The sequence below is a fragment of the Salmo salar genome, chromosome 07, assembly GCF_965601325.2.
Source record: "Salmo salar chromosome 07, fSalSal1, whole genome shotgun sequence".
NCBI lineage: Eukaryota > Metazoa > Chordata > Actinopteri > Salmoniformes > Salmonidae > Salmo > Salmo salar.
Genome location: NC_138297.1, coordinates 30141521 through 30213609, shown reverse-complemented (window position 1 = coordinate 30213609; position 72089 = coordinate 30141521). Strand labels below are relative to the sequence as shown.

Sequence of the window (72089 nt, the reverse complement as noted above, 5' to 3'; positions counted from 1 at the left end):
TGTAATTCGTAGCATATCATACGAAATGGGGGATGGACATCCACAAATGAATACATACCATACAAGCGTAACATATCATACTAAATGGAGTGTCTTGGATTTACGTACAGAATAATAAAATGCTCTGAGACCAGGTGGCAAGAACCACTCTCTGGGCCGCACCCAGCACTGTGTAGCTTGCTGTGGTCATGAGCAGGCCTTTGACATGGGCAGGAGCAGGCCTGCGAGCCTAGGGCGAGAGAATGCCATGTTCCTTATTTTATATTTTCCCATTCCCTTTAGCCAAGGTTAGAATTGTAAACTAATAGAAAACAGAACTGAATAATAAATTGGGAGCACTGCTCCAGATCACTTGACATCCACCACAACTGGTAGAGAGGAACAGAGAGGGAGAGAAACCCGACTTAACTCAAACTATACTGTACATTGTACAGCAGAGCGTGTCTGACTCCAAACCCCCACAACTAAATAAATAAGAGCATATCATGAGGGAACCGCTTACAAAGCAGCGTTGGTAGCTCTCCACGCAGAATGGTCCCCATATATAAATATCCAATGTTTTTTTCTCTCCCCTACCCCTACCCCTACCCCAATATCATTATAATGTATATAAATAATGCAACAGAGGGGTTTTGGTTAATATGATGGCTTAAGGCTTGGATTCTTTAACTGACAATTACTGTCACGAAATACTAGATTCGATTATTTGTTGCAAAGAATTACAGGGTGAAGTTAATTCTAGTTTACAGCGGAACCACGTACTTATCTATGGAAAATGAAGTGTTCTATGTCGTGCATGACGTAAATGGAATTCCCCTTATCTCTTGATTTACTCTCTGTGTTTTGATCGTACAGCCTGGTGTATCTGCGCATTTTTGTTTCCTGGTGTCACCATACACCGAGAGGTCGGGTTTAATGTGCTGGTTTTACAAGTATTCAGTAACTTAGAATGTCATATTTCTGTAAAACCGTTAGTCCTAATTCTAAAGCACCAACGATATTTAATAAATAATGAATATGCAACTTAACTTAACTGTCGGTTTACGGTATTACCGATAATAACCAATTGAAGTCGTGCATGTGACTGGCAAGAGATAGGAGTTGAGTTGACTTTATGAATGTCGCAGATACTCTAGCATTTACGTTGTTGTGTCTATTGTTTCGTTTTTGAAGACCATACAAGTTCAGACAGAAACTCAAATGTTGTTCAATTGACACTTTATCTCGTTTTATTTTACCAACGGCTACTGTCGGTCTGGCACATCGTTTTTTGATCTTACGGTATTTATGATTTTTGTACTGTATTATTTTAAGTTCGCAGAAGGCAGCATCAAATTATTCCAATAGCCTATTAGAAATCTACATTTTGAGCCACAGTGAAAGAGAGCGACTTCGGGAGAAGGAGGAATGCGTTTAGAGAATTGTTGAGTTTGTTCATAATATTATTTAAATGTAAAGTCTACATTTAACATTGTAAATTAAATAAAACTATTGTTAGCTGTGGACGAGATTGGGTTTAGAGAATGTTTGTCAATTCCTGTTATTATTCCTACTGAGAAGTCTCGCGAGGCAAACCTCTCTCGACCCATAGAGTTCGCCAGCTTGTAGTCCTAAAACCCGGAAATGAGTTACCTCTTTCGTTCAGCCATCCCTATGACAAAAGTGAACGGGGAAAGAATAGAGTTTTCGAATAAACGCCGAAATGAAGGTTAACACAGGCGTAGGAGATCTTATACGTTTTGTTCTATGAAATAATAGCAGTCAGCTAACATTACCTTTGAGTTATTAAGCCTTTATGTGCTTATTTTTATTACATAACTTCTTCAAAATTCACAAAAATGGACGTTAGCTGATGAAGATGATCTCCTAGAACAAAACGTATAAGATCTCCTAAGCCTGTGTTTACCACAGACCTTATTTTCAGCGTTTATCCAAAAACGCCATTCATTTTCCCCATAGGTTTTGTCCAACGAGCCATGGCGGAGTTAGTGCCTACAAAAAAACAACATGACTGTTTCTCTATATATATCTATGGCAGATCATTGCCTGACATGGGCATATTAAGTTATTCATATTTTTATGGAAATAGAATAAATTGACAGGCCATTTATTTCTGTGTGTCTCGTTCTCTCTTTCCATATCTCTCTCCCACCCTCTCAGTGAGTTCTGACACAACCCCCCATTCCCATGGCCTCTGCCCTGAGCCATCTCTCTCCAGTGTCTGGAAGAGAGAGAGAAGGATGGAGTGATGGAGGAGGAGGAGAGGACCAGGTGGAGGATGAGTTTGCGTGTTCTGGAGCGCTACGCGGAGCCCTACTGTCCTTCCACCCCTCCCTGGAGAGGATATTTGGGGTGTCCTTTATGATCGGGAGAGAGGAGGATGCTGTGTTGCCACATGATGGACAGATCTGGCTTAAACTAAAAGGAGGAAGGAAGGACGTTGTGGCTGCCAAAGTAAGAAATTACTCATATTATTATTATTCTGAATTCTTAGTTTTAATGTTATGGGCAATTTCATGGTAATAGAATTACGCTTTGACTCAGATTTTTCACTTTAAAATGTATGCTAAACAAGGACAATTGATTTGAAAGTTTAACAAACCATTACAACTCTATTCACAAGGTTTGGTAACAGAATTGCGGTCAAATCTCCCTCAGTTTTTTATGCGACCACATTTTCCCCCCCAAAATATTGTTATTGAACTACAGTAGGTGAAGTGGATTTACATCTGGTAATGGAACTACTGTAATGGAATTACGGTAATGGAATTACATTATGGATCCCTGATCTGTACTATACAGAAATGCATAATTATGGATATGAATATCATTCTCTTCATGGTGATGTATCCTGAATTGGTAAACAAAGGTAGAAATATGCAATATCCTTCTGTTGCATATATGGGTATTATTCTACACATCTGGCTATTATTGTAATGAGCTCCGCCCCCAAACAATACCACATTTGGTTGGTCCGGACCAGACCAAATCTGAAACAATCATAGACGTCTATGTTTCACAACTTTGGACAGCACAGTACAGCACAGTAGAGTACAGTAAAGCACAGTAAAGTAGATATGTTCAGTACAGTATATTATACTGTGCTCTACTTTAGTGTGCCCTACTGTACGGAACTCTACTTTACAGTACTTTACTCTACTATACTTGTCTTTACTGTACTGTTCTCTACTGAGATCTACTGTACTGTGCTGTCCAAACTTGTGCAACGTAGTCGTCTATGAGTGGTTCAGATTTGTTCCGGCCAGGACCAAATTTCAACTACTTTTTAACGTACATTGACATCCAGTGTTGGTCGGTGCTCAGTGGGTGAGGATGTTTGTTACAGTAAATCGAAATAGGGTAGGTGGTAGGTGTCAGTAAGAGCCGGTAGAGGTGACATTAACTGGAGAGAGTGAGAGGGAGAGATTGTCAAGACAGTCACAGTCTTGCTTTGACCACCAAACGACAGAAAGAGAACAAAACTGTTATGAGCTAAACATAACAGTATGCCAGTGGAAGGGAGGACAGTAGCAAGTGACCCAACTGTGGTTTTTGACTACTATTGTAGCCAATTCAATTGCAGTAATTCTGTTACTGATTTTTTTGTAAGTCCTAACATAATTATGAGTTTTATTCACTTAATAATTCATAAACAAACTTCTTGTCAGTAAAAACACTAACTAATTTGTAGGTCAACCTTTATTTGTTACTTCTGTGAAATTTTCCTCCATCCACATGAGGGAGAGAAATTTGAAAATATCTTCAAGATATGTGGGTATTTGGTAACGGAATTACAAGGCACAAGGAAATGTTTCCTAAACTTACAGAAGGCAAATCATTTCTCCAAAACCAAATGTAAGTGTAGGTATTAGTTGGCAGGGGTCATTACTTCAGCAAGATTTGTGACCTGTTGCCACAAGAAAAGGGCAACCAGTGAAGAACAAGCACCATTGTAAATAAAACCCATAAGTAGTTCATTTATTTTCCCTTTTGTACTTTAACTATTTGAACATAATATGACATTTGTAATGTCTTTATTCTTTTGGAACTTTTGTGAGTGTAATGTTTACTGTAAAAAGAAATGTATAGTTTATTTCACTTGCTTTGGCAATGAAAACATGTTTCCCATGCCAATAAAGCCCCTTAAATTGTATTGAAAATGAGAGCGAGAGAGATGGGTTGGGATAATGGTGGGGGGCAGATTGAGAGAGAGAGTGAGAGACACACACACAGAGAGAGAGAGAAAGACAGAGTGAGAGACAGAGAGAGACAGAGAGAGATGTTAAATACAGATGATAGGTACTTGGGTCCTATATAATGTTACAACATAGGGTTTGGAGTTTTCCCCAGTCAGATGACGTGATCAGAAAAACCCCAGGGCCCTTATGACACATATAGTGAAATTACCACCTAGTGTTAATGCAAAAGACTAAAAGGTTAATCTCAACTGTAAAACATGTTAACATACAGTGAGGGGGAAAAGTACTTGATCCCCTGCTGATTTTGTACATTTGCCCACTGACAAAGAAATGATCAGTATATCATTTTAATGGTAGGTTTATTTGAACAGTGAGAGACAGAATAACAACAAAAAAATCCAGAAAAACGCATGTCAAAAATGTTATAAATTGATTTGCATTTTAATGAGGGAAATAAGTATTTGACCCCTCTGCAAAACATGACTTAGTACTTGGTGGCAAAACCCTTGTTGGCAATCACAGAGGTCAGACGTTTCTTGTAGTTGGCCACCAGGTTTGCACAGATCTCAGGAGGGATTTTGTCCCACTCTTCTTTGCAGATCTTCTCCAAGTCATTAAGGTTTCGAGGCTGACGTTTGGCAACTCGAACCTTCAGCTCCCTCCACAGATTTTCTATGGGATTAAGGTCTGGAGACTGGCTAGGCCACTCCAGGACCTTAATCTGCTTCTTCTTGAGCCACTCCTTTGTTGCCTTGAAAGTGTTGTGGTCAGATGAGACCAAAATGGAGCTCTTTGGCATCAACTCAACTCGCCGTGTTTGGAGGAGGAGGAATGCTGCCTATGACCCCAAGAACGCCATCCCACCGTCAAACATGGAGGTGGAAACATTATGCTTTGGGGGTGTTTTTCTGCTAGGGGGACAGGACAACTTCACAGCATCAAAGGGACGATGGACGGGGCCATGTACCGTCAAATCTTGGGTGAGAACCTCCTTCCCTCAGCCAGGGCATTGAAAATGGGTCATGGATGGGTATTCCAGCATGACAATGACCCAAAACACATGGGTTGTTGCCTTGTGTTTTGGGTCATTGTCATGCTGGAATACCCATCCATGACCCATTTTCAATGCCCTGGCTGAGGGAAGGAGGTTCTCACCCAAGATTTGACGGTACATGGCCCCGTCCATCGTCCCTTTGATGCTGTGAAGTTGTCCTGTCCCCCTAGCAGAAAAACACCCCCAAAGCATAATGTTTCCACCTCCATGTTTGACGGTGGGATGGCGTTCTTGGGGTCATAGGCAGCATTCCTCCTCCTCCAAACACGGCGAGTTGAGTTGATGCCAAAGAGCTCCATTTTGGTCTCATCTGACCACAACACTTTCACCCAGTTGTCCTCTGAATCATTCAGATGTTCTTTGGCAAACTTCAGACGGGCATGTATATGTGCTTTCTTGAGTAGGGGGACCTTGCGAGCGCTGCAGGATTTCAGTCCTTCACGGCATAGTGTGTTACCAATTGTTTTCTTGGTGACTATGGTCCCAGCTGCCTTGAGATCATTGACAAGATCCTCCCGTGTAATTCTGGGCGGATTCCTCACCGTTCTCATGATCATTGCAACTCCACGAGGTGAGATCTTGAATGGAGCCCCAGGCCGAGGGAGATTGACAGTTCTTTTGTGTTTCTTCCATTTGCGAATAATCGCACCAACTGTTGTCACCTTCTCACCAAGCTGCTTGGCGATGGTCTTGTAGCCCATTCCAGCCTTGTGTAGGTCTACAATCTTGTCCCTGACATCCTTGGAGAGCTCTTTGGTCTTGGCCATGGTGGAGAGTTTGGAATCTGATTGATTGATTGCTTCTGTGGACAGGTGTCTTTTATACAGGTAACAAGCTGAGATTAGGAGCACTCCCTTTAAGAGTGTGCACCTAATCTCAGCTCGTTACCTGTATAAAAGACACCTGGGAGCCAGAAATCTTTCTGATTGAGAGGGGGGTCAAATACTTATTTCCCTCATTAAAATGCAAATCAATTAATACAATTTTTGACATGCGGTTTTCTGGATTTTTTGTTGTTGTTATTCTGTCTCTCACTGTTCAAATAAACCTACCATTAAAATTATGGACTGATCATTTCTTTGTCAGTGGGCAAACGTACAAAATCAGCAGGGGATCAAATACTTTTTTCCCTCACTGTATGTGTGACTTTCATGTTGAGGCCCTCTTTGCGAGAGTGGGGGCCATGGGGTAGGCAGGAGGGCCATAGGTCTGATCTGAAGGGGCGTATATGGGATGTGGGCATGGGGGGGGGGGGGTCTGGACACCAGAGTTTAGAGACTGTGTTTGGGGAAAAGTAGATTTTGTTGTATATATTTCCTGTTTGAGTCCATAAGAAGTACAATCTGTGGCTTATGTATGTCTTCATTGGGTGTAGGGGGGTTTTCAGTAGGGCTATCGGGGGGGCTGATGGTGGGGTGCTCAGAGGGGGTGGGATCCCCTGGGGTTGGGGTTCTTCATTTATCTGTCCTGCTGTGATGTCGAGGCTATGGTCAGGATCTGAGGTGGGCTGTTCTGCTTGCTTCTCTTCAGGGGAGGCCAGCTCTCTAATGGGTTGTTCTCTCTCACACGTCATCTTTCTCACCTTCTCCTCCAACACTCTTACCTTCTCCTCTAGTGCTCTGTTCTTCTCCTGCCACTGGGCCTTCTTCTTCCACTCCTGTTTTTCTCCTGTTGAAGTTGTCACACCACAATCCAGAGTTCTGACATGTCTCTCTCCCCCTCCAGCTCACCAGGTCTGGTTGGGGGGGTGTTGTTGTGCTGTATTGTTGTCTGGGTCTGTGCTGACTGGAGTGTGTTCACCTGATGTTCCCAGCTCCACCTGCCTTACCTCCAGCTGGGTGAATTTATCCTTCATTTTAGTGAGGGTGTAGTGCTCTGTACTGGGAGGTTGACTTTCTGCTTGGGTTGCTCGTCTATGGGCTTGTATAATGAAGAGGTCTGACTCGCTCGGGGTGGAGGAGTCTTTCTCAAGGGTGAGCTTCTCCTGCTGCGCTCCCTCTTTGATCCAGCTGAACTGTTTGGGGTTGCCCTGTACCAATACTGTTCCAGACTTAACACTGGCTGACTAAGAATCCTTGTTGTCTAGTGTCCTGAGTTTCCACCCATCGCTAACACCTCCCCCCCCTCTTGACAGAGGGGTAGTGTGTTAATATAGCACTGCGCCATGCCAGCGGATGGTCTGTGTGGAAGTTGCTTACGCTCCCTCTCTCCTCCAGTTGTTTGTTAAGGGAGTTGTGAACCAGGAGGCCCCGCAGGAGGTTCCGTATCCAGGGGTCCTTCACTGTGTGTTCTGTGGAGCACGGGGGCTGTTCATGGACTGCCTGATCAGAAACACCTCGGCTCGCATAGTGGTAAGCATACACATGCTCGCTCCCAGGCGCAAACACAAATGCAGGCATACAGACAAGTGTATGCTCACACACACACACACACACACACACACACACACACACACACACACACACACACACACACACACACACACACACACACACACACACACACACACACCACACACACAAATGGATAGATGGATAATGAAAGAAGGAAATGCACATTAGAGGAGAGGAAGGAGGTTGTGGGTTTGAGTCTCTTTAGTCCTTGAGAGATAAGACTAAAGTTGATCTTCTCCCTTTTTTCAAATGTTCCTTCCTCCAGGTGGTTTCCCCAGGCTTCCTGCTCATCTCAGGTCTGGCAGAACCAGTGGTCAGGGCCTACTCCCTGATCACAGACCTTGTGGAGCGCTCCGAGGGCACCCAGGGACGACTCAGCGAGCCTAGGGACAGGGCAGCAGGCGAGACCCTGGATTCCCGTCGGGCCTTCAAGTCCCTGGTGGAGAGATGGGATGACAGGCACACTCTGGACCTGCTAGTGCTACCGGGAGCAGTGAAGGAGACTTTACTGGATCTGGTGAGGGAATCTGGGCTGGGATCTAACCCTGGTCCCGGGGGCTTGAACCCGGGTCATGGGGGTTCAAACCCAGGTCATGGGGGTTTAAATCCCGGTCCAGGGCTGGGCTCAAACCCCATTCCAGGGCTGGGCTTGAACCTTGGTCTTGGGGGGTCTAGAGACAGAGTGGGTCTAATGGACACTGATACACAGAGACTATGGGACAGCCAATTCGAATTAGAGGCACTAACACTTATGGATACCAGAATAGGGACCAGAGCTGGAGAGGCAAGGGACATACAGGAAGTACAGGGGATTTCAATTACCAAATCAACGACCAAACCTTCCGAACATTCCTACCACAACCAAGACCCTGGTCTACGGAATATTGGACTGTTTTCTCAACAGACGGTCACTACCACACCTGTAAAAGGTAGAGAGGGAAGCAGATATGGGACACAAGGAGGGATTGGGAACGAAGCATCCCCCCGAGATCCCATCTTCCACTCTTTCCCCCAAAACGAAGACATTCGCGGTCGAGCCGAGGGGTCGGAGGGGGCAAAAGGGGTACAAGGGCATTCCCCACAGGAGGTAAAGGAGGAAGGACCCCGGGAAGAGGAGGAGGAGATAGAGGAGGGAGAAGGGAATATGATGTTGTCAGTAGGGACCAAGGAGGAGTTTGGCCTGCTTCTGAAGTTCTTCACAGCTATGGGCTATGCGGAAGACGTGGTACTGAGGGTCCTAGCTCAGACCAGACCCAGAGAAGCTTCCCAGATCCTGGACCTGGTGCAACAAGAGCAGGACCGGACCAGACTGGCCATGAACAGCCTTGTGGAGCTAGAGCATAGAGAGGGGGAGGAGAGTGGAGGTGAAGAAGTGAGAGGAAAGAGAAGCAGTATAGATAAAAGAGTGGAGATGGAGGGAGCCGTGGGAGAAGGGGTGAGGGCTAGAGAAGAGCAAAGAGCGGAGAAGGGAAGAGGGGGGGGTGGAGGATTGTCTGATGATTTGTCCAAGGATTCAACAGAGGTAGACAGGGGGAGAGGTGAGGGGGGCAGGGAGAGCGATGAAGGAGACAGTAAGGGAGGAGAGGTGGGGAACGAGGAGGATTTTGTACTGGGGGTGCTGAAGAGAGCTGCGGCCAACTGTGGGTACACAGAGGAGAAGGTAACAGAAGTATACAGTATGTTACCTGAACTGTCCATACGTCAGCTACTCCTGGAGCTACAGAGAGAGGGCACCAGAGAGACAGAAGCCAAATCCCAGGACAGGGTACATGACGAACCAAGAGAGTTGGATGAGGTTGTCTCAGAGGTTCGGAAAATGAAGGGCAGAAAAGAGGAAACTGAGAAGGAGAGAGGTAAAGAGAGGAAGGCACCGGCACAACCATTCACAACTACTGAAAACCGAGAAGTAGAAAGGAAGAGTGCCAAAGGAATGAGTGAAAGGAAAACGGATGAGTTAGGAGGAGTGAAAGTGCCAAACCGAACCATTGATGGCCCAGTTAGGGTTGAACCGGATCTGGTTCAGTGGAATGCTGTGATGAACCAGATTCCGTTCCCGACACATGGTCTCCAGAAGAACCCCACACAGACACGACCGCAACCCGCCCAGACACACACCCCCCGTCGAGCCAGCCCCCCTTTAGTCAGAGGGCCTCCCCAGCCCACCTACCCCATCACACTACCTCCACAACCCACCAAACTTCCCTTATTTCCCCATCAACTCATTTACCCTCTCACGCAGCCACCCCAGACCACCTTAGACTCCACCCTCACTGTGAATAACTCCTCAGCAACCAGAGTGAAGGAGAAACGGGGTTTCCTTACACTAGCAGCAGAGGTTCCAGCAAGAAAGGGTCTCCCTACCCCGGCTGTTGAAATATGGGGTCTCCCGCCCATGGCAGCAGGGTCTTTAGTGACCGGGCAGCAGCGCTTCCTGGAAGGACTACAGACGCCCTTTGACCTCAAGCTGACTGACCAACCAGGAGATCCAGGACTCAGGATGGTGGTCATCGATGGGAGCAATGTTGCCATGAGGTGAGAATGAGAGAAGTGAGAGGACGAAAAGATTAAAAATAAGATGGAAAATGTAGAAGAGCAGGCAAAATGTTGAGATTATTCATTCATTCATTAAGTTATTTAGTAAACACTTTCACTGAAAGCAGTGTAGAAACAACAAAGTGACATACCAGTGTGGCCCCTGCTTTACATAAAAACACAGCTGTTTTAGTTGTAATGCTATGCTCCAACTAACAGCTATTGTTTTCATAATTCAAATAACAAGTATACTACACAGCAGTATTTAATGTTTTTATCTCACTCCTCTGTAGTCACGGTCTGGGTCATTTATTTTCGTGTCGAGGAATCGCCCTGGCCGTGCAACACTTCTGGAACCGCGGCCATCGCGGAATCAGCACCTTGCTCCCCCAGTGGAGGCAGAAGAGAGACCCCCGGGTCAAAGGTAACACTTCCTGTCCGTCTGGAAGGCCAGAATTTACATCCATCCAGTTCTTTCATTTCACCAGTTTTGTCAAGTCACTTCAGGAAGTGAAGTTTTTTGTATGGATTTGGTATTAATGTATTTGTCCATTAATTAATTCCCTTCCTGAATTGACCCCAAGCCTGTATAGTATTATCCCTACGGAATTGATTAATTGTGGCAAATGTGTGTGACTCTGTATACTGTGTTGTAAATTAGCGGTTTTTGGTCTGTGTTGTTTTCAGAGCAGCACTACCTTACTGAGCTCCAGAACCTGGGTCTGCTCTCCTACACCCCCTCCAGAGAGGTCCAGGGGAAGAGGATAAACTCATACGATGACAGGTTGGACCCTCGCTTCTGTCATACTATAGATCTGCTTTTAAACTATATACATTGCTTATAAACAGCTTACAATCTTTATATTAATAACTGCTTCTAAACTGCTTATTAACGGCTTCTAAACTTTACATTAATATATTTTATAAACTCCCTTTAAACTGATTATGAACAGCTTTGTTACAGTTTAAGTTATATATGTTCATTATAAGGCTTGTTCGTGCTTAGTATGGAATATTCTCTAAATGGATGAATTGACGTCCCCATTGCACTCCTCCCTCGTCCTCCATCCCTCTTCTCTGCAGGGTCATGCTGCAGCTGGCCGAGAGGACAGATGGAGTGATCGTGACAAATGACAACCTTAGAGACCTGCTGGATGAGTCCCCTGTATGGATGGACATCATCAAGAAAAGGTAGAGAAAGAAAGAAAGAAAGGAATGGAGGAGAGGAAACAGTTGAGATGCAATTGGCATGACATATTTTTATCAATAAGTTGACTGTATATTAGCAATTGTCCAATGAAATAGATTTTGGATATATGTGTGCATTGCACAGGACAGCAACAATATCATTTTCATTCTGCCTTAGTGGATTTGACAACTAAAGTCATCCTTTTGTATGAACCAACACCCCTTTAATTTGAAAGTGTTATATTGGACTCATATCTCAATAACATCAGACCCTATTTACATTCTTGTTTTAAAAATGCTGTCTGTATGCACATTTGTATTCACATATCAAGAAACGCATCTTCATGCCAGGTCTAAATGCAGATTTTCTCAGTGTAAATGCAATTAGGCCAGCCTGACCACATTCAGTGGGTAACATCATCAGTGCTCCATCTAAAATAAAGCATTATTCAAGTGTTCCACCTATTGAATGTAAAAAGAGCAAGGGCAGAGCGGACTACTGCACACAAATTTAAAATGTGGTGTCGGCATTTAACCACCTGTTTTACTAAAATGTATCAACGGCGGATCATTATTTAGGACAGGTGCATATCATTTTTGTTTGGAGTTTTCAATTTCGTCTTCATCACTATCGCACTATAACCGTCTCTCTCTCCCCTTCAGACTTTCCCCATCAAGTTTCATATATTGTGTCTTTGCATTATCCGGTAAGCTATAGGCTAATTTATTTCTGATATTTTGCTTTAGGTAGGTCTTTTTGAAACAGCAGGCGTAGGCCTACAAATAGACTAGGCCTAGTCAGTGGCGATTTTAGCATGTATATCTTGGTGGGGCAAACTCTACACTACACTAAACAATACATTAATTGCACTATAAAACGGTGACAAACGGTGTCCACAAACTGTTTGGGCCTACATAAATCTGTCCCAACAGCAGAGCTTTCTTTTCAGCACCATGGAGTGAATCCTTACCACCGCTACACCTGGCTATCAGCGGAGCCTTGTCTGGCAGCGAAACAGTTCATTCAGTCTTATGTACTGCCTTTTTAAAAAACATAGCTGATATGGCTGACTTGCTTAAACAAAATGTGGTTTCTACTGACAATTCAGATGTACAAACTATGGCATAAGGGAACGATGAGCGGATAAGAGGCAATCCGTAATTTCGATTAAGACATTAATGAGCGAGCTAAGACGGACGTAGTGAATATAACTATTTGTTCTCAAATGTACAGCGATATAATTCAGAACATGGACCGCTCTTACAGTATTCTCCCTGTACACCAAGTCAGAACCATGGGATAAATAAAGGGGCATATAAGCAGACAATGAAAGCTCTTACAATATTCGATGATGACATTTATCCAAAACAGGCTATAGGCTACATGTACACCACCAAGTCAAAACAGTAGGCTATGTTATGAGGGGGAAAGGTTCCAAATTATTAGGGCTACTAACAGCTTACTACAAAATATACACTTAGTATTACTTTCTTAGCTACAGTATACATATCTCGCTGGCATATTACATAATTTATGCAGTAGCATACAAGATATTTTTGGACATTGTTTTGCTGTGGTCACTTGAACAGGAAGGTGGCGCGGCAGTCCTTCTTGTGGGCAAATTTTGTCATAAAACGTCTTCAGTCTGGCATTCTCTGGATTTATGGTGCTTTCAAGACAACTGGGAACTCTGAAAAAACAAGGTCGAATCATGACATAAGTGATCTTCAGGTTGGAGCTCTAGAAAGAGGCCAGAGTTCCCCACTCAAAGCGTATAGTCCGAGTTCCCAGTTGTCTTGAACTCACTGAAGTCTAAGATTTCCCAGTTCCAATTTTCCAGTTGTTTTGAATGCAGCAGAAGTCATGCTGGATTGACAGCATGACCAATATATTCAACCTTTTCTGGCCCATGGTGTTGCATGTGAATGTTTATCCTTTTAAGCTTGTAAAAGAGACCCTTAAACCCAGACATGGACCAAACACCCTCTCCACTGAATAGCAGGCTAGTGATTGCTTTGCAACGCTGGCAGTTAGCCACTGATTCCTTCCAAACCACTCATTGTTGAATTTGCGATTTCCAACTGTGTAATGCTTATGTCCAATGGCCGATGAGCATCGATACGTTTTATCTATAATTTCTCTTCAAATGACAAGGATTGAAAAGGATTTGCCAGTAGATTGCTTGCTAGCTAAGATTCTGAAAGTATGATGTTGACATGATCAGTCCAATCAAAGCTACGGTAGATAATGTGATTTGATGTCATTTATTGTCAATTTATGTTGTAATAACTGCATTGTTTGCTCTATAACCTGTTCCAACGATCACATTCTCACTCATCACAATATGCAATAAAACCTGTGCCGAATATATGCCCACAGTTTAGTCCGGAATAGGTAAATAGTTATTGCAATATTGCAGTGAAGATGTCAGCAAATATTGGCATGTTCATTCCGAAATAGCCTAAGATGACGCTCAAAGGGAACGATGGAAAACAGTTAACGTGAAAAAGTTGAATAGCACTCCATTGACATAATAACCTATTGTAGCTGTCACGGATTTCCCCGGTTCTGCTGCTCATTCCGTCCACCAACTCCGGAGGTCTACGTCCCCGGCCTCTAGGTGTCACTGAACTGTCATTACACACACTTGTTTCCAATTCCCTTGATTAGTAATTATCGGTTATTGTTCCCATGTTCTTTGGTCTTGAGAGTACCTGTGCTTTGTTGTTTCGGCTTTCATGCTGCGTGTATGGTGTACTCGTTATTACGGGTCTCGTCCCGTGTATTGTTGTGCACTTGTTATTACGGGTCTCGTCCCGTGTATTTATTAGAGGTTTAACCTCACTCTTTTGTTTGGGTTACATCCCTGTGTTTTTGTATATGTGTATGTTTTGGGCTTCGTCCCCGTGCCTTTTCATGGCATGTTGTATTTTTGGGTGGAATATTAAAACTCCCTATTACGTATTCCTGCGCCTTTTTCCAAACATGTATACAACGTGACAGAATAACCGACCCTAAATGGAAACAGCGGGAATGGCACGTCCGACGCAACTTCGGCAGCTGGCCAACGAAAGGCCTATAACTGCCAAAGTTGTTGGGCAGGGCCAGTTGCAGCTGCCAAAATTGCGTCGTTGTCGGACTGGCCAGTTACAGCTGCCGAAGTTGCGTCAGACTGGCCAGTTACAGCTGCCGAAGTTGCGTCAGACTGGCCAGTTGCAGCTGCCGAAGCCGCGGCGTGGGACGGGTCAGCTACAGCGGACAGGCCAGTTGCGGCGGCAGCTGTAACTGGCCAGTTACAGCGGGGCTGGACGGGTCAGTTGCAGCTGCCCGAAGTTGCGGTGGTGGACAGCCCAGTTTTAAATTTTGTTTTATTTAACCTTTATTTAACTAGGCAAGTCAGTTAAGAACATTCTTATTTTCAATGACGGCCTACTGGGGAACAGTGGATTAACTGCCTTGTTCAGGGGCAGAACGACAGATTTTTACTTTGTCAGCTCTGGGATTCGATCTTGCAACCTTTCGGTTACGCTCTAACCACTAGGCTACCCTGCCGCCCCAGTTGCAGCTACCCGAAGTTGCGGCGGCAGACGAGCCAGTTGCAGCTACCCGAAGTTGCGGCGGCAGACGGGCCAGTTGCAGCTGCCCGAAGTTGCGGCGGCAGACGAGCCAGTTGCAGCTACCCGAAGTTGCGGCGGCAGACGGGCCAGTTGTGGCTGCCGAAGTTGCGGCGGTGTCGAATGGGCCATTCCCGCTGTCTCCATTTAGGGTTGGTTATTCTGTCACGTTGTATGAATAAAAGCAATTTTTCTCACTTCCACGCTATGAGCTTTTTATTAAACTTTTATAAGCCATAAAATGTGTTCTACTCGCGCTACAACCAGCACTGCAGAAGTATGAATGAGTAGGAAAGTGTATCTATAGGCTTGTGTTTTTATTATTAGCGGCTTGGGTCTTTTAATATCGAGAAATATTTAACTTTCTCTGTTCATAGGAGTAACAACATTAATTTGTGCATTAGGCAGAAATAATTCGGTGCGACCTGAGTTTCGGTATTATCTGGAAGACTGTGCCGCTTTTTGGTCAGTGTTAGTGGAGGAAAAGGAGAGCTGAGGGATGTTGAGAGGCATACCCTTTGTCTGCTGCTCTCTCCCTCCACTGAGACTGACCAACAGATGCTGGCCCAGTATAATAAAAAGAGAATGATTTAAATTTTTGCTCCCTCAGCTGTGCTTCACAAGTATTACAACAACTGATCTATTACCGGTGTGATCATATGGCCTACCTAAAATATTTTTATGTTTTGGGCTCGTAGCCCACTGCACAAACCTCATTGCTACAGTACTGTTTTTAATTGGTTAATGTTGCGTAGGCTTACGTTTTTTAATTCATGTAAAAAAATTAATCTGAGCGGTAGATCTCAGCTTCCATTTTCACTCATTAAAGGTTGGTGACCACTTATGTAGGCCTATAGGCTATACACTGTATATAATTTAATTGTGACCACAAATGATCTGCATAAATGGGAGGGAAAAGTTAGATCCGAACACAATGTGGCCGGAGTGCACGCATTTTATGAACAAGGTTTAATTGCAAGTAAATGCGAGGCCCATGTTCTGCATGTCATCCTAATCACAGCTGTTCGGATAGGAATAATACAAGCTGTAAATTAGGTCTCAGTGTCATACTGATTTTGTATTACCCAGACTCCTCCAGTACACGTTTGTAGGTGATCACTTCATGGTGCCTGATGACCCGCTTGGCCGAGAAGGACCCCATCTAGATGACTTCCTACGCTCACTGCACAGGTAACACATACACATTTCCTCTTACTCTTTGACTAGATTTCTCCCACATAAATATGTACACATTGCTCATACTCTTTCTCTCCCTACTTCCCTTTCTTTCTATCTCTCTCTTTCTCTCTCTCTCAGGACTCCTGTCCCAGGCAGTCACTCATTTGCAGGCATTGCCTCCACCCCCATCCCCCAAGCCCCCAGGGCCCAGACAGAGGTCCTGAAGTTCAGGGACAGAACACCAGGTGTCGGTGTGGAGCCAGAGTCCAGCCAGGCCCAGAGCAGAGGGAAAAGGAAGGGGCAGGCTAAGGCTGGACACAGTAGCCCTGGAATGGACCTTGTTCCGGGGATGGGCCTTGGCCTGGATATGGAGAGGAGTGCAGCAGAGACCTCCAGACTTAGGGAGAGATTATCCCAGGTGTTCCCAGGACAAGACAGCATTGTTACTCTGGTGCTGCAGTGTAACCCTACTGTGACTGACATCAATTCACTGTCACACTTTATGCTGCAGCAACAGATGGAGAGTGAGCAGGGGGGTGAAGACTGAATGATGGGGGAGGGCGTGTGTGTGTGTTTGAGGTGGTATTCCAGAAAAATAAGACTAATATTCGAAGACCAATAACTTTCGCTTTCTATTCAGTCTAGTCCATAGTGTGTGTATATTGATGTATTAATGTATATTATTTAAGTGTTTGAATGATAGGTTTAGTTAAAAAACAGACAGATATTCAAATTATGTTTCTTAATAGATTTTTATGTTGGAAACAGGACTTAAATACTGCAAAACTATTTTTAAAACATATTTCGTACCCTTACATTTTTATTTTATTTATTGTAACACTTCTGGCCACTGTTGGATTTTGTGTTAGGGATGAGCTGTGTTGCTGAATTCAGTGTACAATGTTATCTATTAAATATGACATAACAGCATGAAATTATTAAGTTGATGATGCTCAACTTCTAATTAATAATTTCAAACTCAGAAGTGCCGTACTTCAATAGTATAACTTTGTTAATGTTACTCTTTAAACTACAGTTCATGTAATAAGACAATTATTTGTTTATTTTATACTGTATATTCATACTTTAAATGCAGTTTGAAATAGGAATAATATTATTGTAAGAAGAGTTAGAAAATGCATATAAACCACAATAAGAATTAACAAATTGAACAATCATTAATTGGTAATATTGAAAAAATATCATAATCAATCAAATCTCATTAATCAATCAATGAATTAACCAATTACACATGTTCTCCTTGTGGGGACTGTTACATTGACCCACAGAATGTAAATTCAAACACACGTTTGTCATGTTAAGATAGTTGTTTACACTTAGAAATAACAAGAAAAGTAAATACATTGAATCAATGACATGGAAGGTGTCCTGCAGGGGTTGATTCTGGGTCCTGTACTTTTTACTGTTTACATTAACATATGTATGTGTTACCTGTGCAGTGAGCGTAGGAAGTCATCGAGATGGGGTCCTTCTCGGCCCAGCGGGTCATCAGGCACCATGAAGTGATCACCCACAAACGTGTACTGGAGGAGTCTGTAAAAAATTGTAACCTGCACTTGTATGCCTAAAGTACTGTTTATGCTATTGCCCCCACGGGTGACCAAGCTCTGTCTGAACTAGTCTACCTTCATTGTATTACAGAAAAACTTTATTGACCTGAAATTAGTATTGAATGCAGGTAAAAGTATATGTAGTTCTCTAGAGCGCATAAAAATAACTCTGTGTTAAGCATATGTACTTTGGATGGTGTCAATATTGATCGTGTCCCTGCTTACAAATATCTGTATAGATGAAAAACTGTCTTTTAAAAAGCATATTCATGAGTTAGTTAAGAAGCTGAGAATAAAAATGGGCTTCTTCTATTGATATAGGTCCCGTCTCTCGATAAATAGTAAAAAGCAGATTATTCAGTCAACATTCCTATAGGTCCTAGACTACGGCGACATCATCTATATGAAAGCAGCTGGTACTTCATTAAAGCCATTAGATGCAGTTTATCATAGCTCATTGCGCTTTGTTACGTGCGACAATTTTAATACTCATCACTGCATTCTCTACCGGAAAGTTGGTTGGCCCTTTTTGATGTCACGTAGATTGATACATTGCTATGTTTTCATTTATAAAGCACTTTTACAAAAAGTCCCACTTTACCTAACGTCATTACTAAACTTTAGACATACGAGTTGCCACGCCTGGTCTTAGGGATGGTTAACTCTGGAAATTCCTTTGGTCTCTACTGAGTTAGGTAAATCAGCTTTTAGTTTTCATGCACCTTATTTGTGGAACGATCTTCAAAATGTTCTTAAATTTGATGTTTTGGTGCCTCTATGGCAATTCAGAAAGCTGATTTTAGGACCTTATTACTGATGAATGTGTTATTTTCTTATGACCGTGTATTTTCTTTCTTTCTGCTTGCGTTTTGTATTTATATTCATGTGTATTTTCTGTAATTTATGTAATTCAGGGCTCATCTGTAAGAGACCTTGGACCCCCAGATAAAATAAAGGTTAACTAAATGGTGAAACATTGACATTTCTTGGAATTATTGTTTGAACAATTCATAACCAACAAAATCAAAATGCAGTTTGACATAATGTAGCAGTAGTAATAATATTTAACTATTGTTGGCTAGAGATTGTAAAGAAAATGATTTTTTTTAATAATAGTTGGGGCAAACTAAGTGGACCTGACTGATGTGCAAGCCAATATTTCATTTTCAAATTGTTTTAAATTAGGTTAGGGTTAAGGGGTTGGTTATGGTTATGATAAGGCCAGTTTTAGGTTTTGGCTAATTGAAATGTTTGTCAGAAATAGCCTCCTGTAACAATATTTACAGTTGCAACTTCATACTCAGTTCACTTTTTCCTCCTTTCTTCTTGCTCTATTCTTCCTTGTGGAAGATCTTTCCATCGGGCTGCTCCTTCCGTCTCAGTTTGACATCAGACATCCACTTCTCCCTCAGCTCCTTTATCTGAGGAATAAAACAGCATTTTGTGTACTGACTACCGACTATACAGCCAGCACTGGCTAACACTTCACTGTTCACCCCCTTATGTATGCATTCATAAAGCTACATAACACATTATAGCATCAGCGATGGGCAGTCATAAACATGACCAAGGGCATAAGATGCTTTAAAGGGTACTTTTAATGGTTGCTGCGGAAGACAGGCAAATCTGTAGTAAATGATAGCTGAGAGGAAGAGCAGGTGAGACACCTGCTGTAAGATGGCCTCCTGAACGGAAGGATCAGTCAGGTCCATGTTCTAGCCTCACTCTTCACTGGGACTAACAGATACCGATACAGTCATCTGACATACTGTTGGGTCCGAAATTATTGACACCCTTGATAAAGATGAGCAACAATGACTGTATAAAATAAATTATTAAAATATAGAGCTATATTGTATGCAAAAATATATATTGTATGGAAATAATATTTTATACAAATACAGTTGCTCAGAGAAAGATATTTGTTAAACAAGTAATCTTTTTTTCCCCTCAAAAAGGTAGGGGTCAAAATTATTGACACCCCTGTTTTCAATACCTTTCAATACCTTACCTTGTGAGGATAACGACAGACTTTTTCAAAAATATTTTATGAGTTGGAGAACACATTAGGAGGGATCTTAAACCATTCCTTCATACAGAATCCTTCCAGATCCTTGATAACCATCAGACTGCCCTCTTCAATCAAAACCACAGGTTTTCAATGGGTTTCAAATATCCTGGTATGGGTAAAATGTGTTATGCAATTGACCTTACCAAGGGCCCCAAGACCAGGGGAAGCAAAATAGCCCCATAACATAAAAAAATCCACCACCATATTTTACAGATCTGGGGAAGTGTACCAAAACATTTCTGCAGCATTGAAGGTCCCCAAGAACACAGTGGCCTCCATCATTATTGGAAGCAGTTTGGAACCACCAAGACTCTTCCTAGAGCTGGCCGCACAGCCAAACGGAGCAATTGGGGGAGAAGGGCCTTGGTCAGGGAGGTGACCAAGAACCCGATAGTCACTTTGACAGAGCTCCAGAGTTCCTCTGTGGAGGTGGGAGAACCTTCCAGAAGGACAACCTTCTCTGCAGCACTCCACCAATCAGGCCTTTATGGTAGAGTGGCCAAACGGAATCCACTCCCCAGTAAAAGGCCTGCTTGGACTTTGCCAAAATGGACTCTCAGACCATGAGAAACAAGATGCTTTGGTCTGATGAAAGCAAGATTGAACTCTTTGGCCTGAATGCCAAGCATCACATCTGGAGGAAACCTGGCACCATCCCTTGGAGAAGAATGGTGGTGGCAGCATCATGCTATGTGGATGCTTTCAGTGGCAGGGACTGGGAGACTAGTCAAGATCGAGGGAAAGATGAACGAAGCAAAGTACAGAGAGATCCTTGATAAAAACCTGCTCCAGACCACTTAGGACCAAAGACTGGTGTGAAGGTTCACCTTCCAACAGGACAATGACCCTAAGCACACAGTCAAGAATGTCCTTGAGTGGCCCAGCCAGAGCCCGGACTTGAACCCGATCGAACATCTCTGAAGAGACCTGAAAATAGCTGTGCAGTGACACTCGCACCCAACCTGACAGAGCTTAAGAAGATCTGCAGAGAAGATTGGGAGAAACTCCACAAATACAGGTGTGCCAAGCTTGCGGCGTCATACCCAAGAAGACTCAAGGCTGTAATCGCTGCCTAAGGTGCTTCAACAAGGTACTGAGTAAAGGGTCTGAATACTTATGTAAATGTGATATTTCAGGGTGTTTTTATATACATTTGAAAACATTTCTAAAAACCTGTATTTGCTTTGTCATTATGGGCTATTGTGTGTAGATTGATGAAGGAAAAAATTATTTAATCAGTTTTAGAATAAGGTTGTAATGTAACAAAATGTGGAAAAAGTCAAGGGTGTATGTGTCAAGACCGTGTTATGACCATATTGTAACAGGTAATGACAGGTCATGTCAGCTGTTATGACATGGTTATGACCGTGTCATAATGTGTTATGACGCTGGGTGTCAAGTGTTATCCATTTTTGCTCATCAGATAGACCATGTCGACACACCACACACACACACACACACACACACTATAACATATAACTCACCACAGTAGCAACAGAAGGGAAGTTTCATCGCACGTGTAGTCTTCCCATTCGCCTTACAAGACACCAACACACTGCTCCTGTAGAGATTATCGTGTTTTCCTGACCACCGGTATCTGAATGAAAAGTTACTCTGGTCCGACCAGCTCTTGTCTCTGAACAGGCCGATCCATGCATACAGGTAGCCCTTTGGTACCATCTTCCCTATCTTCTTGCTCTCATTCAGGTTCCTCACACTGGCCAGGTCTGTGTAGTGCTCTTTGCTGTAGCTCTGTGCCACATCCCAGGTCAGAGTTTCATTTGACAAGATGATTCTCTCAGAAATGTTGTTGTCTCTCTTCCAAATATCAAATGCTTCTTGAAATCCCAGTAATATTTCCCCAAAAATCTTTACTTGTTTTAATTCATGTTTGTGTCTTAATAACTTGATATAGTGTGTCACTTTCAGTGCATATGCATGTTAAAGTATGTGTTTGCAAACATGATGCGTTAAAGGTCCAATGCAGCCATTTTTATCTCAATATCAAATCATTTCTGGATAACAATTAAGTACCTTTCAATGAAAATGGTCAAAAGAAATAAAAATAGCTTCTTAGCAAAGAGCAAACTGAAAATGTGCTGTTATTAGCAGAGAGGTTTGGAACTCTCTTTCTTATTGGTCTAATAACTCATTTACCACATGGTTATGTCAACATGGAAGGCCAAAACTCCATCTCATCAAAACAGGCTGAAATTTCAGGTGATCTTTTCAAACACCTCTCCTGGGCTTTTCACACACGACACTGTCTAGAATGGTGTGACAAACAAAAAACATCCAGTCAGCAGAAATCCTGTGGGCAAAAACAGCTTGTTCATGATAGAGGCCGAAGGAGAATGGCAAGAATCCTGCAAGCTAACACGTGGGCCATAAACAGACAAATAACGGTGCAGTACGAACATCCTTGTCACAGATGGGCTATTGCAGCAGACGACCACACCCGGTTCCACTCTTATCAGCTAAAAACAAGAAGAAGTGGCTCCAGTGGGCACTCGATCACCAACACTAGACAATTGAAGAATAGAAAAACAATTGCCTGGAACATGACAGCGAGTTCATTTTACCTGAGTGGACTGCACAGTCCCCAGACCTCAACCCAATAGACCATCTCTTGGATGAGTTGTAACGGCTGTTCGCAGCATGAATGTACCGCCAGCATTTATCGCGTCAGCATGGACCAACATCCCTGTTGAACGGTTCGACACTTTGTAGAATGCCCCAGAGAATTCAGGCCGTTCTGGATGTAAATGGTAGGGTACGAGGGTGGGTGGGTGTACCTAATGAATGTGACTGTATATAAAACACAGGAAAATCACTGGGCCTTTAAATAAAACAAAACACAGGAAAATCACTGGGCCTTTAAAAAGAGAGTCTATTTCCCGCACCCGTGCATCAATCTAAGTAACATGGGCTACGTCTAAACCCACTGCATCCACCTATATATCGGCCTTCCGCATCTGCGGTGGAAGGTGGCCAAGCTATAGCAGTGTTTGAGATTCTCCCGAACAAGATGGGGGTCTCTTTTATGCTCTACAATCCCCACAAGTGTCAGGGGACTTGTCTGAAGGTAACCAGTACTGGTTTACCTACAGTATTGTGGACATTGCCACTGGATGCGCCGAGTCGCATTAGAAGATATTCCATGCAGCAGCATTACAAGTTCCAACACTAGAATGTGTGATGTTGTAGTCTTCTAACACGGGTGGGATACAGTATACAAGGAAGTGTATGGTTTTGTGACATTGAACCGCTCACCGTTTTGACAGGTCTAACCTAGTTCCATCTCTGATAGTCTTTGGTGTATTTACAGCTCTGTGTTTGTACTAACATGTTCTCAACATTGTATCAGATAGAGAAGTATTTTTCAAGCTTTCAATTGTGCTTGCTGCTATGGTGCTCTCAATGCAGTGTGATGTAAGCAAAAAAACAAAAATTTTGGGGTAACTTTCAACCAGCGTACCTGTCACGTCCTGACCAGTAAAGGGCTTATTTGTTATTGTAGTTTGGTCAGGAGGTGGCAGGGGGTATTTGTTTAGAGTGTTTAGGGGTTTGTTATATTATGTGTTTATGTAGTAGGGGTTTTTGTTTAGAGTGGTTCGGGTTTTTTTGGGCTATGTGTTCATGTAGAGGGGTGTTGGTTTAGAGTGTACCGGGGTTTTAGGTTTAGGTTCTAGGTTAGTGTATTCTATGTTAGTTCTAGGTTGTTTACGTCTATGTTCAGTTTATTGATTTGACCTTCAATTGGAGGCAGCTGTTTCTCGTTGCCTCTGATTGAAGGTCCTATGTATAGGGGTTGTTTTGTATGGGGTATTGTGGGTAGTTGCATAGCTTTGTGTTTAGCCTGCATCCTGTTCGTTCGTTCGTACGGTTTCAATAAAGTAAATATGAGCACTCAACCCGCTGCGCCTTGGTCCAATTCATACGACGGCCGTGACAGTACCTGAACATATAAATGTTCTTGGCAAACAAATGTGAAAATACTTGTAAATGGACAATTCTGCCAGATACATTTTCTTACCTTAAAATCTAAAATACGGATTTAAAAACAAAACCAAAACCAGATCTTATGTTTCTCTGTAAGCAAAAAGTTAAGAATAAATTTGATTCTTGAAAATGAAGTTATTGGAAATGTTCTTAATTCCAACATAGCTAAACCCCTGTCTTAAACTCAGAGCAGTGAGAGAAAAAAACTCATGAAAGAAATTGAACATGTTTAATTGACTCAAACTTCACATGAAAGTTTCAGAATTTATTATTTTAAACCCAAGAACATGTTTTAGAACAGTAATCTCAGTACAAAGTATGCTAACATGATTGCAATTGCTAGCTAGATAGCTAGCTATATTGGTTGCCTAGCAACAAACATCTTAAGAAGATTGGCAAGAAGAGTGTTGGGGGTTACCCTGGGGATCGGATGTGGGGCTACACCAATGCCATGATTACTGTATATATGTGATAACCTTTGTATGCTTGCAATGCACAATGACGGAAAATTACTGGGTAATGGAGATGTACTGCTTTAGTTCTCAGGCTGAAAACTGCCTGCACCTGCTGATAATCATGCAGCCTCAAGGCCGAGATGTTCCGAAAGTAGCAAAGCGTCTGACACCACACAGGTGTGGTTGATGGCTTACAGTAGAGTGAGAAACCACAGTCTAGAGATGTTTTTCTCATCTTAGATACTTTGTATCTAATCCAATGCAACAATGTTAAGGTATGATTGACGGTAGGCTGTCCACACCAACTAAACTCAGCAAAAAAATAAACTTCCCATTTTCAGGACCCTGTCTTTCAAAGATAATTAGTAAAAATCCAAATAACTTCACAGATCTTCATTGTAAAGGGTTTTAACACTGTTTCTCACGCTTGTTCAATGAACCATAAACAATTAATGAACATGCACCTGTGGAACGGTAGTTAAGACTCTATCAGCTTACAGATGGTAGGCAATTATGGTCACAGTTATGAAAACGTAGGACACTAAAGAGGCCTTTCTACTGACTCTGAAAAACACCAAAAGAAAGATACCCAGGGTCCCTGCTCATCTGCGTGAATGTGCCTTAGGCATGCTGCAAGGAGGCATGAGGACTGCAGATGTGGCCAGGGCAATAAATTGCAATGTCTGTACTGTGAGACGCCTAAGACAGCACTACAGGGAGACAGGACGGACAGCTGATCGTCCTCGCAGTGGCAGACCACGTGTAACAACACCTGCATAGGATCGGTACATCTGAACATCACACCTGCGGGATAGGTACAGGATGGCAACAACAACTGCCCGAATTACACCAGGAACGCACAATCCCTCCATCAGTGCTCAAACTGTCCTCAATAGGCTGAGAGAGGCTGGATTGAGGGCTTGTAGGGCTGTTGTAAGGCAGGTCCTCACCAGACATCACCGGCAACAACGGCGCCTATGGGCACAAACCCACCGTCGCTGGACCAGACAGGACTGGCAAAAAGTGCTCTTCACTGATGAGTCATGGTTTTGTCTCACCAGGAGTGATGGTCGGATTCGCGTTTATCGTCGAAGGAATGAGTGTTACACCGAAGCCTGTACTCTGGAGCGGGATCGATTTGGAGGTGGAGTGTCCGTCATAGTCTGGGGCGGTGTGTCACAGCATCATCGGACTGAGCTTGTTGTCATTGCAGGCAATCTCAATGCTGTACGTTACAGAGAAGGCATCCTCCTCCCTCATGTGGTACCCTTCCCGCAGGCTCATCCTGACATGACCCTCCATCATGACAAAGCCACCAGCCATGCTGCTTGTTCTGTGAGTGATTTCCTGCAAGACAGGAATGTCAGTGTTCTGCCATGGCCAGCGAAGAGCCCAGATCTCAATCCCATTGAGCACGTCTGGGACCTGTTGGATCGGAGGGTGAGTGCTAGGGCCATTCCCCCCAGAAATGTCCGGGAACTTGCAGGTGCCTTGGTGGAAGAGTGGGGTAACATCTCACAGCAAGAACTGGCAAATCTGGTGTAGTCCATGAGGAGGAGATCCACTGCAGTACTTAATGCAGCTGGTGGCCACACCATATACTGACTGTTACTTTTGATTTTGACCCCCCCCCCCCCCCCCCCCTTTGTTCAGGCACACATTATTACATTGCTGTTAGTCACATGTCTGTGGAACTTGTTCAGTTTATGTCTCAGTTGTTGAATCTTGTTATGTTCATACAAATATTTACACATGTTAAGTTTGCTGACAGTGACAGTGAGTTGACAGTGAGAGGACGTTTCTTTTTTTTTTGCTGAGTTTAGTATAAAGAGTGTTGTCTCCTGTTTCGCCACACAGATCTTAACTATAGACTACAGAGGTATTCTGTATGTCATTCTCTGTCTGTAATTGTATTTTATTACTAGAGTTTTATATCAAGGTTCCCGTGTCTGTGTCATCTATCTGGAAGACTGATTGTTGAAGGAAACTTACATCACCCCATGCAAAGGACGTTGTGAAGTTCATAAGAAAATCATTCAATCTTAAGATATTGTTGAGGAATTGCACTTACCAACTATGTTATGAACTTATACATTTTTTGTTTTGTGAATCCGAATCCACTTTTTTTCCCATGACTTGATAAGACAGTGTTATGTTTGTTCCTTATATAATGACAAACCGGGGCGTAGGTTTAACTACTTTCAATGAACATATACTTCAGCTAGAAAACTCCTTGTTTAGCCATGCAAGGCATTCTTCAACCACCTGCCCCCCGCATAGCCTGCAGGGTAACGTAGTCTACATGTTATTAACCTCTCTTGGGTAGGGGGCAGTATTTTCTAGGATATGCTAGGATAGCTAGGATATGCATATAATTGGTAGATTTGGATAGAAAACACTCTAACGTTTCTAAAACTGTTAAAATAATGTCTGTGAGTATAATAGAACTGATATGGCAGGCGAAACCCCGAGGACAAACCATCCCCCCCAAAATTAATTCAGCCTACCAGTTTTCAATGGCTATCACTTTTATTATAAGGTGAAATCCTCCCAGATTGCAGTTCCTAGGGCTTCCACTAGATGTCAACAGTCTTTAGAAAGAGTTTCATGCTGGTTTTTGGAAAAATGAACCAGAAATTGTCATTTTTCTAGGTGGCTCCCGTTCTTTGGTATTTTTCTCCGGTAAAGACAATAACGATTCTCCGTCTTAAATGTTATCATTTATTTAAGAATTAGGGTACCTAAGGTTTGATTATAAACGTTGTTTGACTTGTTTGGAAAAGTTTATTAGTAACGTTTGGGATTCATTTTGTATGCATTTTGATGGAGGGAAACTGGGTGGATTATTGACTGAAGCGTGCCAGCTAAACTGAGTTTTTATGGATATAAAGAAGGACATTATCGAACAAAAGGACCATTTGTGATGTAACTGGAACCTTTTGGAGTGCCAACAGAAGAAGATCATCTAAGGTAAGGCATTTATTATATCGTAATTTCTGACTTTCATGGCGCACCTGCCTGGTTGAAATATGTTTTTCATGCTTTTGTATGCGTGGCGCTGTCCTCAGATAATCGCATGGTGTGTTTTCGCCGTAAAGCCTTTTTGAAATCTGACACAGCGGCTGGATTAACAAGAAGTTAAGCTTTATTTTGATGTATTACACTTGGGATTTTATGAAAGTTAAATATTTATAATTCTGTAGTTTGAATTTCGTGCTCTGCAATTTCACCGGATGTTGGCCAGGTGCAACGCTACCGTCCCACCTGCCCATAAAAAGTTAACACATAACAACACATCTTCTTTCCTTTAAAAGAAAACTACTTTTCTATTTGTTTACTTTTCACGTTTGTTTACTCAACCTGCATAACATGCAATTTTCAAAAACACATTTCTTTTTTTTTTACATTGCTCTCATCACTTAAGAGGCAATAAACATATTCAGATAATTTTTTTTTCCAACTAAATATAGTCTGTCCAACAATACTCTATTGTGGCTCTATTTCTTTTCACATAAACAAAACATTCAGTCCAGGTGCCCCGTTTTTGTATTTCTTTTTTTAACAATTCTCAATAAGCCTTTCAGGGGCTCTGACAGTCCTTTTTGGTCATTCTGCTGAAGTGCTTCTTGAAACAACGTTCGTTGTCAGTCAGGCTGTTCTGACTGAATTGTTCATTTCTAAAGGAATTTAACGCTTCAGCAGTATCCTTCTGATGATCCTCAGTCCCTTGAGTGAATGGCTGCAGCCTTAGATCCACTCTGTTTCGTCTCAGTTGTGATCCATGCTCTGTTTGGATCTCATAGGATCGCGGTGCAACTTCTCTCTGCACACACCCTTGCTGCATCCAGGTTCCTGTAGTGATGTCTCGGAGTCGTACATGATCTCCAGGTTTCAGTTCAGGTACGTGTCTTGCACTTTTGTCGTGTCGCTATTTTTGTTTGTCTTTCTGTTTTTCCTTTGTGAGTTTGACTTTGTGAGCACCTCTGGGTGTTAGCAAGTCCTCATGAATGGGTAGGTTGGTTCTGATGCAACATCCGATCAACATTTGTGCAGCTGAAAGTCCGTTCTGCAGCGGTGCGCTGCGGTAGATCATCAGATTTTTTGGGAAATCCTCCTTTCCATCGTGTGCCTTTTTCATCAGACCTTTGACAATTTTGAGTGAACTCTCTGCTAAGCCGTTAGACCATGGGTAGTTGGGGCTGGAGGTGTTGTGTCGGAATCCCCAGTCGTTAGCGAACGATCGGAATTCTGAACTTGAGAACTGCGGACCATTGTCCGAGTACAGTTCAGACGCAACCCCATGTCTTACAAAGACTGATTTCAGGGAGGTGATTACAGCTTTGCTGGAGGTAGTTGGCAGTATTGCTACTTCAGGGTAGTTTGAGTAGTAGTCGGTAGCAGCAATGTGACTTTTGCCATTGCAGTCAAAAAGGTCAACTCCAACTTTGTAGTAGGGTCTGTTGGGTACTGGATGAGGCATTAGCGGCTCTGCTTGCTGCTTTGGCCTGTAGGTCAAACACAGTTCACATGAAGCAGTGGTCTGGCTGATTTCCTGGTTCATTCTTGGCCAGTACATTACTTCTCGTGCTCGTCGTTTGCATTTTTCCTCAACCAAGTAGCCCTCGTGTATTTTCTGGAGCATTTATTTGTGTAGTGTTATGGGAATGACAATCTTGTTGCCTTTGAACACTATGTCATCCACAACGGTGAGCTCTGCTCTGCACATCCAGTAATCCTGTATTCTCCTTGGACAGTTGTTTTTCTGTGCGGGCCATCCTATCAGTGTTGTTTCTTTCAACTCTGTCATTGTTTGGTCAGCTGCAGTCTCTCTTTTGATCTGCTCCATTCTCTCAGAAGACACAGGAAGTGATGCTACGATCATGTCGACGTAGGCCTGAATCTCAGTGTTTTTCTGTGTGTCGAAGCTCTCTTTCTTGTCGACTGCTCGAGAAAGAGTGTCGGCGGCGAACATGAACTTTCCCGGGGTATAGATCATCTTCATCTTTGTTGATCATACTTTTGCAGTCTGATCAACATTCTCTAGATTCTCATTGGACAATCATTCAGTGGTTTAGACATGATTGACACCAATGGTTTGTGGACGGTTTCTACTTCGAAGTCTCGTCCGTAGACGTATTGGTGAAACCGGGTTGCCATGTGTCATCATGCTGTTGCAGAAGAACTGCACCCAGGCCAAACTGCAGAAATCATTGTGCTTTTCTCTGGATCATACAACCTGAGCACTGGCTCTTCTGTGATTGTCTTCTTTAGGTTTTTGAAGCAGTTTTCCTGTTCATGGGACCATTCCCATTCCTTCTTCTGTTCCAGAAGACATCTGAGTGGAGCAGACTGTGCTGACAGTTGAGGTATGAACTTTGCAAGGTAGGTGATCATGCCCATGAAGCATCTCACGTCGTCCTTGTTCTTCGGGCGCTCCATGTTGTTGATGGCTGATGTTTTCCTCGGGTCTGGTTTGACTCCATCCTCTGAAAGTACGTCACCCACGAAGGTAAGTGTTTTCTCACCAAACTCGCATTTGTCCTTGTTTAGTTTTAGGTTGACTTTCCGTGTCAGGTCCAGCACTTGTCTCCCTCTAGCGTCGTGTTATTATTTTGTGGACCCCCAGATGATGATGTCATCCATCATAGTCTCCACTCCTGGAATGTGCTCGAAGATCATGTGGATTGTCTTGTGGTAGACCTCTGGCGCTGAGAGAATCCCATATGGTAGACGAAGAAATCTGTACCTGCCCTCAGGTGTGTTGAATGTGCATAGCCTTGAGCTTGCATCATCTAGCTTCATTTGCCAGAATCCTGATGAGGCATCAAGCTTATTGAACCACTTTGCTCCAGCAAACTGTGACATTATATGTAAATAAAAAACAAGAAAATGGTGCCGTCTGGTTTGCTTAATATAAGGAATTTGAAATTATTTATATTTTTACTTTTACTTTTGATACTCAAGTATATTTTAGCAATAACATTTACTTTTAATACTTAAATATATTTAAAACCAAATACTTTTAGACTTTTACTTAAGTAGGATTTTACTGGGTGACTTTCACTTTTTCTATTAAGGTATCTTTACTTTTACTCAAGTATGACAATTAGGTACTTTTTCCACCACTGAGCCTAAGTAATTCACTTTTACGTGATATGGTATCACATTTTGTTACTTTGTATTGTTTTTTAAAAAACATTTGGACATGAGATGAAGGTTACAAATTGTACGAATCAATGGTAGCCTAAACACTTTAGGGCGGCTGTCAGTCAAGAGCTGTCAGTTAAGGCAAGCCCATGAATATCAGTTCCCCGCCCACTCAGCCTATTCTTTCAGGTTTCTTGATAGTTAGATATAGGATAGAAAGGGTACAATTTCTTCAATTCTGAGCATTTTAATAGCGTAAAATATTATGGGTGATTCAGAGACTATTTTTACTTGGAAAATAGAATGACTCTGCGGGACCTTTAACAAGTAATGTTTTTTCCCTCAAAAACATAGGAGTCAAAATTATTGGCACCACTGTTTTCAATACCTTTCAATACCTCACCTTGCAAGGATAATGACAATGAAACTTTCTCTAAAATGTTTCATGAGATTGGAGAACACATTTGGAGGGATCTTAAACCATTCCTTCATACATAATCTTTCCAGATCTTTCCAGATCCTTGATATCCTTCATCTGCGCTTATGGACTGCCCTCTTCAATTCAAACCACAGGTTTATAGTGGGGTTTTAGTCCGGGAAACTGAGATGGACATTACAAAACTTAGATTTTGTGGTCAATTAACAATTTTGGGGGGGACTTTGATGTGTGCTTGGGGTTATTGTCTTGCTGGAAGATCCACTCGCGGCCAAGTTTCAGCCTCCTGGCAGAGGCAACCAGGTTTTTGACTAAAATGTCCTGTTACTGGGTAAAGTTCAAAATCTGTGGTTTGAAAATCTCTTTCTCAGAGCAGTTGTATTAGTATCGAAGGATACATTTTTCATAAAAGTAGCTCAGTATTTGTATTATTTATTTTATACAGTCTTTTTTTGCTAATCTTTATCAAGGGTGCCAATAATTTTGGACCTGTGTCACGCCCTGACCATAGAGAGCCCTTGGTTCTCTATGGTGTTTAGGTCAGAGCGTGACTAGGGGTGTTCTAGTCATTCTTTTTCTATGTTGGTGATTTGTATGGTTCCCAATTAGAGGCAGCTGGTAATCGTTGCCTCTAATTGGGGATCATATTTAGGAAGCCCTTTCTCCCACCTGTTTTTGTGGGATATTGTTTTGTGTATGTGCTTGTTGCACCAGTTAGGTCACGTGTCGTTGGTTGTTTATTGTTTTGTGGAAGTTTCACTGTTTATTAAAAGATGTTGAACTCAACTCACGCGGGGCAATTGTAACGCCAGGATAGTGAATTTGATTCCCAGGATTACCCATATGTAAAATGCACAACTGTATGTTGCTTTGGATAAAAGTGTCTGCCAAATGGCAAATATTACAATTGCAGATCCTACTATGACAACAACTACACAAGGAACTACTGGGCTACCAACAACTACACAACCAAGATACAGCAGATGGCGAGAGAGGACTAGAACATGGGACTGACTGATCCTGCCGTGCCACGTTAGTGTAACCCACGGTTACTGCTCTGGCCATTTAGTACAGATGTGCCTGTCATCTATAATAGCATTACAAGTACCTTCATAACATATTATGCCATTGTTCATAATGTTTATGACTGACTGATGTTATGTCTTATGTAGCTGTTATAAAGACTGTATGAATGCATACATAAGGGGGCGAACAGTAAAGTGTTAGCCAGTGCTGGCTGCATAGTCAATAGTCAGTAAACAAAATGCTGTTTGTGTTCCTCAGATGAAGAAAGAGCTGAGGGACAAGGGGATGTCTGATGATGTCAAACTGAGATGGAAGGAGCAGCTCCATAGATAGATCTTGCACAAGGAAGAAAACGAGAAAACGAGAGAAGAAACTGTTCAGAGTATAAAGGATGAACTGTAAATACTATACTGAACAAAAAAATAAACGCAACATGCAACTATTTCAAGAATGTTACAGTTCATATAAGGAAATAAGTCAATTGAAATTAATTAATTAGGCCCTAATCTATAGATTTCACATGACTGGTCAGGGGTGCAGCCATGGGTGGACCCGAGAGGGCATACTGTAGGCCCAGCCACTTGGCAGCCAGGCCCAGCCAATCAGAATTAGTTTTCCCCCACAAAAGGACTTTATTACAGACAGAAATACTATTGTTCCCAGCACAAGGGTAATGATCAGGATCAGGACAGAAAGATCAGAACTGGGAAGACAAAAACTAGAGCATAGGGAACACACTGGTAGGACTTGATGGTACAAGACGAACTGGCAACAGACAAACAGAAAACGCAGGTATAAATACACAAGGTAATGGGAGACACCTGGTGGGGGTTGCAGACAATCACAAGACAGGTGAAAGATTCTTTTTTTAACCTTTATTTAACTAGGCAGGTCAGTTAAGGACAAATTCTTATTTTCAATGACAGCATAGGAACAGTGGGTTAACTGCCTTTTTCAGGGGTAGAACAACAGATTTTTACCTTGTCAACTCAAGGATTTGATCTTGCAACCTTTTGGTTACTAGTCCAACGCTCTCACCACTAGGCTACCTGCCGCCCAATAAATTCACAGTGTGACACAACTAAATGTACATTTAAGGAGAATTCACCTGACAATACATTTGTTTCTGACATGCAAGAAAACAAGTCTCTGGGGCATAAATTCTATTCTAGACGTTTTATTATGTAGTTCCTGATATCAAACAATCTAAACAACCATAATTTCAAGTCTAGGACAAACAAGTCTCTTTAGGCATTAGATTCTAGTCTATTCTACTCTATTCTAGTCTATTCTAGTCTATTCTGTACATTTCATTATGTACTAAAGCTTGTGGTGATCTAGGACTGGTTTGTCAAGTTCGGGCGAGGAAAAAGGAACCCGCCAACTATTTTAGGAACATTCCTAAAGAATAGGCAACACACACACACACACACACACACACACACACACACACACACACACACACACACACACACACACACACACACACACACACACACACACACACACACACACACACACACACACACACACACACACACACACACACACACTACACACAGACTCTAGACAGACAGAGGGAGAGAAAGAGAGCGAGGTGAGGGTATCATGGTTTCTGGCTTTAATAATGTACCGATGTTGAGAAACTGCTGACATATTTATAACAGTGTATTATTTCAAGAGTTATACTTACTTTATAACTTTAGCTATACTTACTATTATTTATGGGATCAATCTGAATGGAGAATAACCTAATTTCATCTCTTTGTGATTGCATAAACTAGACAAGAGACCAGATAAGGATCATCTCCATCAAGATATAGAGGTAACACTTTATTATAACTGTCATGTGTATAACTTTATACATGCAGCTGTTTTTTTTATATGATATCATTTTTGGGTACCGTACTGTATGGCCAAAAATAGCTATTTAGCTATTTCTAAAGCAATAATTTGCTTGGACTGTCTGGGAGGTGAAAACTGAAAACTAGCTTTTATTGGCAGATAGGTTTGAAACTCTCTTTGTTATTGGTCTGTTAACCAATTTACTGCTTAATGATGTCACCATGGAAAGTCGAAACTCCTCTCTTCCTCTGCCATCACTCTCTCCTCTTTCTCCCTCCTTCTCTTCCCTTCCTTTCTCCCTCCTCTCTCTCCTCTCCCTTTACACTCTCTCTCCCCTTGCCCTCTTATCCCCGCATTCTCTCCTTCCTCTCTCATGTCTCTCCCCTTGCCCTCCCTCTCTCCCTTCCGTCTCTCTCGTTCATCTGTTTACCTCAGTGTATTTGCATAGCTGGCGCAGGGACTTTTCATTGTAACACACATGCGCACTTGTCTGTGCATACATAAGTTGCCTCCTAAATGGTAACCTATTCCCTTTATAGTACACTACTTTTGACCAGGGTCAATTTGGGATGCAGCCATACACACACACACTTATTTGCCCAAAAGCCCCACTCTGCAATTTTTTTAGCAGTATATCTCATTGAATATCATTTATAAATTCCTCATGCGTTATAGCTCAATTGAATTTGAGAGTGGTTACATTTCCCTAGTGTCATCCCTCAGTTTTATAGCAAACCAAGAGCAGGCTGCTGTTTTGTTGTTGTTCAAATTACATATTGTGGCTTTAAATCATGGATGTGATATTATACAGCTGTGAATTAAATTGATGTTCAAATTATCATGGTTTCAGTTCAGATGTATTGATGTGTGTTGGGTTTCAAATCAATCGAACAGATAGAAAGAGAAGGAAAGAGCGAAAGGGTAGAGGAGGTGGAGGAGGAAAACATAAAAAGGTCATAAAAAAGGAGGATGGGAAAATGGACCTGTGAGCGATACAGAGAGCAACAGAGAGGAAGAAGGAGGGAGAGAGAGAAAAAGAGAGGGGGGAGAGCAAGCAATAGTCAGCCAGACTAACATAAAACAACTTGAAAAACAAGGTAGGTTACTGGTTTTGACTTTAACTTTTTGTTTTGTTACTGATAGCTGTGATTTTTGTATCAAAGTAATTCAACCGTGTGTGCTATCTTCCTACACTCTTAGAAAAAAGGATTTCAAAAGGGTTCTTCAGCTGTCCCCATAGGAGAACCTTGGAAAGTGTTTCCTCTGTGAAAAGGGTTCTTCATGGAACCTTAAAGGTTTCTACCTGGAACAAAAAGGGGTTATTCAAAGGGATCTCCTATGGGGACAGCCGAAGAACCATTTTAGGTTCTAGATAGAACCTTTTTTTCTAAGAATGTAGTGTAGCCTAGTGTCACAACACTAATAACTGAGACTGGGAGATTCAGATAAAGGATCTTAATTTGAGCCAGTTTGCAACAGGAAATGTGAATTATTATGTGGATTATAATTAATGAGCATTTTTGTAGGGGTTGATGTATCTTTCGTAAATTCAGGGTGATCAAATTAAGATCCTTCATCTGTACCCATTTGTAAACAGTTATGTAGACCTAAATATTATTTGAAATGTGGAAATGCAGTTTTATTAATTTGTGTTACATATAATTTGAAATGCAGTTGAATATAGTTTTTGTTAATTTGTTTAGAATTCTCCTTATTCACATATTGCTCTTTGAGATAGAGAGAAAGAAGACATGAATGAGTGTCATGATAATTGCTAGGGGTGTGTCATTATCATGCCACAGACCAACAGGGAGGAGGACAGGGTGCGTCAGAATAGACATGGATTAAAACTACTATTTGAAATCTTTCACATACTTCAAGCAATTGCTCTGGGTGGGGTTTACAGATTTGGGACTAGTCTATTGGTCCAATACGGCCGGCGAGGTCAATCAAGCATGATTTAAAATTCTACTTGAACCCAGGTCTGCATTAGTGGAGTCATCAGTGGGTGTAGCAGGGTGGAGTTGCCCCTAAACACTGATCTTTGGTCAGTTTTGCATTTCTGTACCTTATGAAAACTACACCCCTGTCATCAGAGTGAATGAGGAAACACCTTCATCTAGCAGAACTTGTTTAACACAATAGGGAAATGACTGACTGGGAAACATGTAATGTAAAAACCTGACTGCCAGCAGTCAACCAAACAGCCTCATTTATTACTTGATTGAAGAAGAGAAAGGCTGTGTTTAGGGCAGTAGTTGTTATGTCCTGGTTTAGCATAAAGGGTTAGTCTAACATTTAAAAAAATTTAAGCTTTCCAGTACAATTCTTTATTGGAGAAGAGAAAGGATTGTATTTAGGGAAGTGGTGGTTAGCATTATGGCTTGGTTAGCATAAATAACAAGTGGTTAGCTTTAGCATATGTGGGTAGCATAAGTGGTAAAAGAATTATGGTCTGGTTAGCAGTAGTGGTTAGCACGACTTAACACTGAGGATTATGTGTGGGTTTTGGTTACTTTTCATTTTTATCCGTTTTGACAGTGAAACATTCCTCCATTTCCATATGGACTTACAGTCATCCAAGGAAGACGGCATTGTGCTTGTAGCATGTCTTAGAACTATCCAGAGGACCTGAAGGGACTATACAGTGACTTTGTCTTTTGTTTGTCCTTCAGTCGCCTTTCACTGACAACAAGGACATAGAGATAAGCACTAAAGTACCATGCAGGACGACCCTGAGGGATACTTGGTGATTGGGGGAAACAGAACGGGAGACATCCACAGGACTGGTAGTGGGTTTGCTGGTGGGGGAGATGGGGGAGGCATGGGAGACAGGGGAGGAGACATGGGAGATGGGCAAGACACAAGCATGGAGCTGAAGGATTTGACCAGCAGCACAACAGACAATGAACATCCGATTGCAGAAGAAGATGAGGACGGTGACGACTTAACGCAAAGGAATGACATCACAGCAAAAATGAATGACATCAGGACTCAATGTGATAACTTCGGAGATGAGGTCAACGGTGATTCCGAGAGCCAATCAGCGCACAGTGAGCCTCGGGTCTACATAGAGGTGGGCGTGGCTAAAGTGGAGCTTGCCTCGGAACCACTCAAGGCCCAATCGTCTTTCCAAGAATCTCCGGAGTTCCCGTCCACTGCGAGCACTGGTAACCATGGCACTGACATTAAAACAGACACTTTGATGAATGACAGCACAAAATCCAGCAATGACTCTGATAATGATAGCGCTAAAACGACCACTGACACTTATGATAACTTAGATGATAGCTGCAAAGTCAATGGTGAAGATTCTTCGGACAAAAAGAGTACTGATGCCTTTAAATTAAAAACAAACCCACACAATCACAACTCTGATCTGGCCATGATGGACTCCCCAACAACCCTCTGCAGACTTAACCACGACAACTACACAACCCCCGACATCCCGTCCGACGACACTTCCACTTCCAGATCGGAAACTTCAGTCCCTCTCAACCAATTGGCCCCTGCGCCCGACATCACATGGGACGACACCCCGAACGTCAGGGAGGGGGGTGAAGACGACAGTAGACCACCCTCACAGAGGAATGTAGCAGAGGGGGTGTGCTGCTGCTACAGAGCAGTACACAAGGCCTTCATAAGGTCTGTATGATTTTTACCTTTTAAAACTGTATTTTAATTATTTTAATTTATTTTGTAGGTATTTTTTACATTTTATTTTATTCAAACAGCAAGAAATAAAGGAGTGCGACGGACAAGTGGGAGAAACAGTGGACACAGGGATTGAACCCCTGTCTCCGGTGGAGAGTAGTACATGTGACATATGCTGTGGAATGTTACCACTACACCACGGCTCTGCACTAAACATGCATTTTAAATGTGTATTGTTTGTTGCATAATTCCAGTGTGTGCTTATTCTTCACATTTGTGGAAACTGTCAATTGTATGAAATCATTTAGCCTCCGATGCTATTGATACCAATGTTATGTTGCCTTTATTGAAATAAACCCTTCTCTCATAAGGTGCCTAGAGGAGACACCAGCCATGCTCCCTGGACTGTTGCTGGCCATGGGCTTCTGTGTGGCTATCATCATCCTTATACCAACTACCGGAAGGCTGAAAGAGGTGGGGGGGATGTAGGGGATAGAGGGGGAGATGGAGGGGTAGGAGGGGAGGTAGAGGGGAAGGAGTATGGACTCTGGGGCTATAATCAATCTCATCCCAGCCACACGCAGGGTGAAAGAGCTGGGGGGAAGGAGGATGTGTGGAGGGTGTACCGTAGCCAGGGGTAAGAGCTAGGAGGATGGGGAGGTAAATTAAGGATTGAGGTGCTGTATTGCATTCTAGATATATTTATAATTGAATTAACAAACTATTAACCATTTTCAACCTTCTCAATTTTCTCTTCTCCCTTCTCTTCCCCCTCCCCCCTTCTATCTCTCTCCCTTTTGCACTTCCTCTCCAGAGTATCAGTGTGGTGTATGTTGCGGTGTTTAACTCCCTCTCGCTCTCTCTCTCCCGCTCTCCAGAACATCAGTGTCCATGTAGGGGCCCTGTCCGTGGTCTGTGTGGTGCTGTGTTTGAGCACAGCCCTGCTGGTGGCCCTGCCCTGGCTGGCCGTGGTGAGGCGGTGTGGGGGAGCGCTGTCACTTTGCCTCTGGGGGGCCCTGTATGTCACAGCTATAGTCTTCACCTTCACCGGAGGACCCGTCACCGCATGGGAACAGGTCAGACAGGAGAAGGGGCCGGGCTGAGTGACGGGTTGGAAGGGTAGGGGGTGGGGTGAGGAGCAGGTCAAAGATAGGGATGGGGGTGGAGAATTAATGAGGGGGGAGGAGCAGGTCAGGGCCTGTATTCACAAAGCGTCTTAATGTGCGTGTGCTGATCTCAGATCAGGTCCTCCCTGTCCATGTAATCTTATTGATTATAATCTAAAAGGGAAAACTGATCCTAGATCAGCACTTATTCTGAGACGTGGCTAGCTGTGGCGAGGCGATGTGGAGGAGCTCTGTCTCTCTGGTTCGAGGACTTGTGTATTAAATGTATCTTTATATGAATTCTATTTCTGTCCATGCGGTTTATCAAACTTTCCTTCACTGTCTCTCTCTCTCTCTTTCCCTCCCTTCCTCCCTTTACAGGTAGCGTTCTTCCTCTTCCTGTCTCTGTGTGTGTACACGGTGCTGCCCCTGTCCCTAGCCTGGGCTCTGATGGTGGGTATAGGGACCAGTGTGTCACACATCATCATCATCAGTGTCTACGTTCCCGTCACCAGGCCTAACACGCCAGACCTGGCAGTGCAGGTAAAAGAAACATAGTAGCACACACACACACACACACACACACACGACAGACAGACAGACAGACAGACAGACAGACAGACAGACAGACAGACAGACAGACAGACAGACAGACAGACAGACAGACAGACAGACAGACAGACAGACAGACAGACAGACAGACAGACAGACAGACAGACAGACAGACAGACAGACAGACAGACAGACAGACAGACAGACAGACAGACAGACAGACAGACAGACAGACAGACAGACAGACAGACAGACAGACAGACAGACAGACAGACAGACAGACAGATAGATAGATAGATAGATAGATAGATAGATAGATAGATAGATAGATAGATAGATAGATAGATAGATAGATAGATAGATAGATAGATAGATAGATAGATAGATAGATAGATAGATAGATAGATAGATAGACACACGTAGACATACACTACCGTTCAAAAGTTTGGGATCACTTAGAAATGTCCTTGTTTTTTGAAGGAAAACAACATTTTTTGTCTTTAAAATAACATCAAATTGATCAGAAATACAGTGTAGACATTGTTCATTGTTAATGACTATTGTAGCTGGAAATGGCAGATTTTTTTATGGAATATCTACATAGACGTACAGAGGCCCATTATCAGCAACCATCACTCCTGTGTTCCAACGGCACGTTGTGTTAGCTAATCCAAGTTTATCATTTTAAAAGGCTAAACGATCATTAGAAAACCCTTTTGCAATTATGTTGCACAGCTGGAAGCTGTTGTTCTGATTAAAGAAGCAATAAAACTGGCCTTCTTTAGACTAGTTGAGTATCTGGAGCATCAGCATTTGTGGGTTCAATTACAGGCTCGAAATGGCCAGAAACAAATAACTTTCTTCTGAAACTCGTCAGTCTATTCTTGTTCTGAGAAACAAAGGCTATTCCATGCGACAAATTGCCAATGGACAAAAAATGTGCTTTTCTTTCAAAAACAAGGACATTTCTAAGTGACCCCAAACTTTTCAACGGTAGTGTAGATAGACACACACATAAACATAGATAGACACACACATAGACATAGATAGACACACACATAGACATAGATAGACACACACATAGACATAGATAGACACACACATAGACATAGATAGACACACAAACACACACATAGATAGACATAGACACACAAACACACACATAGATAGACACAGACACAGACACACACATAGACATAGATAGACACACACATAGACATAGATAGACACACACATAAACATAGATAGACACACACATAGACATAGATAGACACACACATAAACATAGATAGACACACGCATAAACATAGATAGACACACACATGGACATAGATAGACACACAAACACACACATAGATAGACACACACACACACACACACATAGATAGACACAGACACACAGACACCCTATTCACACTATTGTGCCGACGCAAATCAGATATTTTCTTTATATATTGTCATTGTGGATTTGGTTCCAGCAACTTTAAGGGTTGTGTACCCATGAAGTCCAGCACAGTAGAGCTTGGTTTGTCTCAGCTTGGTGCCGTAGTATGAAAGAAACACCCACACTAAATATGCTGCAAATGGAAAGGTCACAGGCAAACTCTTGCAAATGAGCTGCAGAGAACGAAAGAATGAGTTACAGTAAGCACACAGACACACTCACATACACATTTGCATCGTCTGATAGCATCCCTATTCAAATTCACCAGGACACTGTGTACGCTAGCACAGTCCACAAAACACTGTTTCCTATATTGTTTGTGTGTCTAAGTTCAGCATGGTGCGACATGGCGATTCTGTTGTTTTACTGAACAGTGATAAGTAAGAACCACACCTGCCCTTTCTCCCTTTGTTTCCCCCATCCCTCTATCTCTCTCTCCTTATCTTCTCTCCCTGTCGACCTCTCCACTCTATCTTTCACACTCCCCCTCCCTCCATTTCCTACTCTTTCATCTACTCACCCAACCCCTCCCCCCTATAACCCCTCCCCCCTATTTCCCTCCCTCTCGCCACTCCCTCATTGCAAATAAGAATTTGATCTTAATTGACTTGCCTGGTTAAATGTTTTTTTTTTTTATATAAAAACATCTCTCTCTCCCTCTCCTCCCCGCTCTCCCTCCCTGACAGCTGGTGGCCAATGCTGTGTTGTTTTTGTGTGTGAACTGTGTGGGAATGTTTCACCTGTGGCTGACTGAGCATGCCCACAGGAAGTCCAGTAAGAAGAAAGAGAGGTTCAGCGCCATGCGCTCCCAGAGGGACATACAAAAACACCAGCAGGTAGCTGAATCAATTAAACTTGTTCAGTTCAATTCGGTTCAGTTCAACTCAATAAAATTCTATAGTCCTATTAATCAATCCCCTCAGAGGCCATCAAAGGGCATCCTCTTCCAGGAGAGCTTTCAGTCATAGATGCCCCCCTTTATGACCTGCATGCAAACAGTCTGCTACTGTAAGTCAATAGTTTGATCATTTAATCAATGAACACACAAACCCTCCTTATGCCCCTCCCCTTGACAACAGGAACACCTCCTCCTGTCTGTGTTGCCACGCTATATCGCCATGGAGCTGAAGACGGAGATCATCAAACGACTGTCGGAGAAGAAAGAGAAAGGACAGAACTTTCACAGTCTGTACATCCGGCAACACAAAGATGTCAGGTGAGGAAATGTGCGCTTATACACACAACACAATACATAACATGACTGTTAAATAGCCATCACTAGCTGGCTTCCAACCAGTTACGCAACCCTGCACCTTAGAGGCTGCTGCCCTAAATATATATAGACTTGGAATAAATGGCCACTTTAAGAATTGAACACTAGTCACTTTAGTAATGTTTAAATAATGTTTACATATTGCTTTACTCATCTCATATGTATATACTGTATTCTATTCTACTGTATTTTAGTCAATGCCACTCCGACATTGCTCAATATAATATTTAGATATTTCTTAATTCCACTCTTTTACTTTTAGATTTGTGTGTATCGTTGTGAATTGTTAGATACTACTGCATTGTTGGAGCTAGGAACACAAGCATTTCGCTACATCTGCAATAACATCTGCCAAATATGTGTATGTGACCAATAACATTTTATTTGATGTGATGAATATTACCTTGTCTGAGACCTGGGCCAGTATTCATAAAGTGTCTCAGAGTAAGAATGCTGATCTAGGAACAGTTTTAACTTATATAATCATAATAAATAAGATTACACGGAAAGAGGGGGCCTGATCCTAAATCTTGAGGACTTTTGTTAACTTCCAGGTTTTATCTGAGAGGGCTAAAGCAGACCTAACCCAGGGTCTATACCTGGTCACGACCATCCCTGTTGTGTCCTTCACTCTCTAGTATTCTGTATGCTGACATTGTGGGGTTTACTAAGCTGGCCAGTACCTGTTCTCCTGAGGAGCTGGTGGGAGTCCTCAATAAGCTCTTCGGCAGGTTCGATGACATTGCCAAGGTGAGAGCTTCCCTTAACCAATCAGTCAGTCACCTTTCCCATCACCTTGCCCTGGGATGGATGTTTTGGCTAGCTAGAGATTCTCTCAACACAATATCTCAACTACAGGTCAATGGATCCTTATGATGTAGTGCAAATTTACTGAGACAACTTGACTATTATTGTCTCTCTCTCTCTCTCTCCTCCCTCCTCTCTCCCTATACCCATCCACCCTTCTCCCCCTCTCTCTCTCCAGAAGAACGAGTGTTTGCGTATAAAGATCCTGGGTGATTGTTACTACTGTGTGTCGGGTCTGCCAGACCCCATCCCAGCCCACGCCAGGAACTGTGTTCAGATGGGACTCGACATGTGCACGGCAATCAAGTCAGTCTGCCAATCAATCAATCAATAATTGAATCACTGCTCTCCATCGCCACTCATATATAATTCGCTCTTCTTTATCTGCATCTAACTTTCATTCAATATGTGTCAATCAACTCCATGTGGGTCACCTCCGAGAATCCCTTTAGTGAATTGCTTATACAGATTATTATATAAATGTATATCGTTTTATGATAACATGTAAATATTTCAATGATTAATCTCAATCACATGTGCTTATCTACTTTATTACATTTAGATATATTTCTGACATATCACCTTGTGATGCTGACATAAATATGATTTAATGCAAAAATAGTTGAACATAATTTGTATGACTGTCACACCCTGACCATAGAGAGCCCTTGGTTCTCTATGGTGTAGTAGGTCAGGGCATGACTAGGGGGTGTTCTAGTTCAATATTTCTATGTTGGTGTTTTGTATGGTTCCCAATTAGAGGCAGCTGGTAATCGTTGCCTCTAATTGGGGATCATATTTAGGTAGCCATTCCTCCCAAATGTGTTGGTGGGATATTGTTTGTGTTGGTGCTTGTTTCACCACATAGTGACGGTATGTTGCTTGTTTATTGTTTTGGTTGAAGAAGTTTCACTTTAAATAAATATGTGGAACTCGACAAATGCTGTTCCTTGGTCCGTCTCTTACAACAACCGTGACAGAATATCCCACCAAACAAGGACCAAGCAGTGTGCAACGGTGGGAAAAGTGAGTTGGACCTGGGAAGAGATCATGGGAGGATCAGATCCTTCCTTGGCGGGAGTCGCAAAGGAGCATGGAAGGACAGCAATGACGCCGGGGATCGCGGCCACAGAAACTCCAAGATTGTTTTTGTGGGGGGCACATGGAGCTGGCGGCTGAGCAAAGGGAAGAGCCAGAGACCGTCAGGGAGGCGATAGAGAAGTGGTCGGTCGACCCAAGGAGAAAGCCAGAGCCCGCCTGGGAGTCGATGGAGCAATGTGAGGAGGGATATCGGAGAATGATGTTGGCGAGGAGTAGGCTGCAGCGCAGGCGTGCTGAAGAGCGTGTCATCAGTCCGGTGCCATCTGTGCCGGCTCCACGCACCAGGCCACCAGTGCGCCTCCCCAGCCTGTGGCGGTTCCTCGCACTCGCCCCGAAGAGCGGGTCATCAGTCTGGTGCCATCTGTGCCAGCTCCCCGCACTCGCCCTGAAGTGCGTGTCACCAGTCCGGTGCCACCTGTGCCGGCTCCACGCACCAGTCCTCCAGTGCGCCTCTCCAGCCCGGCATGTCCTGTGCCGGCTCCACGCACAAAGCCTCCAGTGCGCCTCTACAGCCCGGAACCTCCAGTGACGGTTCACAGTCCGGAGCTTCCAGTGACGGTTCACAGTCCGGAGCTTACAGTGACAGTTCACAGTCAGGAGCTTCCAGTGACGGTCATTGGCCCGGAGCTTCCAGTGACGGTCATCGGCCCGGAGCTTCCAGTGACGGTCATCGGCCCGGAGGGTCAACGGCCCGGAGCTTCCAGTGACGGTCAACGGCCCGGTGCCTCCAGTGATGGTCAACGGTCCGGAGCTTCCAGTGACGGTCCACGGCCCGGAGCTTCCTGCGCCGGTGCCATGGCCGGAGCCTTCCTCTGCGCCGATGCCCAGTCCAGGCACGGCGTCCAGTCCCGCTCCTTGGCAGGAGCCTTCCTCTGCGCCAGTGCTCAGTCCAGGCACGGTGTCCAGTCCCACTCCAGGGCCTGAGCCTTCCTCTGCGCCGGTGCCCAGTCCAGGCACGGCGTCCAACCCAGCTCCATGGCCGGAGCCCTCCTCTGCGCCGGTGCCCAGTCCAGGCATGGCATCCAGTACCGCCCCAAGGCCGGAGCTTTCCTCTGCGCTGATGCCCAGTCCAGGCATGGCGTTCAGCCCAGTGCCATGGCCAGATCCAGGGTCTGGGCGGGGGCTACGACCCGCACCGGAGCCGCCACCGACACTAGTCACCCCCCCTACCCTCCCCATTTGGTTTCAGGTTTTGCGGCCGGAGTCCGCACCTTTGGGGGGGGTACTGTCACGCCCTGACCATAGAGAGCCCTTGGTTCTCTATGGTGTAGTAGGTCAGGGCGTGACTAGGGGGTGTTCTAGTTCAATATTTCTATGTTGGTGTTTTGTATGGTTCCCAATTAGAGGCAGCTGGTAATCGTTGCCTCTAATTGGGGATCATATTTAGGTAGCCATTTCTCCCGCTTGTGTTGGTGGGATATTGTTTGTGTTGGTGCTTGTTTCACCACGTAGTCACGTTATGTTGCTTGTTTATTGTTTTGGTTGAAGAAGTTTCACTTTAAATAAATATGTGAAACTCAACAAACGCTGCGCCTTGGTCCGTCTCTTACAACAACCGTGACAATGACATTGGTTTGAGGTCCTGGCTGATTGTTATAACCATGTCATATCTCTGTAGTAAACTACGGGAGGCTACTGGTGTGGAGATCAGTATGAGAGTGGGTGTGCACTCCGGCAACGTTCTCTGTGGCGTGATTGGTCTACAGAAGTGGCAGTACGACGTCTGGTCACATGACGTGACCCTGGCCAACCATATGGAGTCTGGGGGCATGCCAGGGTAAGGAACCAGAAAATGCATGTGCTTGTGTTATAATCTGTGTTATGAACTGTTATAAATGTGTAATAAGATGACACGTGTTATAAACTATTGTAAATGTGTAATAGACGTGTTATACATGTGTTATTATGTTTGTGTGTGATATCTTTATGCAAATATACTTTCTGCAAGTGTGTGTTCAGGAGGCAGGGCACAATTTAACAGATCAATCAGATAGAAACACTTTAGGTAAAACAAATATGATTGTTTGCCATGCAGAATAAGGAATTGTGCCAGTTCTATTCCTTACATTTCTATTTGCAATGTTTCCCACCCAAGACGTGTCCACATCACAGAGGAGACACTGGGACACTTAGCTGGGGTGTACCAAATGGAGGACACTGACGGGGGAAGCCGGGATGCTCTGCTAAAGGGGAGGAAAACCTACCTGGTAATCGACCCCCATAAGGAAGACACCACCTCTAAGAGGAAGGAAAAGGTGTGTGCAATGTGCATGTTTTAGAAAGCCTGTCCTTGTATCTGTATGTGTGTGTGTGTGTGTATGTACGCGTTTAAATTCTCTTAGATGCCTGCACCTGTACAAAAATGATGAGTGTGTACATGTTTCTGCATATGTGTGTGTGTGTGCGTGCGTGCATCCCTGACGTTTGTGTGTGTGTGTGTGCAGAGTATATCATTAATAAGACACACAACTGACTGGAGGGAGCCAGAGATCAAGCCTAACCAGAAGAAAAAATACTTGTTCCCGACTCTCTTCCTCCTGTTGCTGCGGGCCTTCGCAGATTCTGCTGTTACGTTCCTAATAGGTTACACCAGGGGTCGGCAACCTTTTCCATTTGGAGTGGCAATTTATCTTACCATTTCTACCAGTCTGTGTGCCGGTTATGATTTTGATATGCACATTTTCATGGAACAGTTCAATTTAATTTAGAACAAAGTCTTCATATCTCAAAATATAAATTCTAAAAGTAACTTCTATTGCCATTTCCAACTATGTAAAATAGTCTACATAAAGCCAACAAATAAAAACATTGCCACCTGCAGGTAGAAAATATCCTGATAAAAAGAAATATCCTATAAACTAACTGGGGTTGAAGCTGTGCTAGCAAATGTTGTATTAAATATTCTGGCCTCTCAGAGTTTCCGCTCCAGTGAGCTCCAGAAAGACATAGCTGTAGGCTATTTTCGCAAGAGAGAAGTAATCAGTTAGGCCTATTTTATGAGGTTTCCACCGGATCAGAGCATTACATTTTTCTCCCCATTTCACTCTATCGAAAGAGAGCTGGAAAGATTTTTCAAATAGGCTACATTGAGGAACTATTGTCATTCTCAATGGATGTAAAAACAGTCTTTGTTTACTTGCTGTTTGAGGTGAAGAAAAAATTACTTTGAGAAGTTCCACAGTGGTGGTGAGTTAAGACAATCAGAAATACTATCAGATCCCCAATAGGGCACATTTATAGGCCTACATTTGTGCGCAGGCCAGGTAGCCTAGCCTATAATCAGGTGCGTGTCCTTACTCGACATTGCCAGGAGGGCTACAAACAAACGACAATTAATAAATTGTCAATTCCCAAATGGATAAATTAAACAAAAACTTGTTCCTCACAAGTGTAGCCTAAAGGTTGTGTGGTCCGCAAACAACGTGTCCACTCTGACAATGAGAACGGTAAAAGTCTGTAATAACAATATACTGAATGCATTAACAGAAATTACCATAACCAAACAAACATTGTAGATTCAAAATTATGAGAATTAACGGTAATGTACTACTGGTGATACTGGTGTGCCATCCCCGCAGCCTCCAATGGATTTGTCCACTGAGACAGGCGTGAATCAGACAGGTGCCTCATGTGCCAAAAAAAAGAAAGATATACTGTATATATTTTTGACTGTTCGGCTAATAACATTTCTGTCGACGAACAGCCTATCGACCAGTCGACTAAATGGGGACTGCCCTAGTGTGCATGCCTGCATCCCTGATGTTTGCATGTGTTCCAGACAAACATCCTGACGGTCAGTGGTCATAAGCAGCGAGCCTCAGTGAGGATGTCTCAGTACCTGCAGTCCTGGCAGACCATCTGTCCATTCTCTGACCTCAGCAACCCTGAGGCCACACCCACCCAGCTGCCAATCAACCCGACCTGCGCCAGCACGAACCAATCACAGCTATCCGCAGTGAGTAATGTACCTGTTAAACCCGCCTACCTTCTCTGTTCACTCAGACACGTATACACACACGCACTCAACGCTGATCCACACTTATGCCATTCACACACAATCATGCCAACATGCATGACAAACTTTCACAAAGACACACCCCGTATCCCATCCCACACAATCATATTCCTAAGTAACATACCAGGGTCATTAGGCACCAAATGGAAGGAAACTGACCTGGACTTGTCCAACAAGAAACACACATTTTAAAACGTTTACCATTGTGTGCCCTAATGAACATGACCATGTTAGTCCCTTCTACCTTCTCCTATTACACACACATGCATGACATACTTTCACAAATACAGACACCCTAAATCTTTCTCCCACTCATTCTTATGCCTTTCATGACCATATTGCCTTAGCAATCCTAACAATGTTCACAAAAGTCTTTTTTTTCTCTTTTTTTCTCTTCTGTCAATCTTTCAATATTGTCAGAGTTAGTCTTATATATTCAGAGTGAACTTGAACATTTTGTGTGTGTCATGACTTCCGCCGAAGTCGGTCCCTCTCCTTGTTCGGGCGGTGTTCGGCGGTCGACGTCACCGGCCTTCTAGCCATCGCCGATCCACTTTCATTTTCCACTTGTTTTGTCTTTGTCTTACACACCTGATTTCAATTCCCCAATTACTTGTTAATTATTTAACCCTCTGTTCCCCCATGTTTGTTTGTGAGTAATTGTTTGTCTTGTATACGGTCTGTTATTGTGGGCTCGGTATATTGTGTTGTATTTTGTGAAAACCTGAGTAAATACGTTGATTACTCATATCTGCTGTCCTGTGCCTGACTCTCTACACCAGCTACACACAGGTCGATTACAGTGTGTGTGTGTTATAATCAGAGGGAAAAAAACACTAGACCACCTTTATGAAACACACAGAGACACGTACAAAGCTCTCCCTCACCCTCCATTTGGCAAATCTGACCATAACTCTATCCTCCTGCTTACAAGAAAAGACTAAAGCAGGAAGTACCAGTGACTTGCACAATAGGGAAGGGGTCAGATGACGCAGATGCTAAGCTACAGGACTGTTTGCTAGCACAGACTGGAATATGTTCCGGAATTCTTCCGATGGCATTGAGGAGTCTACCACATCAGTCACTGGCTTCATCAATAAGTGCATCGATGACGTCGTCCCCACAGTGACCGTACGAACATACCCCAACCAGAAGCCATGGATTACAGGCAACATCCGCACTGAGCTAAAGGGTAGAGCTGCCGCTTTCAAGGAGCGGGACTCTGACCTGGACGCTTATAAGAAATTCCGCTATGCCCTCCGACGAACCATCAAACAGGAAAAGCGTCAATACAGGACTAAGATTGAATCATACTACACCGGCTTCGACACTCGTCAGTTGTGGCAGGGCTTGCAAACTGTTACGGACTACAAAGGAAAGCACAGCCGCGAGCTGCCCAGTGACACGAGCCTACCAGACAAGCTAAATTACTTCTATGCTCACTTCAAGGCAAGCAACACTGAAGCATGCATGAGAGCAGCAGGTGTTCCGGACGACTGTGAGATCTCACACTCCGTAGCCGATGTGAGTAAGACATTTAAACAGTTCAGAATTCACAAGGCCGCAGGGCCAGATGGATTACCAAGACGTGTACTGCGAGCATGCGCTGACCAACTGGCAAGTGTCTTCACTGACATTTTCAACCTGTCCCTGACCGAGTCCGTAATACCAACATCTTTCAAGCAGACCACCGCAGTCCCTGTGCCCAAGAACACCAAAGTTACTTGCCTAAATGACTACCGACCTGTAGCACTCACGTCTGTAGCCATGAAGTGCTTTGAAAGGCTGGTTATAGCTCACGTCATGTAACGGCTTTGGTAGTCGCGTTTGCAGGAATGAGGCGCAGGAAGCAACGAACACAGGGAGTGGTGTGTTTAATAACACTTTGAAGAAAAAACAAAGTTCCCAAGCACAGGGGAATAAATACAATGTGCGACAATGCCAAGCCGACACGAACAAGACAGTCGACATACAACAATCAATCCCGCACAACAAGGAGCGGGCCAGCTAAACTAAATAGCCCCTCTAATGGCTAATTGACCACAGGTGTCCAAAATCAAAAAAAGGGAAAAGCAAAAGGGAATCGGTGGCAGCTAATAGGCCGGTGACGACGACCGCCGAGCGCCACCCGAGCAGGAGGGGGCGCCACCGTCGGTGGGAATCGTGACACGTCAACAACATTCCCAGAAACCCTAGACCCACTCCAATTTACATAGCTCCCCAACAGATCCACAGATGACGCAATCTCTATTGCACAAAAACACACTGCCCTTTCCCAACTGGACAAAAGGAACACCTACGTGAGAATGCTATTCATTGACTACAGCTCAGCGTTCAACACCATAGTGCCCTCAAAGTTAATCACTAAGCAAAGGACCCTGGGACTCCCTGTTCACCCATGACTGCATCGCCAAGCATGACTCCAACACTATCATTAAGTTTAACGATGACACAACCGTGGTGGGCCTCATCACCGACAACGATGAGACGGCCTATAGGGAGAAGGTCAGAAACCTGGTAGTGTGGTGCCATAATAACAACCTCTCCGTCAATGTGATCGATACAAAGGAGATGATCGTAGACTACAAGTAAAGGAGGACCAAGCACGCCCCCATTCTCATCGACGGGGCTGTAGTGGAGCAGGTTGAGAGCTTCAAGTTCCTTGGTGTCCACATCACCAACAAACTATCATGGTCCAAACACACAAAGATAGTCATGAAGAGGGCACAACAACACCTTTTCCCCCTCAGGAGACTGAAAAGATTTGGCATGGTTCCTCAGATCCTCAAGTTCTACAGCTGCACCATCGAGAGAATCCTGACTGGTTGCATCACCACCTGGTATGGGAACAGAGGGTAGTGCGAACGGCCCAGTACATCAGTGGGGCTAAGCTGCCTGCCATCCAGGACCTCTATACCAGGCGGTGTCAGAGGAAGGCCCTAAAAAATGTCAGACTCCAGCCACCCTAGTCATAGACTGTTCTCTCTGCTACTGCACGGCAAGCGGTACCGGAGCGCCATGTCTAGGTTCAAAAGGCTTCTTAACAGCTTCTACCCCAAGCCATAAGACCGGACTTTTTGCATTGACCCCCTAATTTATTCATTTTTGTTTATTTTACTTCAGTTTATTTTAGTTAATACTTTCTTAACATTTATTTTTCTTAACTTCATTGTTGGTTAAGTGCTAGTAAGTAAGCATTTCACTGTAAGGTTGTACTTGGCACATGTGACAAATAATATTTGATTTGTGTGAGTTTTGTTGACTGTGTGGGTGTGTGTTTGTTTGTAGGATAGACCACCTACTCAGACCGATTCCAACAGGTAAACCAGCTTTTCTATTTTACTTTAAATTATTTTTCAATTGTTGTATATGTGTAATTTTAAATAATTAATCTAAATAATCCCTCCTTAGTACCAGTCAGGTCCTGGACGATGACATAAGAGGGTCGTTAGATACTATAGACGCTGCAGGGTAAGTGTTTTTCCATAGTTGTAAGATCTTTCTGTAGTTTTCTGTTATTTTCTCTACTATCTGTCTCCTCTCTTCTCTTATTCTATCTATCACAGGCGGAGAGAAAAGAAGCTGAACTGCTTCACGCTGTTATTCAATGACCTAAAGCTGGAGAAACAGGTGGGAGTTTTTATGCTGCTGTTTTTCATTTGCTGTGTAATAGTTATGTTTTGTGACATGTCTGTGTGTTGTATTTGTCTTTCGAAGTGTGGTGTTAATGTCTGTGTTGTATGTTGTGATCGGTCTGGTATAACAGTACACTCCTAAGAATAAGGCAGCTTTGCGGTTCTATATAGAATCCACAAATTATTTGTTTATCCAATCGTTTGGTTATTGTATGAGGATCAATTTAGACAAAATGCTGACTGTACAATTTAGCTATCTGACAAAAATGACATTGCCAGAACTGTTTTATCAAGCTAGCGAGCAACGAGCTAACCAAGCTTGCAACGAACTAAGCTAGCAAGTACAGTTCATAATGAACAATCTCAGTTGAAACTGGTTAAGGAGAGGTCTGGGTTCACCACTAAAAATAAAATGTGCAGACTGCCAAATCACTAGCCCTGATGCCAATACAGGTCCCATTTGGCTAATATCTCATCTGTCAGGACCATGGCTGCATTTCAAACACTTTACAGACACACCCTCTCCCCTCAGCCCTCAAATGAAGTGGACACTTCTGATGACGTATCATGACGTCTGATGAGTATACGCTTGCAGGGCAAGGGGCGAGGGAGGAAGGAAAGATTTTGAAATGGACCGAAATTCGTTATCCCGCGATGATTGTGTTTTCAACCACCGGTAGCTTGTGGGTGCTTTATATGCGCTACAGTCAATTATGATTGCATGTCTACTTATATTAACTATATAATTATTAATATATGCCTACTGTATGATAGCTAGCAAATTAATTAGCTACCTAACGTTAGCCTGCTTAGCTGGAACTTTTGAAGAAGGAAAATGTTTGATTTCTACAATTTCCAAAAGCTAACCAAACAAAAACATCATTACTTTTACGAGACGTGTTTGTCCTTTAGTAGCACAATTTGTAACTTATTTACAATAGTTTTTACTTACACTTGTATGTTGATTCCATATTGATGTTGAGGTTTTAAGTTTTGGCAGACTTTTCTTAGCGGATGTACAATCATCGCGAATTGAATTATGGGGCGTTCCAGGCCCTGAAGTGAACATAATTGTACACTCGCAAACTCCATTAAAAACGACGGCTGAGGGGCTTATGTTGCAAACTTCCCTTGCTTGGCTAATCATTTGGACCGATGACAAATATGGCCACAGGGATTCCCCCAAGGGCATAAGGCGAGGATAAGTGGACGAGGGTGTGTCTTTTATGAATTTGAAATTCAGCCAATGTCTGTTCCCTCAGCCCTATGTTCCCTCAGCCCTATGTTCCCTCAGCCCTATGATCCCTCAGCCCTATGTTCCCTCAGCCCCATGTTCCCTCAGTTCTAACTTCTAAACCAGGGGTCGTCAAACCCCTGGTTTCCACCGGATCAGAGCATTACATTTTTCTCCCCATTTCACTCTATCGCAAGAGAGCTGGAAAGATTTTTCAAATAGGCTACATTGAGGAACTATTGTCATTGTAAAAACAGTCTTTGTTTACTTGCTGTTTGAGGTGAAGAAAAAATTACTTTGAGACGTTCCACAGTGGTGGTGAGTTAAGACAATCAGAAATACTATCAGATCCCCAAATGGGCACATTTATAGGCCTACATTTGTGCGCAGGCCAGGTAGCCTAGCCGTCAAACCCCTCTGTGTAATGATATAGGCTAATGGTGTTGTCTGTTGTGTGTGTGTTGCAGTTTCGTCTCTCAGAGGTCAAAGGTCTACACCAGTCAGTTGGCTGCATGGCTGTCATCTTCGTGTCTCTGTTTACTGTCCAAATGCTCGTCTCCCAGAAGTGAGTATCCCGTGTGCGTGAGGTACAAAAACCTTTCAACGCACATTATGCACACACAAAAACACATACTACTGTTTTGATGCAAATGCCAACGTCACAATGCAAAATCATGCAAATGGAGCAGAGAACGAAAGAAAAAAGGAATTTGCGTTTTGCACTTACTGTAAGCATCAACCACAAACAACATCCAGATAAAAGGAGAGAGGGGAAGAGGTGTAGAGGGCCTGAGGATCGAATGGAGAGAAATTGAGAATTAATTTCATTGCTCTCGCTCTTTCTCTCATTCTCTCTCTCAGAAACTTTCACATGGCTGTGTCGTATGGTGTCACCTTCCCTGTTCTAGTGTTGCTGCTCTCTGTGGTCTGCACTGGATACCTCAAGGTAACACTAAACCTAACCCTAACGACGGCTCAACCCTAGCTACATGTTTCTCTTGAACATTTCCACTGTTTGAGTGTTCTAACCAGGTATTTTTTGTGTGGGTGTTTTTAGACATGGCGCTCTAAAATCCCTATCGGTCTTCAGTGGGTGACGTCGCTGTCGCAAGGAGTGGCCACAAGGCCGGCGGCACGTTTACTGCTGGTCTGCCTTTGTCTACTCATCACCTTGCTTATGGCCATACTGAACTTTGTGAGTCAGCACACACACACACACACACACACACACAAATATATAAATCCACATACATTGGCACAAACTCTGACAGATACACACACACTTTGACCCATTGTGTTTTTCACCCCCCAGTTCTTTCTACCTGGAAACGACTGTACCTCCAACTCATACAACACATCACAACTACAGAACCTCAACCTGTACACCGTCCCTGTAAGTCAAATCAACCAATCAATCAAACTGCATTTGCATGTAGTGTAATGGATACACTTGTCACACAGTGCATAAAACTACACTTGGGCCTATTATCAGTAATTAGTAATATCAATATATTTTTCTCTTCTCTCTCTCTCTCCCATCTGTGTCTGTCTGTCTGTCCATATCCCCTCCCCTCTCCCTACAGTATTACCTGTACTGCTGCCTGCTGGCTATGCTAGGTGTGGTGGTGTTTGTGAGGACGTGCATGTCCGTCAAGGTGCTGCTCCTCACACTGGCTGTAGTAGTCTACCTGTCTCTCTTCCTCTACGTCTACGCACCTCGCTCAGACTGTTACATGGCCCTGCTCTACAACGATACAAAGTGAGACTAACACACACACACACACACACACACGCACGTTGCTCTACAACGATACCAAGTTAGACTGGATAATAGATAGTAACATGTACAGTTGAAGTCGGAAGTTTACATCCACTTAGGTTGGAGTCATTAAATCTCGTTTTTCAACCACTCCACAAATTTCTTGTTAACAAACTATAGTTTTGGCAAGTCGGTTAGGAAATCTACTTTCTGCATGACACAAGTAATTTTTCCAACAATTCTTTACAGACAGATTATTTCACTTATAATCCACTGTATCACAATTCCAGTTGGTCAGAAGTTTACATACAGTAAATTGACTGCCTTTAAACAGCTTGGGAAATTCCAGAAAATTATGTCATGGCTTTCGAAGCTTCTGATAGGCTAATTTACATTATTTGAGTCAGTTGGAGGTGTACCTGTGGATGTATTTCAAGGCCTACCTTCAAACAGTGCCTCTTTGCTTGATATCATGGGAAAATGAAAAGAAATCAGCCAAGACCTCAGAAAATAAATTGTTGACCTCAATTTCCAAACGCCTGAAGGAACCACGTTTATCTGTACAAACAATAGCACGCAAGTATAAACACCATGGGACCATGCAGCCGTCATACCACTCAGGAAGGAGAAGCATTCTGTCTCCTAGAGATGAACGTACTTTGGTGCGAAAAGTGCAAATCAATCCCAGAACAACAGCAAAGGACCTTGTGAAGATTCTGGAGGAAACAGGTACAAAAGTATCTATATCCACAGTAAAACAAGTCCTATGTCAACATAACATGAAAGGCCGCTCAGCAAGGAAGAAGCCACTGCTCCAAAACCGCCATAAAAAAGCCAGACTACAGTTTGCAACTGCACATGGGGACAAAGATTGTACTTTTTGGAGAAATGTCCTCTGGTCTGATGAAACAGAAATAGAACTGTTTGGCCATGATGTCCATCGTTATGTTTGGAGGAGAAAGGGGGAGTCTTGCAAGCCGAATAACACCATCCCAACCGTGAAGCACGGGGGTGGCAGCATCATGTTGTGGAGGTGCTTTGCTGCAGGAGGGACTGGTGCACTTCACAAAATAGATGCCATCATGAGGCAGGAAAATGATGTGGATATATTGAAGAAACATCTCAAGACATCAGTCAAGAAGTTAAAGCTTGGTCGCAAATGGACAATGACCTCAAGCATACTTCCAAAGTTGTGGCAAAGTCAAGCGTATTGGAGTGGCCATCACAAAGCCTTGACCTCAATCCCATAAAATATTTATGGGCAGAACTGAAAAAGTGTGTGGGAGCATGGAGGCCTACAAACCTGGCTCAGTTACACCAGCTCTGTCCGGAGGAATGGGCCAAAATTCACCCAACTTATTGTGGGAAGCTTGTGGAAGGCTACCCAAAACGTTTGACCCAAGTAAAACAATTTAAAGGCAATGCTACCAAATACTAATTGAGTGTATGTAAACTTCTGACCCACTGGGAATGTGATGAAATATATAAAAGCTGAAATAAATCATTTTCTCTACTATTATTCTGACATTTCACATTCTTCAAATAACGTGGTGATCCTAACTGACCTAAGACAGGGAATTTTTACTCTGATTAAATGTCAGGAATTGTGAAACTGAGTTTAAATGTATTTGGCTAAGGTGTATGTAAACTTTCGACTTCAACTGTACACCTGCACTTACACACACACTTTTAGTAACGGCCCGATACACTTTGGTGTTATGGAACCTTACACAGAGAGTATCTCAATACATTAGTCAATGAAGCCTGAGGCGGTGTTATCTCCTTGGGCCTTTGTATGGGCTGCTTGAATAAATAAAGGTAAAATGCTACTATCGTCTGGGATTCACATTCTGGACTCAGAAAAAAGTTATGAAACTCTAATAACCTGGGCTGAGTCAGACCAGTATGTGCGTGTGTGTTTGAGTACGTTTAAAAAAAGACTGTGACATGACAGAGAGAACAAAGGAGAGAGGGATGATTACATAGTGTCTCAAAGTGTGCGTGTACGTGTGTGTGTGTGTGTGTGTGTTCCCACAGGCCTGGAGTCCTAAAGGAGCCTAAGATCATGGCTGGAGTTTGGCTGTTCATCTTCTATTTTACATGCCTGATACTGGCACGACAGGTAAGGGGACGTGTCTGTCTGTGTTCATACGTGCGTGCGTGCTTGCTTTCAGCATGTGTGCGTGCTTGTGTCGTCCATGCCTTTCTGCTTGTTTGTGTATATTTACTCTATACGTGTGTGTTTAAATTGTGTGTGTTTAAAGTGTTTGTGTGTGTTAACGATGTGTGTTCTCGTCAGGACGAGTTGGGCTGTCGCGTGGAGTTCCTACTGCAGCAGTGTTTCAGAACTGAGAGGGATGAGATGGAGACCATGGCGAATGTTAACAAACTACTACTGAAGAACGTCCTGCCTCTTCATGTAGCATCTGAATTCATGGGCAAGACCATACGCAACCAGGTAAGTAAACTTGTGTGTGTCAGTGTCAGACCTGGGTTCAAATACTGTTTGCAATAATTTTAAATATACTGCTCAAAAAAATAAAGGGAACACTTAAACAACACATCCTAGATCTGAATGAAATAAATAATCTTATTAAATACTTTTTTCTTTACATAGTTGAATGTGCTGACAACAAAATCACACAAAAATAAATCAATGGAAATCCAATTTATCAACCCATGGAGGTCTGGATTTGGAGTCACACTCAAAATTAAAGTGGGAAACCACACTACAGGCTGATGCAACTTTGATTGAATGTCCTTAAAACAAGTCAAAATGAGGCTCAGTGGTGTGTGTGGCCTCCATGTCCCTGTATGACCTCCCTACAATGCCTGGGCATGCTCCTGATGAGGTGGCGGATGGTCTCCTGAGGGATCTCCTCCCAGACCTGGACTAAAGCATCTGCCAACTCCTGGACAGTCTGTGGTGCAACGTGGCGTTGGTGGATGGAGCGAGACATGATGTCCCAGATGTGCTCAATTGGATTCAGGTCTGGGGAACGGGCGGGCCAGTCCATAGCATCAATGCCTTCCTCTTGCAGGAACTGCTGACACACTACAGCCACATGAGGTCTAGCATTGTCTTGCATTAGGAGGAACCCAGGGCCAACCGCACCAGCATATGGTCTCACAAGGGGTCTGAGGATCTCATCTCGGTACCTAATGGCAGTCAGGCTACCTCTGGCGAGCACATGGAGGGCTGTGCGGCCCCCCAAAGAAATGCCACCCCACACCATGACTGACCCACCGCCAAACCGGTCATGCTGGAGGATGTTGCAGGCAGCAGAACGTTCTCCACGGCGTCTCCAGACTTTGTCACGTCTGTCACGTGCTCAGTGTGAACCTGCTTTCATCTGTGAAGAGCACAGGGCGCCAGTGGCGAATTTGCCAATCTTGGTGTTCTCTGGCAAATGCCAAACGTCCTGCACGGTGTTGGGCTGTAAGCACAACCCCCACCTGTGGACGCCGGGCTCTCATTCCACCCTCATGGAGTCTGTTTCTGACCGTTTGAGCAGACACATGCAAATTTGTGGCCTGCTGAAGGTCATTTTGCAGGGCTCTGGCAGTGCTTCTCCTGCTCCTCCTTGCACAAAGGTGGAGGTAGCGGTCCTGCTGCTGGGTTGTTGCCCTCCTACGGCCTCCTCCACGTCTCCTGATGTACTGGCCTGTCTCTTGGTAGCGCCTCCATGCTCTGGACACTACGCTGACAGACACAGCAAACCTTCTTGCCACAGCTCGCATTGATGTGCCATCCTGGATGAGCTGCACTACCTGAGCCACTTGTGTGGGTTGTAGACTCCGTCTCATGCTACCACTAGAGTGAAAGCACCGCCAGCATTCAAAAGTGACCAAAACATCAGCCAGGAAGCATAGGAACTGAGAAGTGGTCTGTGGTCCCCACCTGCAGAACCACTCCTTTATTGGGGGTGTCTTGCTAATTGCCTATAATTTCCACCTGTTGTCTATTCCATTTGCACAACAGCATGTGAAATGTATTGTCAATCAGTGTTGCTTCCTAAGTGGACAGTTTGATTTCACAGAAGTGTGATTGACTTGGAGTTACATTGTGTTGTTTAAGTGTTCCCTTTATTTTTTTGAGCAGTGTACTTTAGCTGTGCTTGATAAAGCTTGCTTGTTGCAATGGAACCAATAGAAAAACCCCACTTACAGTGCCTTGCGAAAGTATTCGGCCCCCTTGAACTTTTCGACCTTTTGCCACATTTCAGGCTTCAAACATAAAGATATAAAACTGTAATTTTTTTGTGAAGAATCAACAACAAGTGGGACACAATTATGAAGTGGAACGAAATTTATTGGATATTTCAAACTTTTTTAACAAATAAAAAACTGAAAGATTGGCCGTGCAAAATTATTCAGCCCCCTTAAGTTAATACTTTGTAGCGCCACCTTTTGCTGTGATTACAGCTGTAAGTCGCTTGGGGTATGTCTCTATCAGTTTTGCACATCGAGAGACTGAAATTTTTGCCCATTCCTCCTTGCAAAACAGCTCGAGCTCAGTGAGGTTGGATGGAGAGCGTTTGTGAACAGCAGTTTTCAGTTCTTTCCACAGATTCTCGATTGGATTCAGGTCTGGACTTTGACTTGGCCATTCTAACACCTGGATATGTTTATTTGTGAACCATTCCATTGTAGATTTTGCTTTATGTTTTGGATCATTGTCTTGTTGGAAGACAAATCTCCGTCCCAGTCTCAGGTCTTTTGCAGACTCCATCAGGTTTTCTTCCAGAATGGTCCTGTATTTGGCTCCATCCATCTTCCCATCAATTTTAACCATCTTCCCTGCCCCTGCTGAAGAAAAGCAGGCCCAAACCATGATGCTGCCACCACCATGTTTGTCAGTGGGGATGGTGTGTTCAGGGTGATGAGTTGTGTTGCTTTTACGCCAAACATAATGTTTTGCATTGTTGCCAAAAAGTTTAATTTTGGTTTCATCTGACCAGAGCACCTTCTTCCACATGTTTGGTGTGTCTCCCAGGTGGCTAGTGGCAAACTTTAAACGACACTTTTTATGGATGTCTTTAAGAAATGGCTTTCTTCTTGCCACTCTTCCATAAAGGCCAGATTTGTGCAGTATACGACTGATTGTTGTCCTATGGACAGAGTCTCCCACCTCAGCTGTAGATCTCTGCAGTTCATCCAGAGTGATCATGGGCCTCTTGGATGCATCTCTGATCAGTCTTCTCCTTGTATGAGCTGAAAGTTTAGAGGGACGGCCGGGTCTTCGTAGATTTGCAGTGGTCTGATACTCCGTCCATTTCAATATTATCGCTTGCACAGTGCTCCTTGGGATGTTTATTGCTTGGGAAATCTTTTTGTATCCAAATCCGGCTTTAAACTTCTCCACAACAGTATCTCGGACCTGCCTGGTGTGTTCCTTGTTCTTCATGATGCTCTCAGCGCTTTAAACGGACCTCTGAGACTATCACAGAGCAGGTGCATTTATACGGAGACTTGATTACACACAGGTGGATTCTATTTATCATCATTAGTCATTTAGGTCAACATTGGATCATTCAGAGATCCTCACTGAACTTCTGGAGAGAGTTTGCTGCACTGAAAGTAAAGGGGCTGAATAATTTTCACGCCCAATTTTTCAGTTTTTTAATTGTTAAAAAAGTTTGAAATATCCAATAAATTTCGTTCCACTTCATGATTGTGTCCCACTTGTTGTTGATTCTTCACAAAAAATTACAGTTTTATATCTCTATGTTTGAAGCCTGAAATGTGGCAAAAGGTCGAAAAGTTCAAGGGGGCCGAATACTTTCGCAAGGCACTGTACATGGCACTCCAGGCAGGCTAAAGCAAGTATTTGAACGATATCAAATAGTATTTGAACCTAGGTCTGGAGAGTGTAGTGGTCAGTGAGGCAAATGGGCTCCACCGCCAGCAACAATGCTGTAACTGTGTTAGGGCCACATCATGCTAAAAAAACATGTAAATGATCATGCAAACACCAAGGCCTTGGGTAGGATGAAGTGAGGCGTCATTATTGTGTGTGTGTGTACATGTATATAATATGTTTGTGTGTGTATGTGTATGTGTTGGGATATGACGTGTGTGCTTGTGAAATGTGTGTGGGTTGTGACGTGACGTTATAATGTGTTTTGTGTGTGTGTATATAACGTGTTTGTGTCAGTGTTGTGATATAATGTGTGTCTTGTGGGTGTGTTGCAGGACCTGTACAGCCAGTCATGTGACTGTGTGTGTGTGATGTTCGCCTCGGTACCCCAGTTTAAGGAGTTCTACAGCGAGAGCAGTGTGAACCGAGACGGACTGGAGTGTTTACGTTTCCTCAATGAGATCATCTCAGACTTTGACGAGGTACAAAAATGCCACGTTATTCCCTATATCAGTGGTTCCCAAACTTTTTATAGTCCCGTACCCTTTCAAACATTCAACCTCCAGCTGCATACCCCCTCTAGCCCCAGGATCAGCGCACTCTCAAATGTTGTTTTTTGGCATCATTGTAAGCCTGCCACACACACACACTATACGATACATTTATTACACATAAGAATGAGTGAGTTTTTGTCACAACCTGGCTCGTGGGAAGTGGCAAAGAGCTCTTATAGGACCAGGGCACAAATAATAATAATCAATAATTTTGCTCTTTATTTAGCCATCTTACATATAAAACCTTATTTGTTCAGCAAAAAGTGTGAATAACTCACCACAGGTTAATGAGAAGGGTGTGCTTGAAAGGATGCACATAACTCTGCAATGTTGCGTTGTATTGGAGAGAGTCTCAGTCTTAAATCATTTTCCACACAGTGTCTGTGCCTGTATTTAGTTTTCATGCTAGTGAGGGCCGAGAATCCACTCTCACATAAGTACGTGGTTGCAAAGGGCATCAGTGTCTTAACAGCACGATTTTCCAAGGCAGGATACTCTGAGCGCAGCCTTATCCAGAAATCTGGCAATGGCTTCTGATTCAATTCAATTTTCACAGAACCGCTTGTTGCAATTTCGATGAAGCTCTCTTGTTCAGAAATCCGTAAGTGGACTAGAGGCAGGGCATGAAAGGGATAACAAATCCAGTTGTTTGTGTCGTCCATTTCGGGAAAGTACCTGCGTAATTGCGCACCCAGCTCACTCAGGTGCTTCGCTATATCACATTTGACATTGTCCATAAGCTTGAGTTCATTTGCACGCAAAAAATCATGGAAAGACCTGTGTGTTGTCCTTGTTAATGCAGACAGAGAAGAGCTCCAACTTCTTAATCATAGCCTCAATTTTGTCCCGCACATTGAATATACAGTGGTTGCTCCTTTAAAAGTTGTATCATACTGCAGCACACCTTGTGGGCTACTGCAGCATCCTGTGGCACGTTATTTAATTGTCAGCCATTTTTTCTGTTAATGCAAGTTAGTGCTAGTTTGACCACCAGAGGGCATCTTTGAGAAGCATTTGATAGTCTTCTATATTGGCATTACCAGAGAATTTAAAACTTTTTTGTAATAACATAGTATATAGCATTGATTTTAAGAAATTTGGCTTAATTAATTTGATTAATATTATGGTGTTTCTATTCCGAGGAAAAGAAAACCCTCAGGGTTTCTGTTAGGATGGAATGGAAAATATGGCGCTGTACAACGTGACGGTCGCGAGTAGGCTACAGCATACAGTTGGAGGATTCTAAATTGTTTGCTACTGTGCAGTCTGACAAGTAAACATAGCCTACAATACATACTGTAGTAACATGGGAAAGTGTCTAATTCCTTACATAAGGGAGAGCAGGCCATGTCTGTACTAGAGAATGTGGGCACGCTGGAGACCGGGTTTCTGTTAGGATGGAATGGAAAATATGGTGCTGTACAACGTGAGACTCGGCAGTACAGTACTGGGCTATTTAGCCAAAGAATCCCTGTGTCGTGCAGGCAGGGCACGAGGGTGAATTCCCCGATGGGGAGGAAGGAGTAGGCTGTCTTTGTAAATAAGAATTTGTTCTTAACTGACTTGCCTAGTTAAATAAAGGTTACACTAAGAGCATAACATTTCTGCACCCTAATTTTCTAATGCTAGTCTAACCAATACCCAAACAGAGATTAAGTGAAAATAAAAATCTCATTAATTTATCAAGACCAGTCCCCATGCTTGTCTCAGAGCAGCGCAAAACGGTGCTGAAATAGTTATAGGCTTTTGCTTCAAATCCTATTGCTTCTAACTTCAATATGCTCTTTAAATAAATAAGATCTACATCACTTTTAACCGCACATTACGCAACACTAGTGAGACTAATTTTGCCTATGGTAAGCCTACAGTATATCTAAAAATATTTTTTCAATGACGTGACACCAATAATAACATTTAGAGGATTGGAGGATTCTAAATTAATATCTAAGGGGCATTTTCTGTTAGGATCTGTGAGAATATCTGAGAATATCTAAGTGGCTTTTATATCATTCTAAATTAATTAATAATAAAAATAGCTTTGTTTAAAAATAACGATATTTTGGAGATTTCGTTTTTATTTAACCTAGAGTGAGCGAGGAAAAAGGCAGTTCTCAAACATGGGGTGAGTCATTCTCACTAATTTGTAAATAAAGCCAGTTTGTTATTTAGAAATATTTATTTCTGGAGAAACTTAACTTGATTATTTAGCAGACATCACTTCCTTATATGCAGTCAACACATATCTTAAGAATATCATGGACTATAATTGAACAATTTAGTTTTTCCATGCTTGTCTCAGAGCAGCGCGAAACAGTGCTGAAATAGACATCCATAGCGGGAAGGCTATATGTAACGATATTTTGGAGATTATTTTGTTTAAAAAAAAATGACAGTGAGCGATTGTAATCTGAATAAAGGCCAAAATAATATTTATAAAGGCCGAAATATAGTCCTGCTAATAGCCATAATGGCACTGTACAATGTGACCCTGGGTATGAAAGAGTATTTTCCAGTAGGCAACAATTTGTTTACCTTCATTGGGCAACTTTGTTCCAATATTTCTGTAATTCAGTGATATTTATCCCCATAACTAAATAAACATCAGCATTTTGAAAGAGTATTTTTATCATTATTTTATTAACGAAAGCATAAAGATGCTGATGAAGAAATACAGTACTGTACAGTATATGCTTTCCCATTTGGATAATAAATCTATAAAAAAGTATATTGTCCTGCTAATAGGAAACATTTGCATGATGGGCTACACCTGTTACAGTACTACAGTACACCTGTGAAAAACAAGTGTTTGAAAACCTGTTTTCAAAATGCCTCCAGTTGTCCATCACTACTGTAAATAAAAACACAGCATCTTGTTTACATTCTTTATTGTAACCACAATGTCATAAATAATTTGTATCTACCTTTCCAACTACTTTTAGAGTTTTGGATTTACAAATGTGTGATTTTTCATTATTAGTTACATTGTTTTAGTTGGAACGTGCAGACTTTTTTTTCTTTAAGTAATAGTTTTATGTAGGATGCTACATTTTTGACCAGTTGCAATTGTAAGTAGTCCTAATTTTAAAAATCATACTTCTATGAGGCTGTTAAGCCTCATAGCCTATCTTAGCCAATTAAGCCCCCTTGTTTGTAAAGAAGATTTTTGTTGAAATGAATTGCTCAACTGGTGTAGGTTTTCTCCATCTGTTGGTGTGCAACACTTGCATAACAAGTTAGCTATATTTTCAGCACCAGCCACTGTTCCCCTCCTATTGATTGCACTGCGGTTGCAGCCAGTTGTTTTAAAATGTAACCTTTATTTGAGTAGGCAAGTCAGGTAAGAACAAATTCTTACTTACAATGACGGCTTACCCCGGATGACGCTGGGCCAATTGTGCGCCTCCCTATGGCACTCCCAATCATGGTCGTATGTGATACAGTCTGTATTCAAACCAGGGACTGTAGTAATGCCTCTTGCACTGAGATGGAGTGCCTTAGACCACTGCGCCACTCAGGAGCCATGACCAATATATATATATGATGGGCTACAGAATATATATTTTTTATATATGTATATATCATTTTTTTCAGAGCACTAACCGTGTGTAGGTAGATATGGAAAAGTAGATACAAATTATTTGTTGCAAGATGGGGAGGGGGTTCACACCTAGCTCGGCTTTTAGACAATTCTTTATTAAAGGTTGAATAGTCTATTGTTTAGCTAATAGCCCATCCTAGAAACGTTGTTAGCAGAATTCACAGCCTGCTACGCTTGTGAAAAACTAGTAATAGCTTTTCCCCTTTCCACTTGTTAAAGATTCTGAATGATAAAGTGATTTTAGCCACAATCCGCCCCAACCCCAATTAATACATTTGGGCACAGTCGATAGCGTGCTGGACTTCGGGCTAGAATGTTGAGAGTTCGAAACCTGCTCCCTGCTTGTTTCGTTACATTATTATGCCGATCTCAGAGCAAATAGCCTGGATTGTTACTCCCATCTCGTTCCTCGCCCTCTTCCATGCGTCATTCTCCGCCTGAGTGGCTCGCTTGTGGGCGTGCTGGCAGGATATGGCAGCACCTTCAGTTGTGCATCAAGAATTCAGCATAGCAAGTTTGTATGGTCTGGTTATTCACGGGCAAATAGTAATCTGCTCTAAACCGCTCTGGTGAAAAACAAACTTTGCTGCCCTGTTTTCAATCGTACACATGGCTGGGAGAACCTCCTCAGATTAATGCAGGTGAAGGGAGTTAGATATGCATAGGAATTGTAGTGTACTGTTTTTTATTCTGTATATATGAATTACAAATCAGCCTTTACTTAAATCATGTTTCTAGTCTATTGCATAGTTACAATGTGTAATCATTGATGTCCCAGGAACAGGAGTGGTAAACACAAGTGTATATTTGTAATACATACATGCAGACACAGCATCATTCAAAGAATGGCGTTTGATACACCTGGTATTGGATATAACTGGAAAAAAACAACACTAAATAGCGATTTTTCGTGAATTAACTTAATAACCAAAAAATATGCACAATCATTTGTCTCTACATTAACTAACATATTAATCTCAATTGTACATGTTTTGCTTGACTCATTATGACATTATAATTACTTACATTTGCATCCACCATAATGTTTTTTGTCAGACATCTTTGCTGAAAAAAGTCACCAATGACAGGTGGCATTACGTCAAATTCGTCATTGGAACCACTCAATATGATTGGTCATATAAAAACCTTGGGACCCAAATGCATAATGAGTGCTCTAACTCCCCCCTGCAGTAATCTGGAGCAATGAAGCCGTGACGCTGGGTACCGCTAAGTCCCGCGGCGTAAGCTCGCAACTTTTAAAGGAGGAACCACTGTAGTTGTGGAGAGTCCCTGTAATCCTAGATTCAGATCATTCAGGCCAGAAAAAACATCACCCAGATAGGCCAGTCGTGTGAGAAACTCGTCATCATGAAAGCGGTCAGTGAAAATAATGTCAGTAAAGAAAACTTTAAGCTCGTCTCTCAATTTTTTTTAAACGTGTCAATACTTTGTCCCTTGATAGCGCACTTCTCTATGTTGTAAAAGCATTACATGGTCGCTGCCCATATCATTGCATAATGCAATAAATACACGAGAGTTCAGGGGCCTTGCTTTAACAAAGTTAACCATTTTCATTGTAGTGTACAAAAAGTATTTCATGCTGTCAGGCATCACCTTGGCAGCAAGAGCCTCTTGGTAGATGCTGCAGTGTACCCAAGTGGCGTCGGGAGCAACTGCTTGCACGCACGTCACCACTCCACAATGTCTCCCTGTCATGGCGTTTGCGCCATCAGTACAGATACCAACACATCTTGACAACCAAAGTCCATTTGATGTCACAAAGTTATCCAGTACTTTAAAAATATCCTCTCCTGTTGTCTTGGTTTCCAGAAGAGGATGTCTTCCTTAATTGACCCCCCCATAAACGTAACGGACATATACCAGGAGCTGTGCCAGGCCGGCCACGTCATCCAGCTGTAACGCATAGAATTCACTGGCTTGTATGCTGCCATGTCACTGATGCGTTGTGAAACAGTGTTGTTTGATGAAGGCATTGTCTGTGTAGTTTTTGAGCCTTTTCCCCCAGCATTGTCCCAGCCATATCCGCGGCAGCAGGAAGAATGAAGTCCTCCACAATAGTAAGGGGCCTGCCTGTCCTAGCCACTCGGTAGCTCACCAAATAAGACGCTTCTTACTACTTGAAAGTCGTATTAATTCTCGCTCAAAAATCTCCTGTGGTTTATTTTCAAATTGGCATGTTTAGTTTCTTAATGTCTGCGCAAGAGTGACGGTTTCATCGAGTTGTGAGACAGTACTTTGTCACATATAACGCACTGTGGTTGAGGAAAGGCACTACTCCCAGTATAAGTGAACCCCAAATCAATGTAGATCTCATCATATTTGGGCCTCTTCGATGGTCCAATGTCCCTGTCTGTTGTTCGGTGCTTTCCCGGGTAAAGGGGCAGTAGCTCTTCGGCTGCATCAGATTCACAATTGTCAGTGTCCATGCTAGCTGGGCTAGCAACAAATGCATAATTACTGATGCTAGCATTGGATGTGCTCGTGGAAGCAGAACAACTTGTGTTGTCGACAGGTGCAGGTGTAGTACTGCTGGTATGTATCTCTATGGATGCGGGCCTTGAGCAGATGGAATGAGCAGGAGCTATGTTTGGCTACATACAGACCGTTAGTGGAATTCCCGCGAGAGAGTAACGATTAACGTGATTGGATGTTAATTATTTGACTAGGATGCCTGTATTTGACATTGTGTTGTTACTTCGCTGAACACTAGATGGTTTAATTTTATTTTTGGCAGTGAAACGAGGCTGCTCAGGTGAGGAAAAAAACATCACCCAAATATATAGCCTAGTTGGAAAACCTAAATGGACTGTTTGAAAATGTGAATCACATTTTTATTTGATGTACCCCCGACAGCATTGTGCGTACCCCTGGGGATAGACGCCCTATATAATGCACTACTTTTGAATTGGGGGCCATTTCAGAGCTTGGTCTGGAACTAGTCAGAAGGGAAGAGGGGACAAGAGTTTTTCCTCAACTGGTAATCTGACCATGAACTGACCATCAGTCTTGTCAACAAACTTGACCCTTTTTCTCTTTCTATGCCCCCCTCTCTATTCTCTCTCTCTCTAACAGCTTCTCTCTAAGCCAAAGTTCTGTTCTGTGGAAAAGATTAAGACTATTGGCAGCACCTACATGGCAGCTGCTGGTCTGACCAATCCTGCTATAGGGGACGAGCGAAAGGTTGGTAGTAGCCTATTCTATACAGCTCTGTTCTGCCTCACTGGGTCCTGTTCAAATACTTGTAAAAACACAACCTTACTTACTCCCTTCTCTAAGGTAGTCAGGGATCTGTACATGATTGGATAAGCAAAAGAAAGGTTACTTATCATCCTATTTCTTTCCCCAATCAAATATCGTCACATCAATGAAGTGACTCTTAGAAGTTAGGAAGGAGGAAATCCATGTCTGAAGTATTTATTCGAACACGGTCTCTAGTCTGCCTGCCTGTATGGATTCTAACTGAGTGTTCTGATTCAGTGTGTTCTCATAGCCTGCTTAAACCATGACTGAAGGCTGCACTCACCATTGATTCTTACTGAGTGTTCTCTTAGCCTGGTTAAACCAGACTGAATTCTGAGCTCACAATGGATTCTAACTGAGTGTTCTCGGTCTCCACCAACAGGACTGTGATGTGTCCTACAGCCATGTACGCAGCATGGTAGAGTTTGCCATCGCTCTGAAGAACAACCTGGAGTCCATCAACCAACACTCCTTCAACAGCTTTAAGCTACGCATCGGTGAGTCTGTCTGTATGGCCAGAGGGACAAAGATATGGACTCCATTAATCTTTCCTCGATTACGTGCATCCTCTCTCCTTGCCTGCTTCTCAAAATATATTGGAGAAGAAAGTCAGAGCGACCTTGGACTTTCTCTTTCAATATGGTTGAGAAAGGATGCATGGAAGACAAAAAGAGATTGAGACTTTTACAACTAAACTCCCTTGATTTGATAACCATCTCCCCCCTTCCAACTAACTTTTTCATCACTTCATCTCCTTTACCTTATATAGGGATAAACCTTGGTCCAGTGATTGCGGGGGTGATCGGAGCCCACAAACCACAGTATGATATCTGGGGGAACTCTGTGAACGTGGCCAGTAGGATGGACAGCACTGGAGTACTAGACAAGATCCAGGTGAGAGAGAGATTGAGAGAGATGGGGAGGGAGAGACAGCGAGAGTGAAGGGGTGGAGAGAGGGGAGAAACATTTTGAATGAAAGAGAGAGCGCTTGTTATATGGTTCTGTCTCCCTCTACAGGTGACCGAGGAAACAGCGCAGGTGGTGAAGACTTTTGGCTTCAGTGTGACCAAGAGAGGAGTCATCACCGTCAAGGGCAAGGGAGAACTTACGACCTACTTCATCAACACCGACTGACCAGTCATCTCCACCGTTCTGACCTCTCCAACCAATCATCATCACTCATCTAGCCACACCATCAAACATTGTCCTATCACAATCGTTCTTATTTATTCTCATGCAGTAATGCTGTGAACGGGGACACTGCATTAGGAGGAAGGAGGTGCTGTCTTTTGGATGAATATGTTAAACCAAATACAGAATGTAAAAAAAGAAATACTTGGTTGGTAGGCAATTTGTGATAATTTATTGTTTGTGTTTTGAATGAATCTGTCACTACTGATGAACTACTGTATCTATCTGTGTGTGATCTTTGATGACAGACAACAAAGCAAAGCCATTTAGCAATATGCTCTTACTAATGACAGTGACACAGAGTGGGTTCAAGGCAAGCAATGACAGTGAATGTTCCTTATGAGGAAATTATAGGCTATATGGAAACACAAGATTGTGTACTTTTCAATGGTTTCCTAAAAGGGATGTTATTTATATATATATATATATATATATATAATAAGAATATGTATGGGCTATTATGTTATTTAAATGGATGAGGAAGTAGTTGACAGTAGGCTATCACTGCCAAAGGTACTGCTGCATTCACACTTTTGAATCCATCTGCCACCACTTTAATACCATGAAAATGCAATATAACTTACTGTACTTAACTTTTCATAATGTAATTTCAGATAAATATTTTTCATTTTGTTTTTAAAGAGATTGATATATTTTGTCTATTCTGAATGACTTTATAAGCATGCCTGGGCATACAGTATATGCATAGAAATAAAGTAAGATGTGGGAGGTTGTGCAATTGCTTCTGTAAGCTACCAAATTGCATTGATGTTTTTGTAAGCTCATGAAAATGTGTATTTCCTTTTACTCATAATGTTTCAGGAACCTGTGAAGCACTGGACATGTAGAAATATGTAATATTTAAACAATTATTTAGACGTATGATAGTTTGGTGAAGCAAGATAACGTGAATTCAATATTAAACTATATTTTGAATTTTGAATTGATTTCCCAAAAATGCTAAAATAGACATTTCAGAGCATCTCTAGACGTCAAAGAACCGATCATCACTTGCCTCTTTGGCCCGTGTACGTTTCAATATTTTGATTTTCAGAGTCAAAACAAAAAGAGGGGGAAAACAGAAAACAGCTGAAATTGACTTGTTTTCTTATTTATTGTGCCAAAATTGGATATGGAATAACAGAAAACAAATAACATTTATTCAAATTATTTATTGTTTGTTTTGTTCCTACTCGGAAGTACACACCCCCTACAGTAAGTTAAAATAAGCCTTTTTATTGGCATGGGTATACTTCACTAACATCCTTCCCTGCTCATTGAAAAGCATACAAAGGCTATACTCTTCAGTTGTGAGCACAACTATTGCTGTGACAATTGTCTTCTCTGAATGTATACAGGTGTAGGATCTTAATTTGATCACCCTGTTGTTGCAGCGAATTTCCTACACAACAAGAAATGCAAACTTGTAATGTATTATAATTTCCACTTTAAAATGTGAGACTTTCCCTAACCAAATATTGATCAACCCTTACAAAATCAAGTAATTATAATCCACACAATAATTCACACAGTTCAGCCACTCAGCCCTATCCAGTGGACATGATGCTCTCAAGGTCCTACCGCCTCCTACAACACCCTGATGAGAAGCAATAATCCTGTCCCAATGAATCTACGTCTGCATATCTCTCTAACCCTGCTGTACCCTACTGTGCTGAGACAATATGACTCTAGCAAAGTTTTTACACCATTTTAAATGGAATGCTCAACAGCGATTATCTATCTCTTGAAAGGGGCTTTATTTGGGAAAGGAAAGGGAAAGGGAAAGGGGGATACCTTGTCAGTTGTACAACTGAATGCATTCAACTGAAATGTGTCTTCTGCATTTAACCCAACCCCTCTTAATCATTTGCATGGGATACATATGTTAACATTGCCAAATCAAGTGGAATATACAATCACAAATTAACACTGAAAGGGATACTTCTCCAATAGACACTGTTTTTTCAGTCTCCCTGCATAATTATTAGTGATGAGAGGTGTTTCAGACATAATTATTATAATAATAATTATGCGCCATAGTGGTATTTTTTTTGCGCCAGGAGAGTTCAGCCAATCAGGCCATTGGTTGATTGAGCCTGCTGTCTGATAAAACAATTAATGGAGTAATGTTTTGTAGCAATTATTGTGGCCTTTGTGTTTCGCCGATTGCACGATCATGCTGGCAGCGAATAAATACGGTTGTTCCTGTCTGCCAGGACATTGCAGGACATGTAGCTTGACTCATATGCCCTGGCTTTGCAAAGACTACAGCCTGACAGGAGTCCTTCTTCCGACCCTTGAAGGCAGGCTTTTCAAAATGGGAGCGGTACTAGTATCTACAGGTTCACGGGGGACTATGTTACTGATGGCTATCAAATTGATTACAATGGCTGCTTCTGACGAGTCTTCTTTTCAAGAAGACCTGGATGACGAAACAGGTTTTGAAGTTCTTTTACATACAAACATTTGACAAACAAGTAAGTTGTTTTGTTTTCGGTAGCTAGCTAGCAATATAGCTAAGCTCTCTTTTCACACGAGAAAGTGTTAAGTACAGCATAATTTTGTGATCGATCCAGGCATAATGGGGCTTGTTAGTACCACCACAAATTGAACTAGCCAGCTTTGTTGCTATACCCAAAATGCACTTGTTAGGGCTGCGTCAATTCAATTCTGGTATCAGAACAAAATTTAACACTAGGCTACTGAATATACACTGCTCAAAAAACTAAAGGGAACACTTAAACAACACAATGTAACCCCAAGTCAATCACACTTCTGTGAAATCAAACTGTCCACTTAGGAAGCAACACTGACTGACAATAAATTTCACATGCTGTTGTGCAAATGGAATAGACAACAGGTGGAAATTATAGGCAATTAGCAAGACACCCCCAATAAAGGAGTGTTTCTGTAGGTGGGGACCACAGACCACTTCTCAGTTCCTATGCTTCCTGGCTGATGTTTTGGTCACTTTTGAATGCTGGCGGTGCTTTCACTCTAGTGGTAGCATGAGACAGAGTCTACAACCCACACAAGTGGCTCAGGTAGTGCAGCTCATCCAGGATGGCACATCAATGCGAGCTGTGGCAAGAAGGTTTGCTGTGTCTGTCAGCGTAGTGTCTAGAGCATGGAGGCGCTACCAGGAGACAGGCCAGTACATCAGGAGACGTGGAGGAGGTCGTAGGAGGGCAACAACCCAGCAGCAGGACCGCTACCTCCACCTTTGTGCAAGGAGGAGCACTGCCAGAGCCCTGCAAAATGACCTCCAGCAGGCCACAAATGTGCATGTGTCTGCTCAAACGGTCAGAAACAGACTCCATGAGGGTGGTATG

At 42.9% G+C, this 72089-nt stretch overlaps 2 protein-coding genes across 4 annotated transcripts; both read left to right on the top strand.

Moving 5' to 3' along the window:
- The first annotated feature begins 1039 nt into the window (after nucleotides 1-1039).
- Nucleotides 1040-18705, top strand: LOC106608968 (NEDD4-binding protein 1). Of its 2 annotated transcripts, XM_014207238.3 has the most exons (9): nucleotides 1040-1281; nucleotides 2161-2454; nucleotides 7470-7604; nucleotides 7912-10178; nucleotides 10472-10602; nucleotides 10866-10962; nucleotides 11262-11369; nucleotides 16071-16172; nucleotides 16299-18705. In XM_014207238.3, exons 2-9 carry the CDS (start codon nucleotides 2188-2190, stop codon nucleotides 16705-16707), a joined length of 3516 nt encoding a protein of 1171 aa, XP_014062713.3. In that variant the 5' UTR covers nucleotides 1040-1281; nucleotides 2161-2187; the 3' UTR covers nucleotides 16708-18705. The 2 variants fall into 2 exon arrangements, with proteins under 2 accessions (XP_014062713.3, XP_082833669.1); XM_082977543.1 differs by lacking the exons at nucleotides 16071-16172; nucleotides 16299-18705 and adding an exon at nucleotides 12030-15179.
- Nucleotides 18706-33425: 14720 nt separating this feature from the next.
- LOC106608969 (adenylate cyclase type 4) lies at nucleotides 33426-69700 on the top strand. Of its 2 annotated transcripts, XM_014207244.3 has the most exons (28): nucleotides 33426-33465; nucleotides 33653-33693; nucleotides 36389-37358; nucleotides 37739-37841; nucleotides 38246-38443; nucleotides 38855-39016; nucleotides 41156-41305; nucleotides 41549-41685; nucleotides 42381-42492; nucleotides 42728-42855; nucleotides 45269-45427; nucleotides 45746-45905; nucleotides 47429-47605; nucleotides 50954-50985; nucleotides 51077-51136; nucleotides 51232-51295; nucleotides 53002-53099; nucleotides 53396-53480; nucleotides 53592-53729; nucleotides 53847-53927; nucleotides 54118-54293; nucleotides 56331-56415; nucleotides 56593-56751; nucleotides 60489-60635; nucleotides 67399-67506; nucleotides 67949-68063; nucleotides 68336-68460; nucleotides 68584-69700. In XM_014207244.3, exons 3-28 carry the CDS (start codon nucleotides 36436-36438, stop codon nucleotides 68698-68700), a joined length of 3999 nt encoding a protein of 1332 aa, XP_014062719.2. In that variant the 5' UTR covers nucleotides 33426-33465; nucleotides 33653-33693; nucleotides 36389-36435; the 3' UTR covers nucleotides 68701-69700. The 2 variants fall into 2 exon arrangements, with proteins under 2 accessions (XP_014062719.2, XP_014062717.2); XM_014207242.3 differs by lacking the exons at nucleotides 33426-33465; nucleotides 33653-33693 and adding an exon at nucleotides 33744-34810 and having other exon boundaries at nucleotides 36255-37358.
- The last annotated feature ends 2389 nt before the right edge of the window (nucleotides 69701-72089 follow it).

Coding starts and splice junctions, on each gene's coding strand:
- LOC106608969 (XM_014207244.3), top strand. CDS start 36,436: ATGCAGGACGACCCTGAGGGATACTTGGTGATTGGGGGAAACAGAACG. Junction 41,686..42,380: donor CGGCAACACAAAGATGTCAG/GTGAGGAAATGT, acceptor TTCACTCTCTAG/TATTCTGTATGCTGACATTG. Junction 53,481..53,591: donor TCTGCACTGGATACCTCAAG/GTAACACTAAAC, acceptor GGGTGTTTTTAG/ACATGGCGCTCTAAAATCCC.
- LOC106608968 (XM_014207238.3), top strand. CDS start 2,188: ATGGCCTCTGCCCTGAGCCATCTCTCTCCAGTGTCTGGAAGAGAGAGA. Junction 10,963..11,261: donor ATAAACTCATACGATGACAG/GTTGGACCCTCG, acceptor TCTTCTCTGCAG/GGTCATGCTGCAGCTGGCCG. Junction 16,173..16,298: donor TTCCTACGCTCACTGCACAG/GTAACACATACA, acceptor TCTCTCTCTCAG/GACTCCTGTCCCAGGCAGTC.